The 68,869-nt window shown below is 43.8% G+C and overlaps 1 protein-coding gene across 1 annotated transcript; it reads left to right on the forward strand.

The window, feature by feature from the left end:
- The first annotated feature begins 23,501 nt into the window (after positions 1-23,501).
- On the forward strand, positions 23,502-57,967 carry LOC132820285 (coagulation factor IX-like). The gene is made up of 8 exons (XM_060832311.1): positions 23,502-23,510; positions 28,433-28,627; positions 30,564-30,588; positions 37,728-37,841; positions 43,096-43,230; positions 44,139-44,410; positions 53,203-53,323; positions 57,420-57,967. Exons 1-8 carry the CDS (start codon positions 23,502-23,504, stop codon positions 57,965-57,967), a joined length of 1,419 nt encoding a protein of 472 aa, XP_060688294.1.
- Positions 57,968-68,869: the final 10,902 nt, after the last annotated feature.

The raw sequence follows: 68,869 nt of genomic DNA on the forward strand, positions 1-68,869 counted from the left end.
CATGCTGACCTTGCCAGTGATGTCCACCACATGCTGACCTTGCCAGTGATGTCCACTACATGCTGACCTTGCCAGTGACGTACACCACATGCTGACCTTGCCAGTGACGTACACCACATGCTGACCTTGCCAGTGACGTCCAGCACATGTTGACCTTGCCAGCGATGTACACCACATGCTGACCTTGCCAGCGATGTACACCACATGCTGACCTTGCCAGTGATGTCCACCGCATGCTGGCCTTGCCAGTGATGTCCACCGCATGCTGACCTTGCCAGTGATATCCACATTCTAAAGGTTTCACTGTAGGATTTTACAGTACAGATGAAGACCATTTGGCCCATTGTGACTGTACCAGCTCCTAAAAGAGCTACCCAGTTAGTCCCATCCCCAAAGCCCTGAACATTAATCATTTTTTAAAGAAGTTCTCCAATTTCTTTTTTCTGCTCTACTTTGATCAAGTTGAAATTCCCAGATAGTTATGATTCCAGATTATTCTCATCTCCCTAATTTGTCTACATATTTCTTTCAGATCAGGTTGTTGGATGTAGCCTGAACATTCCACAATGAGATTGACCGTTTTACTAAGCAGATTTATTTTCAGTTTTGTAGTTACTGTGCATCCACCAAGAAAGGGAAAAAACCTAAAGGGCGAGCTGTGTAATTGTAATAATGTTGAGTTAACACGACTTGATGGGGGTATGTGCTCTACTGAGTGTACTCTTGTCTAAATGCTATACTTTGCAATGTTATTTTGGAGTTTTTAAATTCTGTAGTTGTATTTCAGTGAACCTTACTGAACCACGCACACTGCCTCCAGCTCCCCTGTTTTATTATCGATGCTTTGTGCATCGATGTACAGATAATTTTAACAAATTTTATATTTAATTGTTTTGTTAGACTAGTCTAACGCACTTTATTCCTGTATTATCAGTGTCTTTTTATCGTGTCCTGTGTTTTGTTTGCATTCTGACTGCTTTGCCATACAAAGGTAAACCCTCTTTTCCACACCAGCCCCTTAACTACATGTTAACTCTCATGACCTGTTCCTATGCCAGTTTGCATGTGGCTAAGACCATAACCCAGAACCTGCTATTCTTGAGATGCTACATATTAATACAAGGCTGAAGCCTTGACGTGCTTTCAGCAGGATCTCCTCCCTTCCCGAGTTGCTGTTGATTCTCTGGTTATATCCCTTGTGCTAGCACCATGTAGGCAAAACACAATTTAGGGATTCTTGTTTTTGGCTGTGGATGACTCTGTCTCTTATCTCCCCCACCCTACACCCCCACCCCCAATATAGAGCTCCTTGTTCCAACACCATTTCTGCTCTGTGACAGTCCTTTCGTCCAATCTCCAGATCTGAAAATGTTTGTTTTGATTTTCTTTGTGATCATTATTTCAAGATAAGACTCATATTCTTTATAATACTACAGTGGCCTTATGGAATCAAGTAATCATGACCGTGTCTTCTGATCTAGAGCAGCACCGACGTAAATAACAGAAATACCTTTGATATGACGGCCGGTATTTCACAACAGTAATTTATGAAATGTTAATTTTATTTCCCACTTGAAACTGCAGTGTCAGTGTTTGCTTCACTGGTTTATTGTTTAATATTAAGCAAAGTTTTGCAAGGTTTTCCCCTTGCTTCATGAGAATCCTTACTTCTTTGTCTCTGTGCTCACTGTACTGAGGTAAAATGTGTACAATACCAACCCTTTCTCTGAAGGCAGCATCCAGCTGAACCCTTTTCTTGCAAACATATTAAACAAAAAAACACTCCCCTGGAGCATCACATTTTAGCCCTTGATCTTTTCTTGATTAAACATCTGTCTAGCTCAGCCTTGAATATACTTAATGGCCCAGCCTCAACTGCCCTGTGCAGTAAAGAATTCCTCATGCATTATCTTCCTAGAGAAGAATGTCCACAATTGGAGCAGGTGCAATTTCTTCAACCAGAGGTTGGGGAATCTTTGGAATTCTCTATCCTCGGTGATTGTCAAAACTAAATTCTTGAGCAAGTTCAAGACAGAAATTGCACCACATTTGGCGTATTCTGCACAATTGTGGGCCCCATAAGTCAGGAAAAATGTACTGGCCGTGGCACGTGTCCAAAGGAGGCTCACAAGAATGGTGTCAAGAATGATAGGTTTAATGTGTGAGAAATGTTTGAGGACTTTGGGTCTGTACTCTGAATTTTGAAGGATGATGGGCAGATTTAATTGAAATTGAATAGTGAATGGCCTGGATGGAGTGGATGTTGGGAAGATGTTTCCATTGGTAGGAGAGACCAGGACCAGAGGGCGTAGCCTTAGAGTAAAGGGAACGGAGATAAGGAGAAACATCTTCAGCCAGAGAGTGGTGAGTCTATGGAACCCATTGCCACAGAAGGCTGTGGAGGCCGGGTCATTGAGTGTATTTAAGACAGAGATAGATAGGATCTTGATTATCAAGGGTCATGGGGAGAAAGCAGGAGAGTGGTGTTGAGAAACTTAGCCATGATTGAATGGCAGAGCAGACTTGATGGGTTGAATGGCCTAATTTCTGCTCCGATGTCTGATGGAAATCGATAGGTTTCTGGACATCAGGAATACAGTATTGGGAAAAGAAGGTGGTATTGAAGTAGATGTACAGCCAAGGTCTTACTGAGGGCCTGCCTGTGTGCGTATTACAAGTCAGTCCTAAAGTTTTTCTGTCCTTTTACTGAGAAACTTAAGAACATTACATTACTGAAAGGTAATAGATTTCTTTAAAACCCAAAAAAAGACTAGTGAAATTAAAATACGATGTCACAGAGAAAATGTCATTGTTTGTTTAAAATCAGCTTACTGGAAAAAGTCTTGCTGAGGTAATGTTTCAGTGAATAGTTTGTTGGCTGGTGGCCAGTACAAGTCAGCATCCTCAGTTATAACCCTCAGCTGGATAAAACAAAGTCACTAGGAAATTCAGTCTACTTTGGAAAATAAAACTACTTGCCCTATGTCAACTGCAGTTATCCAAATGTAGGCACAGGAGATAGCCATTCAGCCTTCAAACCTTGTCTACTATTTAATTAGATCATTGACTAAACTGTATGTTAACTCCATCTACCTGAAACTTAAATCTATGAGCTATATGGTTGTGACATGTATTGGTTCTGAAAGAGTGAATGTTGAAGTTGCCTCATGATGTAATACAGACAGGACTTGAATGCTGATTGTAGTGTATTGGGCACTCTTGCATGAGGTTCAGATGGAGCAAGACAATGACATTTCTTGCTCCTGATAATTATATTAACCTCTAACTAGTTCATCTTAATAGTGCTATCATGTGGTAAGTAATTCCCTGTTATGGAAGGCAAGTCTGCTTTTGTAAAGCTTCTCCAATGATTTATCCTCTAACACCATAATTAGACAGGCCTTTAGACTCTGAGATTAGGGTTTTCCTGTGACATTTTGATGTTTTTGTTACTGTACCCCTTGGAATTAATTTACATAACTTGAAAATGACTAAATCAAAGTTTATGTAAAGAAGGCTTAGTGACTGGGAAACACACCAAACACAGGTCAGTGGTGATTAATAATCAGAGCATCCGAAAGTTTGGAACTTTGTAACTATCACCCAGCCTCAAAAACTTTGTTGAGAAGGGAATTCTAAATTTCTACCACACTTCATGATAAGACATGCTGCCTACCATCATCCCTGAATGGAAACAGAAAATGCTGGAGAAACTTAGGAGGTCTGGCTCCACCTGTGGAGAGACAAACCGCTAACGTTCCAAACCTGCTATGAATCCTCAGCAAAACTGAAATGTGTTGGGAAATGGGTGGGTTTTCATGCTGTTACAGAGGAAGAGGAGCAGATGGTGAGTATAAAGACAGAGGCAGTGATAATGGCGATAAAGGAGTGCAAGAGATGGAAATAGGAGTAGATGTTAGTTGTGAAGAGCAGAACATGGGACCACTGTGCTGAGGGCAAAGCTAATGAGACATGGCTGGAAGAGCATGGGGGGAATGCTTCTGTATTACACAATTCCTCCATTGTTCTGAACACGGTGATTGGTGTACTGACACTGATTACAGCATTGAGTTTTTGTTCTGGAGGGTCTGCACAGAAGAAAGAGTGAATGCTTGATGGGGGATGTCAGAAGAGTGGAGCACAGCAGTCAGAGGCAGCCTGATGGTGTTGCCACCGGCTTATTGATCCGGACACTAGGGTATTGTTCTGGGGTCTGGGGTTCAAATCCTGCTACGTCAGGTGGTGGAATTTGAATTCAATATAAAGCTGGAACTAAGAGTCTAATTATGACAACGAAACCATTGTCACTTGTCCAGAAAACCCACCCATTTCATTAATGCCCCTCAGGGAAGGAAATCTGCCACCCTTACCTAGCCTGAGCTACATGTGACTCCAGACCTCAGCAATGTGGTTGATTCTTAAATTCCCTTTGGTTAGTAAATGCTGGTCTAGCAATTGACACCCATATCCTGTGAATAAAATTCTATGAATGTTTTAAAGTTGTGGAACTCAATATTGCGTCTGAACACTGTAAAGTGGCTCAGTGGAAAATATGGAGCTGTTCCTTACTCTTGTTTAGTGTTCTCTTGGAACTCTGCAGCTTGTATAGGATTCATAGGATCATGGAGATGTCCAGTACGGAAACAGACCCTTCGCTCCAACTCGTCCGTGCCGACTAGATATCCTAAACCAATCTAGTCTCATTTGGCCCATATCCCTCCAAACCCTTCCATTTCATGTACCCATCCATTTTCCTTTTAAATGCTGTAATTGTACCAGCCGCCACCACTTCCTCTGGCAACTCATTCCATACACATACGACCCTCTGCATGAAAGAGTTGCCCCTTAGGTCCCTTTTAAATCTTTCCCCTCTCCCCCTAAACCTATGCCCTCTAATTTTGGATTCCATGACCCCAGGGAAAAGACCTTGTCTATTCACCCTCTCCATGCCCCTTATGATGTTATAAACCTCAATAACGTCACCCCTCAGCCTCTGCACTCTAGAGAAAACAGCCCCAGCCTGTTCAACCTCTCCTTATAGTTCAAATCCTCCAATCCTGGCAACATCCTTGTAAATCTTTTCTGAATCCTTTCGAGTTTCACAACATCTTTCTTAAGGGTTTTGACGGGGTAAATGCTGAGAGGATGTTTCATCTCATGGAGAGTCTAGGACCAGAGGGCATAGTATCAGAATAAAGGGGCACCCACTTAAGATTGAGATGAGGAGGAACCCTCAGACCCTTAAGAATCTAATATGTTTCAATGAGATCACCTCTAATTCTTCTAAACTCCACTGACTAACTCAGGTACACTTGCTGATGAGTGTAGCGAGCATTGTATATGGATTATGTCCTTTGACAGCAAAGCTGTAAAATATCGAGGCAGTTGCATTAGCGACATCTGCTCGGAGAATAGGAGGCCGAGCCCTTGTGTGTGTTTCAGACTGAGTTAGATCCTTGATCAATCAGAATCAAAGGTTACGGGGAAAACACACGAAAATGGATGTAAGGAATGGCAGATCAGCCATGGTGGAGCAGGTTTGAGATTCCTATTTCTAGTAGTTTTATGAAAGCAGTGCCCCTCACTCAGCCATTAAATGGTTAGCACAATTGGAGTAACATATGCTTCTCTTGGTGAGCTGTGTAAATTAAAAAGGGAAAAGTGATTAATGCAGAATGTAACACATGCACAAAAATAGGACTGACTCAACAGAATATTCATAGATCCATCACTTACTTCATCTGAATTGTTATCATCATCACTGATCCTCAATAGTCTCCGTACAGTGGGACTGATATTTCACTGCAACATTGAGGGACTCTTCGCCCACAGTGTTATCGTGATGAATTAGGCCAGGTGTTAGCTTTGGAGGCAGGTGAGCACTTTGGTGATAGTGACCACAATTCAGTCACATTTAGTTTAGCAATGGAAAGGGACCGGTACATAACGCAGGGCAAGAGTTATAGCTGGGGGAAAGACAATTATGATGTGATTAGGCAAGATTTAGGATGCATAAAATGGGGAAGGAAACTGCAGGGTATGCGCAGAATTAAAATGTGGAGCTTATTCAAGGGAAAGCTACTGCATATCCTTTAAGTACATACCTTTATAAGTATTTACATTTAATGGTGCGGTCCTAGAGAGTGTTGCTGAACAAAGAGACCATGGAGTGCAGGTTCATAGCTCCTTGAAAGTGGAGTTGCAGGTAGATAGGATAGTGAAGAAGGTGTTTGGTATGCTTTCCTTTATTGGTCAGAGTATTGAGTACAGGAGTTGGGAGGTCATGTTGTGTCTACAGAACGTTGGTTAGGCCACAATTGGAATTTTGTGTGCAAGTCTGGCCTTCCTATCAGAAGGATGTTGTGAAACTTGAAAGGGTTTAGAAAGGATTTACAAGGATGTTGCCAGGGCTGGTAAGTTTGAGCTATAGGGAGAGGTTGAATAGGCTGGGGCTCTTTCCCCTGGAGCGTCAGAGGCTGAGGGATGATCTTATAGGAGTTTTTAAAATCATGAGCATGGATAGAATAAATAGACAAAGTCTCTTCCCTGTGGTGAGGGCATCCAGAACAAGAGAGCGTACGTTTAGGGTGAGAGGGGAAAGATAGAGACCTAAGAGGCAACATTTTCGTGCAGAGGTTGGTACAGGTATGGAATGAGCTGCCTAAGGAAGTTGTGGAGGCTGGTACAGTTGCAGCATTTAAAAGGTATCTGGATGGGTATGTGAATAGGACCGGTTTAGAGGGATATGGGCCAAATGCTAGCAGGTGGGACTAGATTGGGTTGGGATATCTGGTCAGCATGGACAGGTTGGACCAAAGGATCAGTTTCCGTGCTGTACATCTCGATGACCTGTCAGGCAGGGAGGAAGTGTTCGAGCGAGGGAGCTGTTGATTACTAAAGAAGTTGAATCTCTTGTCAAGAAGAAGAAGGAGGCTTATGTAACAATGAAACACAAAGGCTCAGGACACTTGAAAGTTACAAGTTAGCCAGGAAGGACCTAAAGCGAGAGCTAAGAAAAGGCAGGAGGGGACATGAGAAGTCTTTGGCAGGTATGATCAAGGAAAACCCTCAAGATTTCTATAGCTATGTCAGGGTAAAAGAATGACTAGGATAAATTAGGGCCAGTCAAGGACAATAGTGGAAAGTTGTGTGTAGAGTTCAAGGAGGTAGGAGAGGTACTAAATGAATATTTTGCGTTGCTATTCCTACAGGGGAAAAAACAATGTTGCAGAGGAGAATACTGAGATACAGGCTATTAAACTAGATGGGATTGAGATGCATAAGGAGGAGGTGTCAGCAATTCTATAAAAGTGTGAAAATAGTTAAGTCCCTTGGGCCGATGGGATTTATCCTAGGATTCTCTGGCAAGCTAAGAAGGAGATTGCAGAGCCTTTGGCTGTGATCTTTATGTCATCTTGTCTACAGGAATCGTGCCAGAAGACTGGAGGACAGCAAATGTCCCCTTGCTCAAGAAGAGGAATAGAGACAACTTTGGTAATTATGAACTAGTGAGCCTTACTACTTTTGTGGGCAAAGTTTTGGAAAGGGTTATCAGAGATAAGATTTATAATCATCTAGAAAGGAATCATTTGATTAGGGATAGTCAATAATGTTATGTGAAGGGTAGGTCGTGCCTCACAAACCTCACCTTCTTCAAGAAGGTGGCCAAACAGGTAGATGAGGGTAAAGCAGTTGATGTGGTGTACATGGATTGCAGTAAGGCTTTTGATAAGGTTCCACACGGTAGGCTATTGCAGTAAATATAGAGACATGGGATTGAGGGTGATTCCGTAGTTTGAATCAGAAATTGGCTAGCTGAAAGAAGACAGAGGGTGGTGGTTGATGGGCAAGTATTCATCCTGGAGTTCAGTTACGAGTGGTGTATCGCTAGTGGGGCCACTGCTGTTTGTCATTTTTCTAAATGACCTGGATGAGGGCACAGAAGAATGGGTTAGTAAATGGGTTAGTAAATGGGTTAGTAAATGGGTTAGTAAACGGGTTAGTAAATGGGTTAGTAAATTTGCGGATGGCAGTAAAGTCGGTAGAGTTGTGGACAGTGCTGAAGGATTTTGCAAGTTACAGAGGGATATAGAGAAGCTGCAGAGCTGGGCTGAGAGGTGGCAAGTAGAGTTTAATGTTGCAAAAGATGAGGTGATTCACTTTGGAAGGATCAACAGGAATGCAGAGTTCTGGGCCAATGGTAAGATCCTTGGTAGTGTAGATGAGCAGAAAGATCTTGGTGTCCAGGTACATAGATCCCTGAAAGTTGCCACCCAAGTTGATAGGGTTGTTAAGAAGCATACAGTGTGTTAGCTTTTATTGGTAGAGGGATTGAGTTTCAGAGCCATGAGGTCATGTTGCAGCTGTACAAAACTCTGGTGTGGCCGCACTTTGAATATTGCATACAGCGCTGGTTGCAGCATTATAAGAACAATGTGGAAGCTTTGGAGAGGGTGCAGAAGAGATTTACTAGAATGTTGCCTGGTATGGAGGGAAGGTCTTATGAAGAAAGGCTGTGGCACTTGAGACTGTTTTTAGTTGAGAGAAGATGGTTGAGAGGTGACTTAATTGAGCCGTTCAAGATGATCAGAGGGTTAGATAGGGTGGACAGTGAGGCCTTTTTTTCCTGGATGGTGATGGTTAGCATGAGGGGGCATAGCTTTAAATTGAGGGATGATCAATAAAGAACAGATGTCAGAGGTAGTTTCTTTTTACTCAGAGTATTAGGGGCTTCAAGTGCCCTGCCTGCAACAGTAGTAGACTCGTCAACATTAAGGGCATTTATATGGTCGCTGGATAAACATATGGATGAGAATGGAATAGTGTAGGTTAGATGGGGTTCAGATTGATTCCACAGGTCGGTGCAACATCAAGGGCCGAAGGACCTGTACTGTGCTGGAATGTTCTATATTCTAATCTTTCAGTGCGCTGCCCCTTTTCAGGTTCACCTGAAGGGGGTGCAGTGCTCAGAAAGCTTGTGATTTCAAATACCCTGTTGGACCATAACCTGCTTTTGTATGACTTCTGGCCTTTCCACCCCAGTCCAACACCGGCATCTCCACATCATGCTCATAAAGAGTATTAAATGAAAAAGTGAAGGGATCAGATTACTTACGGTGTGGAAACAGGCCCTTCGGCCCAACAAGTCCACAGCGACCCACTGAAGCGCAACCCACCCATACCCCTACATTTATCCCTTACCTAACACTATGGGCAATTTAGCATGGTCAATTCACCTGGCCCGCACATCTTTGGACTGTGGGAGGATACCGGAGCAAACCCACGCAGACACGGGGAGAACGTGCAAACTCCACACAGTCAGTCGCCTGAGTTGGGAATTGAACCCGGGCCTTAGGTGCTGTAAGGCAGCAGTGCTAACCACCGCCCCGCCCACAAATTTGCAATTGTTTGCATCAGTTTGGATCAGTTTGCAATTGTTTAACATGATTGTGTGAAAACTCTTTCTTCACAATTTATATTGTTAGTTAATGTCTGCATTGAGATAACAGACAAAGGAGTTTCCAGTTGAACATTAACTTTGTGTCTACTCATTCTCCAACTAATGTGCTATTAACTTTCAAAACTCCTTCTACCAGACGTCTCAGTTTTTGGATCATTTGGAAACGGCTAAAATGTTGTTTTGCCGCAAGTGCACATCAAGAACATAATTGCTGAAAATAAATTTCACGCAGGACCCAATTCAGCGATCAGGTCTGAGACATTTCCCTTAGGTTAGATATAAATGGAAGTTGGGGAAATGAAGGGCAGTGCATGAGGCTGTTAATAATGTCCCTCGCATCACAGAGAGTCATCGCACAGTGTTATGACCTGAGTCTAACATTAATATTTCACATTCTTGTCTTTCATTTGTGCAATCCTATAGAGTGTGTTTAGCCTGTGGGCATCGTGTAGCTTTGACACATGGATACATTTTAGAGGAACACATCACAATTCTTCTAAATATAATTGACATAGACTTTGTGGTGTATTGCACTAGACCTTCATCCTAATCACCATTTGTCAACTTTGCAAAAGGATTTTCTTAATGAAAGTGTATTATATCTTTAATCACTCCAATGTGTAAAGCTGTGGAAGTTCATGGAGATAAAAAGACCAATAAAATGAAGTTGATATTAAACAGGGTGCCTTGAATGATCATCGCAAGCAGCAAGAAAGGTCAACAGTGACAGTCTAGCCATCCACATCTCCCCAATCTCTGTTTTGCCTTAGATAATGTCGATCAAGAGTACATCAGTTTTAGCCACTGAGCCTTCAGGTCCCTGGGTAAGGGGGTAACACCTTTAATGATAAATAGACCTTGAGGGTGAAGCCATAGTTGGTCAGATAAATGGGAAAGAAGAGGCCCAGGAGAAGTCTTAGGGGACAGGCTGGAGCATTTAAACATCGGAGCACCAATAGATCATTCGGCAAATAGAAAGACAAATTGGATGTTGGTCTTCATTGCAAGTGGATTTGAATTCAGAAGTAGAGATGTCTTTCCTGCAGTTATACAGGGCCTTGGTGCGACCACTCCTAGTGTACTGGATGCAGTTTTAGTCTTAGAGTCACAGCGATGTACAGCACGAAAACAGACCCTTCTGTTCAACTCATCCATGCCCGAACAGATGTCCAAACTTAAGTTCTGGCAAATGGGAATAGATTAACCTATATCCCTCTAAATCGTTCCTATTCATATACCAATCTAGGTGCCATTTAAATGCTGTAATTGTACCAACCTCCATTGCTTCCTTGACAGTTCATTCCACACACCCTCTATGTGAAAACATTTCCCCTTAGGTCCCTTTTAAATTTTGCCCCTTTCACCCTAAACCTATGCCCTCTACTTCTATCTCCTCCCATTCTGGGGACAAGACCTTGTCGATTCACCCTATCCATGTCCCTCATGATTTTATAAATCTCTACAATGTATGATGTTGCTGCTCCTTTAACAAGATTAGATTACTTAGTGTGGAAACAGGCCCTTCGGCCCAACATTTCCACACCGACCCTCCAAAGAGCAACCCACCCAGACTCATTCCCCTACACCTAACACTCTGGGCAATTTAGCATGGCCAATTCACCTAACCTGCACAGTTTTGGACTGTGGGAGGAAACCAGGGCACCCAGAGGAAACCCACGCAGACACAGGGAGAACGTGCAAACTCCACACAGACTGTTGCCTGAGGCAGGAATCAAACCCAGGTCTCTGGCACTGTGAGGCAACAGTGCTAACCACTGTGCCACCCACAAGGTTAGGTCCTTGGCTTTTATTTTCAGAGAGGTTGTAAAGGGCAGAGGTTCCATTTTGTCTGTGTTTAATTTCCTGAAGAAGCTTTTAAGTTTGAAAAACATGTGTGCAGTGAAAGGGGAGTGGCCAGTTCTCCCAGTCCAGCTTTCTCTGGTTGGGTTTGGTTTGGGTTTCAGCTGTCTGGCTGGTTAGAGCAAGGAGGTAAAAACAAGACTGCAGATGCTAGAAACCAGAATCTAGATTAGAGTGGTGCTGGAAAAGCACACCAGGTCAGGCAGCATCCGAGGAGCAGGAAAGCTGACGTTTCTGGCAAAAGCCTTTCATCAGGGTCAGATCATGCAGTCAGTTCTGAGGCTGTTGGTCAAATAAAGAGCTACATGGTAGAAGGTGTTCCATACTGAATCTCTCTGCCATCTCTCTCTCCTGTAAGACCCTGTGTTTGATTTTACCTTTTTTGCCAAGGGGTGTTTTTGGAGATTACTGCCGGAATTTGGAACAGCATCATTATGTTGAGACACTCTGTTGGATTTTCAGATAGGTTGAGTTATTCTATATTCTGTTCTGTTCCCTTTTGTTTGTGTTTCATTTAGTAATCTTGTAAATAATTTCTGTTTTGTTCACAACTAAGTGGTTTGACCAGCTGCATCACTCCTGGAATATCCACTCACACCTGCTTAAAGCAACTAGCAAAGTTAGGGTCCAGGCTACTTCCTTGAAATGTTTTGAGGGGGTCCGGCCTGGTCCATAACAGACTGGGGGCTTGTCCAGGATTTGTTCTACAGTTCCAATTTCAGGTTAGAGTTGTTTGACTCAAAGGCCGCAAGTGGTAGGTGTTAATATCTTTTGTTCTGGGTGTTGAGTTCGGTAGGTTTAAACAGTGCTTGGGACAGCAATGGCTCTTTCAGTCACCGAGAGTTTTCTGGGGGTGAAAGAAGTGGCCTTGGGGTTTTACAAGACATGATTAAAGTGGGATTGGAACTGCCTCCTTCTATGAGGAAAAGATATATAATTACAGCAATAGCTCAGCATTTACATTTGCTGGAAAGGCCATCAGAATCTTCAGACAAGGCAAAAATTCAATTGAAAATGAAGCAGCATCAGTTAGAGGCAAAAGACAAGAAAAGTGCAACGGAAGTGAAACAGTTTGAATTACGATTAAAAGCAGAGGAAAGAGAAAAAGAACAAATGCTTTAGCGGAAAAAGGTAGGGAAAAGCAGAGAGAGGAAAGGGAGAAAAGAGGGAATTTGAATTTCCGAAATTGGCACTTCGACAGGAAAGTCGGGTGAAAAGGATGGAGACAAAGGCTGAAGGTAAGCTCAGTGAGGAAGAGAGTGAGGATGAGCAGGTAGTCAAAGGCCTCATGGGAAACTGTTAAAGTATTTTCATGCGTTGCCTAAATTTGATGAGAAGGATGTGGAAGCCTTTTTCATCTCATTTGGAAAAAGTGGCTAAACAAATGCAGTGGCCAGCGACCATGCGAGTTTTGTTGATCCAAACAAAACTTGTAGGTAGAGCTAGTGAGGTATTCGCATCACTTCAGAGGAGGTATCTCGGGTGTATGAGGAGGTGAAGAAAGTAATCTTATGAGCTTGTACCAGAAGCCTGCAGACAATGTTTCAGTAATCTGAGGGACTCTGGTCAAACCTGCATTGAGTTTAAAAGGATAAAACAAAGTTATTTTGATAGGTGGATAAGGGCATTAAAAATAGAGCAAACTTATGATGCTTTTAAAGAATCGATTATTTTGGAGGAGTTCCAAAATTCACTTCCTGATGTAGTGAGAATTCATGTGGAAGAGTAGCAAGTTAAAACAACAAGATTCTTAGCTGAAATGGCTGATGATCATGAGTTAATCCATAAAGCAAAGTTTGGCTTCCAGAGTCAATTTCAATCCGTGAGGGATAGAAATTGGGGAAAAGAGAAATCCTTACATGGAAAGGGAAAAGTGGATCTCAGCGAAGATCAGAAGGATAACTTACCACAAGGTAAAAGGGAAACCCTTGAAGAGAACAGAGAAGTTAAAAAGCTCCGATGTTTACACTGCAGCGAAGTAGGCCACGTGAAAGAGACACAAGATCCTCTCAATCTGTGATGCTGAAGATGAGGACATATATACTTCTGAAGGACTATTTCCAGAAAGGGTACTGATAGTGGGAATCTGCAGTGAGATAAGGAGTGCTCAATTACGAAAAGTGAGGTGAGACTGATCAGCTCCAGGAATACAATTTGTCATTGCTAATGATGTCGAATCGCTACAGTGTGGAAACAGGCCCTTTAGCCCAACAAGTCCACACTGATGCTCCGAAGAGTAACCCTATTATTTTGTATTTACCCCTGACTAATGCACCTAAACTACATACCCTGGAACACTATGGGCAATTCAGCATAGCCAATTCACCCTAACCTGCACATCTTTGGATTGTGGGAGGGAACCCACGCAGACATGGGGACAATGTGCAAACTCCACACAGACATTTGCTAAAGTGGGAATCGAACCTGGGTCCCTGATGCTGTGAGGCAGCAGTGCTAATGTGCTGACTGGTAGGAATGCTGCCTGCTGTGGTTAAAAAGCCATTGGAAACTCAGATAACAACTATTACAGACTGTAGTCACGAAGTCACCAGCTGAAACAGGAGAGATCAAAGAGATCAGATAAAGTTGAAGTGCAATTAGCAGAGACCCTGTTTGATCAAATGGCTGACATCTTCAGCTCAGAGAAGTTAACTGAGTTGCAGCAGAAAGATGAAAAACTGAACCAATTGTATCAAAAAGCATACACGGAAGAAAAATCTAGATGTATTCCTGACTGCTACTATCTTAAGAATGATGTCTTCATGAGGAAATGGAGGCCATCACATATTCAGACAGATGAGAAATGGGCAGAAGTTCAAGTCCTAGATCACATGGAATACAGGAAGAACTAGCCATTTAGATGCAGAACTGGCTCAAAGGTAGAAGACAGAGGGTGGTGGTAGAGGGTTGTTTTTCAGACTGGAGGCCTGTGACCAAGGATCGGTGCTGGGTCCCTCTACTTTTTATCATTTACATAAATGATTTGGATGTGAGCATAAGAGGTACAGTTAGTAAGTTTGCAGATGACACCAAAATTGGAGGTGTAGTGGACAGTGAAGAGGGTTACCTCAGATTACAACAGGATCTGGACCAGATGAGCCAATGGGCTGAGAAGTGGCAGATGGAGTTTAATTCAGATAAATGCGAGGTGCTGCATTTTGGGAAAACAAATCTTAGCAGGAGCTGCGGGTGGCGGACGAGCTTCCTCTATAGGGGGGTCATTTCGGATTGAGAAAAACTCAAGCTAAAACACAAAAACATTTTACTGGCCTGGACTGCACAAGGATGTAGTTGAATTTTACCAGACATGTCATACATATCAGGTAATTGGAAAACCACAGGCAGTAATAAAACCCCCACCTTTAATACCTATTCCTACATTTGAGGAACCTTTTATAAGAGTCTTAATTGATTGTATGGAACTCCTACCTCAAACAAAAAGTGGGAATCTGTACTTGTTAACAGTAATGGATGTGTCAACAAGATTTCCAGAAGCCGTTCTATTACATAATATCACAGCTAAAACGATTGGAGAGGAGTTACTCAAATGTTTCACTAGATGCGGACTACCCACAGAGATACAATCAGATCAAGGGTCAAACTTCATGTCAAAATTATTCTAGGAAGTTATGGATAGCTGAGACCATTAAACCATATAACATAGTAAGGCCATTCGGCCCATTGAGTCCACTCCACCGTTCAATCATGGCTGATGGGCATTTCAACACCACTTGCCGCACTCTCCCCGTAGCCCTTAATTCCTTGTGAGATTAAGAATTTATCAATCTCTGCCTTGAAGACATTTAACGTCACGGCCTCAACTGCGCTCCGTGGCAATGAATTCCCCAGGCCCACCACTCTCTGGCTGAAGAAATGTCTCCTCATTTCTGTTTTAAATTGACCCCCTCAAGATTAGGAGTAAAACAATTCAAACCAGTAGAACCATTTGGAATCGCAGGGAGCATTACATAGGTCGCATCAGACATTAAAGACTATGTCGAAGGCTTATAGTCGGGACTATCTAGATGATTGGGATAAGGGAATTCCGGTTTGTACCTTTTGCGATCAGAAATGTACCAACTGAATTGATCAAATTCAGTCCACTTGAGTTACTTTTTGGGCATGAAGTGAGAGGACCGTTAAAATTGATTAAGGAGAAATTGCTAAGTCAGAACTCAGAGACTGCATATTTGGACTATGTGTCAAATTTTAGGGAACAATTAAAAAGAGCGGGGGAGTTGGATGGACAGCATTTAAACATCGAAGAGTGTGGTGCTGGAAAAGCTGAGCAGGTCGGGCAGCGTCTGAATGATTGATTCATTCCTGATGAAGGGCTTTAGCTCGAACTGTTGATTCTCCTGCTCCTCGGATGCTGCCTGACCGGCTGTGCTTTTCCAGAGCCACACTCTTTGACTCTGATCTCCATCTACAGTGCTCACTTTCTCCCAGCATTTAGAAGTATCATACCATACAATGAAACAGGAAGCAGATAAGAAATCAGAAACTTGCAGTTTTGCTATTGGAGATAAGGTGTTCAGATTACTTCCAATGATAGGTGAACCTTGAAAAGCAAGGTTTAGTGCACCCTATCAAGTCAAAAGGAGATTGAGTGAGGTGAGCTATTTGATAAGGACTCCAGACAGAAAGAAATCTCAGAGTGTGTCATGTGATTATGCTTAAAAGGTATTTTAACAGGGAGGAAAAGAAAAAGGAGACTGTGTTGTTGGTTATAATAGAGTGAAGAACCAAGTTCAAAGGATTCTGAATTGGGCATTCCTCAAATTAGACTGGACATTGAAGAAATTGTCAAAAATTGGGATAAATTCTTGCGTTACCTTACAGAGGAAAATGGAAATGACTTGAAAGAGTTATTACTGTTGTACGGGGAGATATGTAGAAATAAGCTGGGAAGTACTAACCTAATTAGGCATGTTGTAGATATAGGAGATGCTGAGGTTGTAAGTTTGCTCACTGAGTTGGAAGGTTTGTTTTCAGACATTTCGTCACCATGCCAAGTAATATCATTAGTGAGCTTCCAGTGAAGTGCTGGTGTTCAGTCCCAGTTTCTATTTCTGTGTTTTGGTCTGTTATGTTGGGTTATATCATTTCCGTTTTTTTTTTCAGAGTTTGATAAATGGGGTCCATACTGATGTGTTTATTGATGGAGTTCTGATTTGAATGCCAGACCTCTAGGAATTCCCGTCCGTGTCCCTGTTTCACCTGTCCATGGATGGATGTGCTGTCTCAGTCAAAGTGGTGTCCTTCCTCATCTGTATGTGAGGATACTAGTGAGAGTGGGTCATGTCTTTTGGTGGCTGGTTTTCTGCCTGCCTGTCCGATGTAGTGTCTATTACAGACCTTGCATGGTATTTTGTAAATGACATTTGTTTTGCTAGTTGTTTGTATAGGGTCTTTTAGTTTCATCAGCCACTGTTTAAGTGTGCTGGCAGGGTTTGTGGGCTACCATGGTGCCAAGGGGTCGGGCTTGTCTGTCATCTCCGAGATGTCTTTGATACAGGGGAGAGTGGCTCGAGTTTCTGGGCACATTGTGTCCTTTTGTTTGGGTTCATTGTTTAGGAAATGGCTGACTATGTTTATTGGATACCCTTCTTGAATATGCTGTATAGGTTTTTATTTTCACTGGAGGCTCACGGATGATGTTACCGAGTATAGTGACGAAACGTCTGAAAACAAATCTTCCAGCTCAGCGAGCAAACTTACAACCTGAACGACAACCTGAGCTACATATCTTCTCCAACATTGCACTGGAGATGCCGTTCCAATTAAGCAACATCCTTATAGGCGTAACCCTCTAAAGTTGATACTGGTTCAAGCGTAGATTAAGCACATGCTCAAGATGATGTAACCAAAGTGAGTTACAGTGACTGGAGCTCACCCGTGGGTGCTGAAGCCAGATGGTACCCGATGATTATGTGTTTGGAAGACTGTGTTGAGAAGGTGGGACAAGCAACTTAGATTTCTAAGCTACACTTGCTCAAAGGATACTGGCAGGTACCTAGGTCAGAAAGAGCAAAGGCAATTTTGGCTTTCACAATGCCAAATACACTGTATTAGTTTCAAGTCATGCCATTTGGCATGAAAAAAGCGCCAGCTACATTTCAGAAATTAACCAATAAGGCCATTTCCAGATTACCCAAGTGTGTTGTATGTATCTATCACCTGGTGATTTTTAGTCACCCATGGAAGGAACATTTACAACATTTGCCAGACTTGTTTGATCAACTTCGGAAGGGGGTCTTGATGATAAAGCTGGCTAAAAGTGAATTTGCCAAAGTCCAAGTCACCTTCCTGGGCTATGTTACTGGACACAGACAAATGGCTCCACAGGATGCAACAACAAAGGTAATTGGGGAGGTTCCCACACCATCAACAAAAAGAGCAGTACTATGGTTCCTGGGATTGAGTGGATTTTATTGAAAACTCATATCAAATTTTAGTGTGGCTGCTCCACTCACTGAATTGCTAAAGAAAGGCAAGAAGTTTCAGTGGACAGTCACCTGTCAGAAGGCATTTGACAGCCTGAAAGCTGTGTTAACCACTGTTTCTGTATTGGCCACACCTAATGACACAAAGTCATTCAAGATGGCTATCAATGCAAGTGATGTGGGTATCAATGCTGTGCTCTTGCAAGAAGATGATGAGAAGATAGAAAGATCAATATTTCTCCAAGAAGTTGAACATTCATCAGGAGAAATATTCGACGTTTGAGAAGGAGACTTTGAGCTTGGTGTTGGCGTTACAGTATTTCAGTGTTTATGCTACCAGTTACATATCTGAGACAATCATATACACTGATTATAATCCATTGAAGTTTGTGGAGAAATTTAAGGACAAAAATGTTTCGATGCAGATTGTTAACAACCATTAAATTTGAAAATTATGCATTAGGCAGGATAAGAAAATGCGATTGCTGATGCATTGTGAAGACAGAGATGAGAAACAGATACGGATGGTGGGGGACATAAACAGACTGAAACAGAGTGTAGAATCGAGAGGGTGGTGCTGGAAAAGCACAGCAGGTCAGGCAGCATCCGAGGAGCAGGAAAATCGACGTTTCAGGCAAAACCCTTCATCAGGAATGAGGCCTGTGGACCGGGGCTGAGGGATAAATGGGAGGGGGTTGGGGTTGGGGGGGTGAGGTAGCTGGGAAAGCGATAGGTGGATGAAATTGCGGAAGGAGGTGATAGGTCGGGGGGGGGAAAATTGATGGAGGCTTGGGACTGGGATAATGTGGGGGGAGGGGAAATGAAGAAGCTGTTGAAATCCACATTGATCCCATGTGGTTGCAGGATCCCAAGGCAGAGTATGAGGCATTCCTCCTCCAGGAGTGAGGTGGTAGGGGGTTTGGCGTTGGAGGAGGCCCAGCATCTGCGTGTCCTTGATGGAGTGGGAGGGGGTGTTGAAGTGTTCAGCCACGGGGTGGTGGAGTTGGTGGGTGTGGGTGTCCCAGAGATGTTCTCTGAAACGATCTGTAAGCAGGGGACCTGTCTCCCCGATGTAGAGGAGACCACACTGGGTGCAATGGATGCAGTAGATGACATTGAGAAAGGTATAGGTAAGTTTTTGACAGATGTGGAAGGATCCCTTGGGGCCTTGGACGGAGGTGAGAGGAGTGGTGTGGGTGCAGGTTTTGCATTTCCTGTGGTGGTAGGGAAAGGTGTCAGGAGTGGGGTGTGGGCTGGTGGAGAGTGTGGACCTGACGAGGGAGTCACGGAGGGAATGGTCTCTTTGGAATGCTGATAGGAGTGGAGAGGGAAATATATCCCCGGTGGTGGGGTCCATTTGGAGGTGGCGGAAATGGCAGAGGATGATGTGTTGTATGTGGAAGTTGGTGGGGTGGAAGGTGAGGACCAGAGGGGTTCTTTTCCTTGTTGCGTTGGGAGGGGTGGGGTTCAAGGGCATTGGTGCATGAAGTGGAGGAGATGCACTGGAGGGCATCATCAACCATGTGGGAAGGGAAGTTGTGATCTTGGAAGAAGGAGGCCCTCTGGGACTTTCTGGACTTGGTCATCCTGGGAACAGATGCAGTGGAGGCGGAGGAATTGGGAATACGGGATGGCGTTTTTTACAGGAGGTAGGGTTGGAGGAGGTGTAGTCTAGATAGCTGTGGGAGTCAGTGGGTTTGTAGTAGATGTCCATAGTTGGTTGCCAGAGACAGTGATGGATCTCCCAACCACAGCCTCCAACCTCATTGAGGGAAGATTTCTTCAATCAGAGGGTAGTGCAATTCTCTTCCATAGGAGGCTGCGGAGACCACATCACAGAATATATTCAAGAAAGATACTGAAGTTTTAGATTTTAAAGGCATCAAGAGGTAGTTGGAGATAATGGGACCACACTATTAAGATAGATCAGCCACAATGATCTTGAATGGGCGAGCAGGCATGAGGGGCTGAATGGCTGACCATGCTCCTCTTTTGTATGTTTCTGGGTTTAATGCCCACTGAAAGGATGAAACAATTTTACAATGTCTGCTGGAACGCACTAGTATATCTGCAGGCTGTGGGCAGGTTCAGCTGATTTCCCTGCCTTAGATACACAGCCTGGTTATCAAGGGCTGATAGGCCTCTATTGTGCTGCACTGTTCAATGTTCTTAAACCATGGACTCACCTTCAGCAGATGGAAGCTGATTGGTTTCTGTTGACTGATTTTACTTCAATTAAATGACCCATTGGTATCTCATGCATTTGTTTGTCATCTTCTATCATCAAGGTAGATCCCCAGAGATCCCCAAATCTGCTTGTGTATTTCAGCCAAGTCGTTTCTCTGTTTCTCAGTCCGAAATGATTGTCCTGAATTGTTCTGAGAATGTACCTCTGAGTCTTCGATTCTCCAACCAGGGATTATAGGATCATAAGGAATGGGAACAGGAATAAGGCATTCGGTCCTTTGACCCTGCGGCACCATTCAATATTCAATATGCTGATCCAACATTCCTCGCATCCACTTTCCTGCCCTTTTCCCATAACATTGGATTCCCTGACTGATTAAGAATCTATCGATCTATCTCAGCCTTAAACATTCACAAAGCCTCTGCCCCACAGTTCTCTGTGGTAAGGAGTTCCAAAGACTCATAACTCTCTGAGAGAAGAAATTCCTCCTCATCTCAGCCTTAAATTGGTGCCCCTTTACTCTGAGACTGTGCCCTCTCATCCCAGACTCTCCATGATGGGAAACATCCTCTCAGCATTGACCCTGTCAACCCACATAGAGATCACCTCTCATGCTTCCAAACCCAATGTGAAGGTGCTGGTCACTTCCCTGATGAAGGAGCAGCGCTTTGATAGCTTGTGATTTCAAATAAACCTGTTGGACCATAACCTGGTGTCATGTGACTTCTGGCTTCTTCTAAACTCCAGCGAATAGGGTCCCAACCTGATTTGTCTTCACTCAAAAGACAACCTTTCCATACCAGGCATCATCTGAGTGAACTGCCTTCAATGAAGTCATATCTTTCCTTAAATAAAGGGACCAAAACTGCTCTCAGTGCTCCAACCTTGTACAGTTGCAGTGTGACTTCCCTCCTCTTAGACTCCAATTCCCTGGAAATAAGGCCCAATATTCCAGGAACCTTCCTGATTACTTGCTGCGTTTTGTGCACAAGTCATCTCAAGTCCCTTTGTGTTGCAGCTTCCTGTAGATTTTCTCCATTTAAATAATATTCTGTTCTTTTGTTCTCCTTTCTAACATGAACAAATTATACTTTCCTGTATTATACTCCATTTGTCAATTTTTTTGCTGATGTATTTTATCTATCAGGATCTCTCTGTAAGCTGTTTATACAACCTCTTATAAATTGCCTTTCCACCTATTTATTGCTCTTATCTATTCCACTCACTGCATTCTACACTGAAATGTTGTGGAGGCAGGTTCAATCAAGGGATTTGAGAGTGTGTTGAATGGTTATTTGGATAGTAATGGTGTGCACAGATATGGGGTGAAGGTATGAGACTGGCACTGGGGGATAGAATTGGTGCAGACATGATGGTATGAATGGTCTTTTCCTACACTGCTGTACTTCCATAAATCTGTGATTCTGAAAAATATTCCAGCAGATATTGTTCAGCATGACTTGCCTCTCCTAAACACATACTTTCCTTGTCCAATCCCATGATTGCTTTCCAAGTGTTCTGTTATTATTTCCTTTCTAGTGGACTCCAGCATGAACAGTGACATTAGCCTCGCTGCTTCTCTGTTTATCATTTCCTCGGTTTTTAAATAGTACGGTTACATTTCCTCCCCTTCAGTCCGGAGAATTTTGGAAGGTGACCATCAATATTTCCAGGACGGCTTCCTTCAGCATTCTTGGATATCTGTCAGCCTTTAACCCTACTCATTTCCCCAGGACTGTTTTCTAATTCATCCTGATTTCCTTCAATTCCACCCTCTCACTTCATACCCTCACATTTTTGGGGAGTTATTGTACCCACTTTTGTGAAGGCAGAAGCAAAGTACATATTCAATCATTCCTTTGTTCCCAATTATAATGACCCCAGTTTCTGACCGTAAAGGACCACCATTTGCATTTATCAATCATTTTCAAGTATTTACAAGAACTTTTGTAATCAGTTTCTATGTTTCCCCCAAATTTTCTCTTGTTGTCTATATCCTCCTCTTGATCAAGCTATCCACCCTGTTTTGTTCAATTCTAGAATCTTTCTAATCCTCAGGAATAAATTCCAAGAAATAAATATCAGCGAATACCAGAAAAAGGGGTTATCAGATGGTGCAGCACAGAAGGCGACCACTCAGCTCATTCTCTTTGAAATGACAAATCAATCAGCCCCTCTCCCCATTCTTTCCCCATCCCCTCGTCCTTTCCCCATTCCCCTGGTAAAGTCATAGAGATGTACAGCATGCAAATAGACCCTTGGGTCCAACCTGTCCATGCCGACCAGATATCCCAACCCAATCTAGTCCCATCTGGCCCATATCCCTCCAGACCCTTCCTGTTCATATACCCATCCAAATGCCTCTTAAATGTTGCAATTGTACCAGCCTCCACCACATCCGCTGGCTGCTCATTCCATACACGTACCACCCTCTGCGTGAAAAAGTTGCCCCTTGGGTCTCTTTTATATCTTTCCCCTCTCACCCTAAACCTATGCCCTCAAGTTCTGGACTCCCCGACCCCAAGGAAAAGACTTTGTCTATTTACCCTGTCCATGCCCCTCATAATTTTGTATACCTCTATAAGGTCACCCCTCAGCTTTCGACGCTCCAGGGAAAACAGCCCCAGCCTGTTCAACCTTTCCCTATAGCTCAAATCCTCCAACCCTGGCAACATCCTTGTAAATCTTTACTGATTCCTTTCAAGTTTCACAACATCTTTCTGATAGGAACGAAACCAGAGTTGCATGCAATATTCCAACAGTGGCCTGTGTGGAGTTTGCACATTCTCCCCGTGTCTGTGTGGGTTTCCTCTGGGTGCTCTGGTTTCCTCCCATCGTCCAATGTTGTGCAGGTTAGGGTAAATTGGCCATGCTGAATTGCCCATAGTGTTAGGTGCATTAGTCAGAGGGAAATGGGTCTGGGTGGGTTACTCTTTGAAGGGTTGGTGTGGACTTGTTGGGCTGAAGGGCCTGTTTCCACACTGTAGGGAATCTAATCATAACTGTTTTCGAAATTTTGGAGTTAATCTAAGAGCAAGTGGTTAAAATATTTTATTTATAGCAAGGGAGTGATGTGTAGATGAGGCAGAAGAATTTGAGTTTTGGTTAATAAATATTCAAATAAAACTGGCAAGTTTACTTTGATTTAACAAATATCCGATTAGCTTTGTAAACAAATAGTTCTGTCTGTTATAATTTCATAGATAATTCTAATTCTACATAAAGACAAACAATGGTTGAAGGGTGACAAAGCAAGCCAATAATTTGCCAAATCTTGAGGCTGAGGTTGCTCCCTGAGATAGCATGTTGAATTTTCTAAGTTTGAGCACAGCTGTTAGGAGATCTGGATTTGACCTCGGTCATTGAGTAGGTCATACTGTCAACAAAACACCGTGCAGTATATGAACTCTGTGGCTAATCATTGAACAACTGAGGGCTCCTTTCCTTCAATTAGTTCATCCATGAATTTCTATTTCCAAACAGACAATAATGGCAGAAATTGAATTGTTATTCATTGTTAGTCTCCTCGGGCTCTTCAAGTTCAGTCATGGCGAAGGTATGTATATTTTCAATTGACTTCTTTAGCGGAAATTAAAATTCAGTCAGAAACAACATAGACTTCAGGATTTTCCGGAAGGATTTTTGTTTTAAAACCTTTCACAATACTCGCTGACCTAGGGTACTACATGCTTTCTAATCCACCATTTTCTAAATTATTTTCTCCTTATGTCTTCCCCTCGACAGGGGACTATATTAGAACAGCGTGATTCTCCAGTGAAGGGTGGGATGCGACAGTTACAGATTAGAAACATAAAACAGCGAACTTAGGAGCAGGAGTAGGCCATTCAGCCCTTCAAACCTGTTCCACTATTCAATAGTCAGAGCTGATTATCCTGTTTTTGTTCTATAATTTTTGATTCCCCCTATCCTTAAGAACCAGGTCTAACTCCTTGAAAACATTCAATGTTTTGGCCTAAACCGCTTTCTGTAGTAGTGAATTCCACAGGCTCCTCACTCTCTGGGTAAAGGCATTTCTCCCCATCTCAGTCCTAACTGGCCCACCCCAAATTCTTAGATAGCGAGCGTTGGTTCTGGATTGTATAGAATAAACTTGTGATGGATTAGACCTCAGTGTGCCAGAGTCTTGGGAGGGTGGCATATTTGTAGATATTGGTTGTAACTGACAAAGCTGAAGTTAATCTGTTGCCACTGTTCGATACAACTTTATTTTTTGGCAGTGATCACATGGCTGGATAGGCCAGCAGTTATCACCAATCCCTTATGCCCTTGGGAAGGTGATGGTAAGCTGCCTTTTCAAAGTGCTGCAGTTAGTTTAGTGTAGGAAAAGCCACAATGTTCCTAGGGAGGGAATTCTAGGATTTTAACCCAGTGGCAGAGCAGGAACAGTGATATATTTCCAAGTCAGGATTGGAAGGGAACTTGCAGGGGGTGGTGTTCCCATGGATCTGCTGCCCTTGTCCTTCTCGATGGAAGTGGTCATTGATGACCAAAGCAAAATGGTTGTGAGCCGCTTCAGAGGGACATTACGGATTAACCATTCTGTTAACAAACTGGAGACACACGTAAACTGAGACCAGACAGATTTCCTTCTGGAAAGGGTATTGTGAGCTAATAAAGAATTTAACAACAGCATCGTGACCACTTCCACTGATGCAAATGTTCTAACTTTCACATTTAGTAAATTTGGATTTTATAATCTTTGGATTGTTTGTCCTTTGGCCTTAGATTTCTCAGAAAGCTCATGTTGTAAATCTCATGAGGTTGTTGCCACCTTTATTTGCTCCACTGTAACTATCTTTTTAACTCACGGCCGAATGGAAATGCTGATTAAATTGAAGCCTCTTCCATGAAGCAGATGTTTGTCTCCCATCAGAGAGACAAACTGATCAACCTTGTTCTCACTTCCTGAAAATAACAGTTTCCCTCTGCCTTTCCGGGCCCACTACCTTCTCCGTTCACCTTTTGACGGATGGGAAAGATCTTGAGTACAAAGTATACATGTCTTATTTCTGGGGCAAGGTTCTCATAGTAAGGACCACAGGTAAATGTATTTTCTCCCACATACTGTTTCCTGTGCTGTCTTGGTTTATGTAAACTCAGAAGAAAACACACTTGCTTTGTGGGTTCGTGGCCACACTGGGGGAGATAGGAGCTAGGAACTGCTTCAAAGGCCACTATTTGATGCTGTACTATAATGTCAATGTGTTTTAATGAATTGATTTGTCAGAGGGATCTGTCCTTTAAAGATAAGTTGATTCCAGTCTTGTGTAGTTGTCACCATACAGTGCAGTAACTTTTTAATCAGCAAAATGATCGTAATGCATTACAAAATATAAGGAAATGTTCTCTCAGCCTCTGCTATTGTATTTTGTACCAGGATTTAAATCAATTGACTTTGTTGGCTGTTAAAGCAGTCTTTGAAAGTTGATATTAATATCTGGACCTGCTCCTTTCCATCCAGACAGCTTAAAAATACAGGGTAGACCATTTAGGACAGAGATGAGGAGAAACTTCTTCACCCAGAGAGTGGTGGCTGTGTGGCAGTGGAGGCCCAGTCTCTGGATTCATTTAAGAAAGAGTTGGATAGAGCTCTCAAAGATAGTGGAATCAAGGGTAATGGAGATAAGGCAGGAAGCGGATACTGATTAAGGATGATCAGCCATGATCATATTGAATGGCGGTGCAGGCTCGAAGGGCTGAATGGCCTACTCCTGCACCTATTGTCTATTGTCAGACAGACACTTTGCTCTGAAATGGAAATGGGAGACAATTCTACCCAGTCAGTTTCAAACAACATAGTGGGACATTTTTCATTATGACAGCTATAATCATAATGAATGTTTGGCTGGATTTCAAAAACTGTATGGACAATAATTCAGCAGGTTAATCCAAGAACAATTGATAATTTTAGCAACAGAGTGTACCTTTGATGTAGTTTCTTGTTTGTTTACAGACCCAATTGACACTTAACAGGTGACATTTAACTTTGCACTAGAATAGCATTTCCCTCAGTATCAACAGAAATACAGGAAATATACATCACGGTGGCACCATATCTGGAGATAGATAAAGAATTTACATTTCAATAGGAATTGAAGATTTCAGATATAAAAACAGACTGGAGAGATTGGGACATTTTTCACTGGAGTGTAGGAGTTGAGAGTTGAGGTTTATAAAATCATATGGGGCATAGATAAGATGAATGACAAGTGTCTTTTTCCCCAGGGTGAGGGAGGTCTAAACTAGGGGCATATTTTTCAGATGAGACAGGAAAGATTTAAAAGGACCGGAGGGGCAACGTTTTTACACAGAGGGTGGTTCGTGTGTGGAATGAACTGCCACTGAAAGTAATGGATGCAGGTACAGTTGCCACTTTTAAAAGACATTTGGATAAGTTCATGAATAGGAAAGGTTTGAAGGGATGTGGGCCGAGCGCAGGCAGGCAGGGCTGGTTTAGTTTGGGAATGAGGTTGGCATGGACCGGTTGGAATGAAGGGTCTATTTCCGTGCTGTATGACTCTATAACTCAATAATATGATGCACAAAACTTCAAAACCTGTTTGATAATTCACTAAGTTTAACAACATTGAATCATTCTGAGGCTGCGCTATGCTAAGGACGTGCGCTGAGGAGCTAATGAAGCTGCTCCAGTCCCGTGTTGGCTGAGTGTGGCATGGTGCAGATTTCCAAGGCATTGTTCAGGCAGCACTGTGAATCAGAGCACGGCTGTCACAAGGAAACCGGATTGGATTAGATTCCCTACAGTGTTGAAACAGGCCCTTCAGCCCAACAAGTCCATACCCACCCTTCGGAGAGTAACTCACTTTGACCCATTTCCCTATGTTTACCTCTGACTAATACACCTAACACTATGGGCAATTTTGCACAGCCAATTACCCTAACCTGCACATCTTTGGATTGTGGGAGGAGACCAGAGCACCCAGAGGAAACCCACGCAGACACGGGGAGAATGTGCAAACACCACACAGTCACCCAAGGCTGGAATCGAACCCGGGTCCCTGGCTCTGTGAGGCAGCAATGCTAACCACTAGGCCATCATGCTACTCTGGCGCTCAGTGCCTGGGCGCAGGCCCTGACTGAGGGCAAAGCCATATACAGGATCAAGGTAAAAGAAATAACTGGGCACGGGAAGGACAGACATTAGGAACATTGGGACCAACATGGAACATCCTGGGGAATGAGGAAATAATGAGAAAAGAAAGAAGGCATCTTTATTTATCACCTCACGAGCAGAATTCTCATTGGTATCATGCATGGAATCATGGGTCTACAAAGAGAGGCAAACGAAAAGATCATCTGTTTGATTTATACTGAGGGACATACGATAACCTGAACACTGACCCTTACTCTTTAAATAGTGTCATGGGATCTTTCAAAGGACAATCACAATTTAACACGTCATCCAAAAGAGGGCATCTCTGACAACACAGCTGTCCCTCAGCATTGGTCTAATTTATATCCAAACCTGGGGCTGAAATCCATGAGTTACAGAAACTGTTAGGAATATCACTAAACCAAAGCTAAATAAATAACAGCTATGTAAAAGTATAGCAGTAATAGAAGGGATGAATGGTTCAGAAATCCAGAAGAGACTGACAAACGTACATAGAGAGATACAGGAGATGAAAGGGACAAATGCAATTGAACCGTGTAACAGGACCCACAATCTCTGAAATGGTTTGGAAAAAAAATGGATTACTGTTCCCATTGCAGACTCCTCATCCAGAGTATTAGCACATCTGTCCTCTTCAGATGGATGGACTCCATATTTCCACCTTTCTAACTTACACTTTCTGGTGCCCTTCTCATCTCTAACACCCAGTGTCCTTTCTGGGAGTAACATCACCTTTACTAATGTGCCAATTATTCTCTGTTGTCTCTCCCCACTCTATGAACCAATATGGATCCTTTCACATTCAACCATCCTGTCTGTACTAGTTCCTGAGTGACCTACCCAGCCAGTCCCAATCCCACTCTCCAGCCCTATTTCCGTAGCCTTCCAACTTCATCACTTTCAAATATACATCCATCTCTCCTTCGGAACCTCCTGTGGAATCCCTCCTCCCCCATTCTCCCCAGGCAGCACATTCCAAATCCGAACAACTCTGAGTAAAGAATCACTCCCAATTCTCTCATTGCCAAGTTTGACATTGTGACCCCTAGTTACTGACATACTAACTAGTGGAAACAGAATACCCTCTTTCCCCTGTCAAAATTGTTCACAATTTTTGAAAACCTCAATAAGATCATTACTTAATCTTCTGTGTTCCAAGGAGAATAAGCTCAACTTCTCTAATCTTTCCTTGTATCGAAAATATCGAATTCCTTGCATCATTCTAAGAAATCTCCTTCGTACAGATTCCAGGATGTTAATATCCTTTCTGGGTAGGGTGCTGGGAAATGGACGCAATACCCCAAATGTGCTCTGATATTCAGTTTAACCTCCTAATGTCCTTTTCATTCCTTTCAGTTTTTCTCCAAAGCCAAAATGCCAACAATGTCTTACAGAGGCAGAAACGAGCCAACAGCGTTTTTGAAGAAATGAAACCAGATAACTTAGAAAGAGAGTGCATTGAGGAAAGATGCTCTTTTGAAGAAGCACGGGAAATATTTGAAAACAAAGAATCCACGGTAATGTTTACAGAACCATGAGTGAACAATAAGAAATGATACAAAGCAAAACCTGTGTGTTGAAATATTATTGTTAAAATTACTCCACTAATATTCATTCATGGTGATAGAATATATTGGAACAGAGTTTAAGATAAACGTTGAGAATTGATGCAGGAGTTTTTCTCAATATCTTCATTCCTGTTTCACTTCTTTGATGATCTCAAGCCAACTTCCAACTCTCAAATACATAATAAAAACTGAAAGAACTGCAGATGCTGTAAATCTGAAACAAAAACAGAAATTGCTGCAAAAACTCAGCAGGTCTGGCAGTATGTGTGGAGAGAAATCAGAGTTGACGTTTCGGGTCTGGTAACCCTTCCTCAGAATCAATAGTAGCTCAGAAAATGGTGATTTATATGCAGAAGAGAGGGTGTGGGAAGGGAGTAAGGAGTAAACGATAAGTGGGGATCGAGCCCACAGAGATCCCTCTTTCTCTCTTTGAGCTCTATCCCCACCTATTGTTTTGAGGAAGAGTCACCAACCAGAAACATTATCTCTGATTTCTCTCTACAGATGCTGCCAGACCAGCTGAGTTTTTCCTGCAATTTCTATCCTTGTCACAGACACATAATCCTCCTCTTCTTCCAACCCATGGTATCTACGCATCCCAATCCCCCCTCATTCCCTGTGCCCCTACACCTCCATCAGCTCCATTGCCCTTAATCTTCAAGCCCACCTTTCCCTTGCATCATCAGCCCTTCCAGGCACTTCTGAGACCATTCCCTAAATGCTACATCCTTATACTGAGTCGTAGTCATACAGTGATAGAGTCATATAGAACGGAATTAGACCCTTCCATTCAACCAGCCCATGCAGACCATATTCCCAAACTAAACTAGCCCCACCTACCTGCACTTGGCCCATATCCCTCCAAAACCTTCCTGTTCATGTACTTATCAAAGGTTTTTTAAATATTGTAACTGTAACACTTCCTCTGGCAGTACCTTCCACACACTCCCGTTGTAAAAACGTTGCCCCTTATGTCCTTTTTAAATCTTTTTCCTCTCCACCTTAAACATATGTCCCCTTGTTTTGAACTCCCTGCCATCAGGAAAAGGCTATTTACCTTATCAGGGCCCTGCATAATTTTATAAATCTCTATAAGGTCACACCTCAGCCTCCTTTGCTCCAGTGAAAGAAGCACCAGCCTATCCCAGTCTTTCCCAGCCTATCCCAGTCTATCCCAGCCTATCCCAGTCTTTCCCAGCCTATCCCAGTCTATCCCAGTCTATCCCAGTCTTTCCCAGCCTATCCCAGTCTATCCCAGTCTATCCCAGTCTCTTCCAGCCTATGCAGTGTATTTTTATATCTCAAACCTTCCAGTCTAGGCAATATCCTAAAAAATTCTTTTTCTGTGCTGTCCCAGTTTACTAATATCCTGTACAGCCTCACCATGATGTCCCAACTTCTCCATTCAAAGATCGGAGCAATGAAGGCAAGCGTGCTTAAACACCTTCTTAACTGTCCTGTCTACCTGCGAATGCCACTTTCAAAGAATTATGTTCTCAAATGTCTTGTCAAACCTAACTATTAATTATGTTTCCATCACATCGATTTGTTTTGGCTCATGGATTGGACACCCAGCATCAACCTATTATCCTATTTTCCAGAACGTATACACCACAGCATTTCAAGTGCTCGTCTAATTAATTCTCATAATACTGGAATGAATCTTGCTGACGACTTCTGCTCATTGCCTGGTCACTTCTTTGTGAAGTATTTAGGATACGTTAAATTTTCAGACTGTCCTGGGGAATGATGGAACAATTCACACGCAGCAGAATGTTTCTGGTTCATAAACTTAATGTTATCATTTCTGACAACTGCATATCAGCATCTGAGTTATTTAAACATGTGACATTTGTATCCATATAATTTTCAATTTCTTTTCCAGACTGAATTTTGGAATAATTACTTGGGTAAGATATTTTTAATAACCTTTGTAATGTTTAATATTTAACTTTATCTATGTAACTCTTTAAATGAACCAAACTGATTCCTGGGATGACAGGATGGACATATGGAAACTGAATCGGTTAGGCCTATATTCATTGGACTTCAGAGGAATGGGGGAAGGGGGGGTGGAATCTCATAGAAATCTATCAAATTCAAAGAGGACCAGCCAGAGTAAACACAGGAGGGCAATAACCAGGGAGTCCTGAACCAGATGTCACAGTAAGGGTACAGGGTGGGCCATTTAGGACTTAGATGAGGAGAGATGTCTTCACCCAGATGGCGGTGAGCCTGTGGAACTCTCTCAGGCCAGAACATTGACTGTTTCAAGAAGGAATTATATACAGTTCTTATGGCTAAAGGGATCAAAGGGTGAAAGCAGGACTGAGTTTGATGTTCAGCCATGTTCACAGTGAATAGTGGGCAGGCTCGAAGGGCCGAATGGACTGCTGACGCTCCTATTCTTTTTGTTTCTCTGTTAACTTTTAATTAACTAAAGAGATAAACATCCAGCAGAAAAAGGATCTAACTTCAACAATTGTCAATTTTTTCCTGTTCTGAGCAATGATATACATGAAATTATACATCAACACGGCATTCTGAAGCAAAACCAGGTGAACAAATAAGATTTAGGCCTGAATGTCTTCCTGAATTGGGAATGTTGCAAATCAAAAGCTTTCGTTTAAATGTTAGTAAATCTGTGAAGTAAATTATAAAGGAGAATGGTTGTACGGCAAGCTAAGATAGAGTTCAGGAAAAAACTGTGGCTGTTAAGAGCTGCACCTTTTTTGAGGTATTTTCAGGGTTGGAGGTGATTTCCTCACATTCTCGGAGCAGTAATTACTGTTTTAAGACTATAAGACCGTAAGACATAGGAGTGGAAGTAAGGCCATTCGGCCCATCGAGTCCACTCTGCCATTCAATCATGGCTGATGGGCATTTCAACTCCACTTACCCACATTCTTCCCGTAGCCCTTAATTCTTTGTGACATCAAGAACTTATCAGTCTCTGCCTTGAAGACATTTAGCGTCCCGGCCTCCACTGCACTCTGCGGCAATGAATTCCACAGGCCCACCACTCTCTGGCTGAAGAAATGTCTCCGCATTTCTGTTCTGAATTGATCCCCTCTAATTCTAAGGCTGTGTCCATGGGTCCTAGTCTCCTCGCCTAATGGAAACAATTTCCTAGCATCCACCCTTTCCAAGCCATGTATTATCTTGTACGTCTGTATTAAGTCTCCCCTTAATCTTCTAAACTGCAATGAATACAATCCCAGGATCCTCAGCCGTTCCTCGTATGTTAGACCTACCATTCTAGGGATCATCCGTGTGAATCTCCGCTGGACATGCTCCAGTGCCAGTATGTCCTTCCTGAGGTGTGGGGACCAAAACTGGACACAGTACTCCAAATGGGGCCTAACCAGAGCTTTATAAAGTCTCAGTAGCACAACGGTGCTTTTATATTCCAACCCTCTTGAGATAAATGACAACATTGCATTCGCTTTCTTAATCACGGACTCAACCTGCATGTTTACCTTTTGAGAATCCTCGACCAGCACTCCCAGATCCCTTTGTACTTTGGCTTTACGAATTTTCTCACCGTTTAGAAAGTAGTCTACACTTTTATTCTTTTTTCCAAAGTGCAAGACCTCGCATTTTCTCACGTTGAATTCCATCAGCCATTTCCTGGACCACTCTCCCAAACTGTCTAGATCCTGCTGCAGCCTCCCCACTTCCTCAGCACTACCTGCCTGTCCACCTAACTTCGTATCAGCTTTTATAAGCTGTTGCATTGTTTTGGAACTTTGGGGAAAAAAATGTCAGAACAACAGCTCTTTAAAAAAAGGAGGAAGGCAGACAAAGGCAGTGACCACCAGGTAGGAAGTGAATCGACAGAGAAAGAATCCTACACTGCTGTCTGACCCAGCAATGAACCTTCACAGCTACTGCCTCTGCTGTCTGATTTCAAGTACCTCTGGGCATCGGAGTTTGGAGGCTGGTACGATGACAATATTAAAAGTCATCTGGATGGGGATGTGAAGAGGAAAAGTTGAGAGGGATATGGACCAAATGCTGGCTAATGGGACTAGATTAATTTAGGATATCTGGTCACCACGGACAAGTTGGACCAAGGGACCTGTTTCCGTGCTGCATATCTCTGTGATTCTACGATTTAATAAATGAAGTAGATCTGTTTGCAATGACAGATTGCTCTGTAACTAGATTTGAAGCAATTTGGGGAAAAAGAGTCCCGAATCTAAGTAAAGTACAAAGATGCGAGGCACAAATTGGCAATGATAGATTGGCAGTGGACAAGCAGAGGTTTTGATTTAAAGAATGTGTGCATGAATTTACAACAATTATTCATTCCTGTCTGTCACAAAAATGAGTGAGGAAAGGTGACTCAATCATGCCAGACAAAAGAAAATATTAGATCCAAAGATGAAACACAAGATTACCAGAAAATGCAGCAAACCTGAGCACTGACAGCATTTTAGTTATCAGCAAATGCTAAAAAAAAAGCTATTTTGATCAAGGGGGTAAATGTATAAAGATTGCAGTGAATGCAGAAACTGTCTGCAAAGTCTTCAGTGGACATGTGACAAGAGGAAGATTAATAAAGATAAAGTAAGAAGCTGTGGAGGGGAAAATGGGAAACAAAGGAATTGCAGAATAATTGAACACATACTTTGGTTCTGACTTCACAAAAGTGGACACGAGTAACCTCCCGTAAATGTTAGGCAACCAGTGGCCTAGTGAGGAGTCAAACTGAAGGCTATCAGTATTAGGAAGAAAACAATTCTGAGGAAATTGATGTGGTTAAAGGTGGACAATGGCTACAAAGGCCCAACAACGACTCTTCTTTCTCAGACAGCTGAGGAAATTTGGCGTGATGGCGAATACCATTGCCAACGTTTATAGGTGCGCCATCGAGAGCATTCTGTCTGGATGTATCACTACCTGGTATGGCAACTGTACCATTCAAGATCGGAGACAGTTACAGAGAGTGGTGAACTCAGCCCAGACAATCACAAAGACCAACCTCCCATCTCTAGAATCCATCTACCATGCCCAGTGTCAAGGAAAGGCCACCAGCATTCTCAAAGATCCATCCCACCCTGGCAATGTTTTTCTACAACCTCTACCATCGGGGAGAAGGTACAGAAGCCTGAACACACACACCAGCCGGTTTCACAACAGTTTCTACCCTCCTGTTGTTAGAATACTGAATGGACTCACAAACTCTTAACATTCACCTGTACCGGTGTTTGGTTTTTGCCGCTGTTTACCTATTATTTACTATCTATGCTGCTTAACTCTGTGATCTGCCTGTATTGCTCTCAAGACAAAGTTTTTCACTGTGCCTTGGTACACATGACAACAAATTTAATTCAATTCAATTCAATTCAATCCCCAGAGCCTGACAATCTATGTCCCATTCCTGATGAAGGGCTTTTGCCCGAAATGTCGATTTTACTGCTCCTCGGATGCTGCCTGAACTCCTGTGCTCTTCCAGCACCACTAATCCAGAATCTACATCCCAGCCTATTAAAGGAAGTAACTCTGAATCTATTGGATGTATTGGTGGTCATCTTCCAAAATGCTATTGACTCTGAAGCAGTTTTCATTAATTGGAGTGTAACTTCACTGCAAGAGAAACAGACCCATCAGCTGAACAGCAGGAGTAGGAAAAATACTGGAAACTATTATAAAAGATACGATAACAGAACATTAAAAACATTAATGGGATGACAACACAAAGGATTGGGGATGATATTTTGGCATGGTTTGAGAATTGGCTCACAGACAGAAAGCAGAGTGGGAAGAAATGGGTCTTTTTGCATGTGGCTGACACTGGGTACTGGGTGTTGCAATGCGATGTACGTTTGGGACCCAGCTATACATGACCTCGAAATAACTGGATGAGGGAACTGAGTGAAACATTTACAAGTGTGTTGCTGACTCAAAACTGAGCAGGATTGCGAGAAGGGGGAGAATGCAAGGAAGTTTCCAGGTGAGTTTGACAAGTGACAGGGCTAACAAATGGCAGAGATAGCACAATGTGGCTAGTTATGGAGTTCTACTCTTCAGTGTGAAAATCAGAAAAGAAGCATTTCATTTAACTGGTGATCTGTTGGGAAATGGGGATAAAAGGGCCTGGGTGTCAATGAAAGTAGACAGGCAGGTGCAGCAAGTAACGGAGAAAGACAGATGGTACGTTGGCTATCATTGGAAGAGGATCCGAAGTAAGGGTGTCTTGCTGCAGTTATACAGGGCCTTGGTAAGGCCATCGAGTAAAAAGTGAGGTCTGCAGATGCTGGAGATCTGAGCTGAAAATGTGTTGCTGGTTAAAGCGCAGCAGGTCAGGCAGCATCCAAGGACCTGGAATATTGTGTGCAGTTTTGGTCTCCATACCGAAGAGAGGACATAGCCACCATTCAGGGAGTGCAGTGAAGGTTCATTTGGCTGATAACTGGGTTTTAAAACAAAATCATTCATGGGACGAAGGCATCGCTGACCAGACAAGCAATTATTGTCCATCCCTAATTGCTCAGAGGGCAGTGAAGAGTGAACCACATTGCTGTGGGTCTGGAGTCACCTATTAGCCAGACCAGGTAAGGATGACAGTTTCCTTCCCTGAAGGACATGAGTGACCCAGATGGGTTTTTCTGATTCATGGTCATCATTAGATTCTCAATTGCGGATTTTTAGTGAACGCAAATTCCACCAGCTGCTGTGGTGGGATTTGAACCCAGGTCCCCTTGAACATTATCTGGGTCTCTGGATTAACAGCCAAAAAACTGTGGTGCAGATAAAGCACAGCAGGTCAGGCAGCATCCGAGGAGCAGGAGAGTCAACGTTTCGGGCATAAGCTCTTCATCAGGAATGTGGGCCCATCTGAAGCTTCCCTCCCAGACCCACCCCATTCCTGTAACCTTGCATTTTTCATGGCCAATCCACCAAACCTGCACATCTTTGGACTGTGGGAGGAAACCAGAGCACCCAGAGGAAACCCACACAGACACGGGGAGAATGTTCAAACTCCACACAGAGCGACACCCAAGGCTGGAATCGAACCCAGGTCTCCGATTCTGTGAGGCAGCAGTGCTAACCACTGAGCCACCGTGCTGTTCTAATTAGATGACTCTTTGTCAGCAGAAGCATGATGGGCTACATTGTTCTACAATTTAATGACTGGATGTATCAGAGCTTAAAAATGTGTTGCTGGAAAAGCGCAGCAGGTTAGGCAGCATCAAACGAACAGGAGAATTGACGTGTCGGGCATAAGCCCTTCTTCAGGAATGAGGAAGGTGTGCCAAGCAGGCGAAGGTAAAGGGTGGGGGGAGGGACTTAGGGGAGGGGCGTTGGAAATGCGATAGATGGAAGGAAGTTAAGGTGAGGGTGATAGGCCGGAGTGGAGGTGGGGGCGGAGAGGTCGAGAAGAAGATTGCAGGTCAAGAAGGTGGTGCTGAGTCCGAGGGTTGGGACTGAGACAAGGTGGGGTGAGGGGAAATGAGGAAGCTGGAGAAATCTGCATTCATCCCTTGTTTTATTTAACCAGTTCATCAGGGCTCACGTTCAAATGAAGTGCATTTTAGAAATATTCATACAATTTTTTTCACAAGATTTTCAATAGGGCTTGTTCTCCTTGTTCAGGATGAGCCTGTAATAATAGTCCTTCAAACCCGTCATTGCCAAAATGTCTCAACAGAAGGAATTGTGTGTTGACATTAACCTTTCCAATGTTGATGTGAATGTTAAGATATATTAAGATTTCATCTGAGGAAGCTACCAGAATTCCTAAATTCCAAGAGATATTTGTTTTAAATTTTCCTTTTGCTAGTTTGAAGTGTGATCTCTTGTCTGAATCTTAGAGTTCGGTTTGAAAAGAATGCCTGAATCCACATCTCCTGCATCACTTTCTACCTGTTCCTGTGAGCCCCCTATCTTTGTTAAACTCAATGTTTCTTCAGTCCCTCTCTTTTCACAGATGTTAGGCTGTTTTGAGAATGTGTTGCTGGAAAAGCACAGCAGGTCAGGCAGCATCCAAGGACCAGGAAAATCGATGTTTAAGGCTGGAGCCCTTCATGATGAAGGACTTATGCCTGAAACGTCGACTCTTCTGCTCCTCAGATGCTGCCTGACCTGCTGTGCTTTTCCAGCAACACACTGTCAACTCTGATCTCTAGCATCTGCAGCCCTCACAGTCTCCTTGCTGATGTTAGGCTGTGCTCAGTATCACAAGATACTCTCTTGGTGACCTGACCTTGGCATCATAAGAAGGTGAGGGGGAGGTTGCTAGAGTCTTACTGGACTAGAGGGCTGCTCTCTTATTTCAGAGAGCAGGAGAGGAGAACTGCTGGTGGTTTAACCCAAGGCTCAACACACCTCAACGACAGGACGAGGTTCAGAAGAGATACCTTAGCTGGTGCAGGAATTGAGCCCACGGTGTTGACATTTACTCTGTCTTGCAAACCACCCATCTAACCAACTGAGCTATCTGACTAGCTCTGCAGTCCGGTAATGCATTTTAAGACTCTGTGTTGGGGTTCTGTTCGCCGAGCTGGGAATTTGTGTTGCAGACGTTTCATCCCCTGTCTAGGTGACATCCTCAGTGCTTGGGAGCCTCCTGTGAAGTGCTTCTGTGATGTTTCCTCGGCCATTTGTAACCGGAGTTGTTCGTATGTGGCACTTAGGCGGTTGGCACAGGATTCCCATTTCCTGGCTTGTCTTAGCGTCTCTTGCCCGTAGACGTTCAAAGTTTGTGAGAAGATTTGTAGCTCGGGTGCTCGTTGTTGTGGTTCTGTTCGCCGAGCTGCCGAGCACCCGAGCTACAAATCTTCTCACAAACTTTGACTTTTAAGACTCTTCTAAAGCTCAATCATTTACAGTAAAATCATTCATAATCTTAGTCACATTAGGGTTAAATAGTAATCATCCATGTAAATGGGGAGTTTAAATGGATTTGGAATCAATGTTAATGTTTTTTGGTCTTAAATTCTACCAATGATATTTCACAAGGATAAGAATACTGTGAGTTCTTATGGTTGGAGATCTGGATTAGGTCACACTGTGTATTGAAGTAACTGTGGTTCATTTTCAGATGGAAATCAGTGTGACTCTAATCCTTGCCAAAATGGAGCAGAGTGTAAGGATGGTATCAGCTCCTATGTCTGTTGGTGTCAACCAGGCTTTCAAGGCAAGAACTGTGAAATCGGTAAGGGAAGCAAGCAGGGTTATATCCTGAGTGAGCACCGCCCGATCCTGTGCAGTAGGCCATGCTGATGAACGTGAAGGATGACTTGTGTTTCGCTAGTAAATTCCCAGCCTCTGAATATCTCAAAAAACATTAAAATCAATGAAGTGCACTTTGAAGTGTAGACGTTATGGTAATAATGTGGGAACACGGTAGTTGTATTGGACTGAAACTGCCTTTGACATCAAAGCAATCAAATGTAGTACCCAAGAAATCTGGTAATTCTCTTTTATTTAAATCACTCTCAGAACTAACTCAACATCTCCCCTCAGCCTAGTGTACCTGCTCTGCACTGTTTCCGATGCCAGGATATCTTTCCTTAGATAAAGGGCCCAAGATTGTTCACTGTATTCCAGCTGTGGTCTGCCCACTGCATTGTACAGTTTAAACACAAACTCCCTGTTTCCATGATCCATTCCCATTGAAATAAAGGCCCACACTCCATTTGCCTTCTCTATTACCAACTGTAACTTGGTTACCAGCATTTTGTGGTTTATGTATCAAAACTCACAAACCCCTTTATTCTGTAGCTTTCTGCAATCTTTCTCCATTTAAATAATATCCTGCTCCCCTATTCTTCCACTAAAATGCATAACCTCAGTTTCCCACTTAAATTCACTTTGCCAATTCTTTGTCCACTTGCTTATGTTATGGACTAGGCCAGGTCACTCAAAACATTCTGAAGCAGGCAACCCTAAACCATAACTTTAAAATTTGTTTCAGTAAGTGTACAGTGAACATTACCCGAGTAAGATAGCAAGGTTGACTACTAGATTTTAAAACAGACAAAAATTTATTCACAAAATTACACCATGAAACACAAAGAACAGAATAACGAACCCCTACAGAACTCAACCTAGACCTAATTATGCTGTTCTGCATATACACAGCAGTCCCAATAAGCACCCTCCCTTTAAAACCCAGTGTAAGTAGAACATTTGCTCGCGGGTTGAAGTTGAGGGGCAGAAAAGAGAACGAGTTTCCACACCGCTCCCTACTGAACTTCCCAGTTCAGACTGAACTAAAACTGCTCAGCCCAGCTAATGAGCTGACCATTCCCCTTTCATTATACAGGTCACTTCTGAAACATGACCACTTTGGCCTGAAATTTTATCTGTTTACATATAAACAGAAGGCCTCTCAAAATACTTTTCATCTCTGTACCAAACCAGACTGACAGGAGCCCAGCCCGGTTTATTACCCCTCTGAAAAAAATCAAGAACAGAGTATCCTTGAGCCAAGGAACAGCATTTAGAAAAAAAAGGGATGAGCTTTGTGATATTTAACCAGTCGATATGGAGTGATAGAGTCATAGAGTACTACAGGGCCTTTGGCCCAAACTGATCCATGCCGACCAAAATGTCCATGCACGCTAACTCCATTTCCCTGCACTTGGCCCATATCCTTCTAATCTTTTCCTGTTAATGTATTTGTCCAAATGGCTTTTAAATGTTGTTAATGTGCTTGCCTCAACCACTTCCACTGGCAGCTTATTCCATTTGCGTACCACCCTCTGTGTAAGAACGTTGCCCCTCAGGTTCCCTTTATTCTTGTCTCTCTAACCTTAACCTGATGCCCTCTAGTCCTCGATTCCTCAACCCTGGGAAAAAGACAGTGCATTCACCATATCCATATCTCTCATGACATTATACATCTTTATAGGATCCCCCCTCAGTCTCCTACGCTCAAAAGAAAATCATCCTAGCTTGTCCAACCTCTCCCTATAATTCAGACATTTGAGTCATCCTTGTAAATTTGTTCTGCACTCTTTCCAGTTTAATAACATCTTTCCCATAGCAAGGCGACCAAAACCGAATACAATACCCCAAGTGCAGCCTCACCAATGTCCTGTGTAACTGTAACATAATTTCCCAACATCTACACTCAATATATACTGATGAAGGCCAGTGTGCCAAAAGCCTTCTTCACTGCCCTGTTCTGCCTGGGACTCCACTTTCAAAGAACCGTGTACCTGAACTCCCTGGTTCCACTACACTCCTTAAGGCCCTACCATTCACCATTCACTCCCACCTTGCTTTGACTTACCTATATTAAACTTTGCCATTTCTTGGGCCCACTTCCCCAGCTGATCAAGGTTCTGCTGCAATTTCTGATAACCTTCCTCACTGTCTACAATGCCACTTATTTTAGCGTCATCTGCAAACTTACTAATCATGCCGTGGTCATTCTCATCCAAATCATTGATATAGATAACAAACAGCAATGGGCCCAGCACCAACCCTGAGGCACTCCACTAGTCACACGTCTCCAGCCAGACAATCATCATTCGACTATTACCCTCTGCATCCTACCATCAAACCAATTGTATATCCAATTTGCCCTCTCCCCCTGGAATCCATGTGATCTAACCTTGCAGAGCAGCCTATCATGTGGAACCTCATCAAAGGCCTTACTGGAATCCATATAGACTGCGTCTATGACAATAGACAATAGACAATAGGTGCAGGAATAGGCCATTCTGCCCTTCGAGCCTGCACCACCATTCAATATGATCATGGCTGATCATCCTTAATCAGTATCCTGTTCCTGCCTGATCTCCTTGTAGATTTTTTTTTTGACGTTTCGAGCATAAGCCCTTCATCAGGAATAAGAGAGAGAGAGCCAAGCAGGCTGAGATAAAAGGTAGGGAGGAGGGACTAGGGGGAGGGGCGATGGAGGTGGGATAGGTGGAAGGAGGTCAAGGTGAGGGTGATAGGCCGGAGTGGGGTGGGGGCGGAGAGGTCAGGAAGAGGATTGCAGGTTAGGAGGGCGGTGCTGAGTTGAGGGAACCGACTGAGACAAGGTGGGGGGAGGGGAAATGAGGAAGCTGGAGAAATCTGAATTCATACCTTGTGGTTGGAGGGTTCCCATCCTGAGATGCTGCCTAACCTGCTGTGCTTTGACCAGCAACACATTTGCACCTGCCTGATCTCCACCACCCTGCCCTCAGCATCCTCAGAATCTTCTCAAATAATTTACCCAACAGATTATTGGGCTGACTGGTCTATAGTTCCCAGGTTTTTCTTTGCAGCCCTTCTTGAATAAGGGCACAACATTCACTACCCTCCAATCTTTGGGACCTCACCTGTGGCTAACGATGATGCAAAAATATCAGCCAGAGCCCTGGCAATTTCTTCTCAAGCCTCCTGAAGTGTTTTTGGATATATCTGGTCAGGACCAGGAGACCTATCCACCTTCCTACATTCGAATACATCCAACACCACCTCCATTGTGATATGGGTTGTCTCTAAGATACGATCACTAACTTCCCCAAGTTCCCATGTCTTTCTCCATGGTAAACACAGAGGAGAAATGTTCATTGAGGACCTCACCTATCTCCTGTGGTTCTACACATACATGTCCACATTGATCCTTGAGAGGTTTTATTCTCTCTCTAGTTATTTATTTTCCTTTAATATACATAAAGAAAGCCACTTTGGATTCATCCTAATCTCAGCCAATACTACCTTTTGGCCCACCTGATTTTCTTCAGTAAATTCCTGTATTCCCTCTGTATCTCCAGGAATTCCTTTGATCCCAGCTGCCTGTACCTAAGCCATATCTCATTTTATTTCTGGTCAGAGCCTCAATATCTCTTGTTATCTAGAGTTCCCTATTCTTGCCAACCTTGTCCCTCACCCATTAGGAACATAGAGACCTTGAACTCTAGCTATATTATTTTTAAAGGCCTCCCACTTGCAAGAGGTCCCTTTGCCTGTGAATGAACTATTCCAATCAACCCCTGCAAGCTCTTGTCTAATTCCATTAAAACTTGCTTTGTCCCAATTTAGAACCTGAACCCGTGGACCAGTCCCTCTCCGTACCTATTCTAAAATTAATAGAACTACGGTCATTGGTCCCTCTGCAAATTTTTGTGTCATTTTCACCACTTGCCTTTCCACTTATTTTTGTTTCCTCCACAAACTTGGTGATAGTACATTCACTTTCCTCATCACAGTCAGAAACAGATGATGTAAGTTATTGGAGGAAATATAATTTCTTACCAATTTTGATGTTGCCCGTGAATTTAGCTGTCACAAATTTACTCCCTGCATTGAAGTCATTGGTGAAAATTGTAAACCATTCTTATCCCAGCGGAATTCTACTCATCATGAAGGGCTTATGCCTGAAACGTCGAATTTCCTGTTCCTTGGATGCTGCCTGATCTGCTGCGCTTTTCCAGCAACACATTTGCAGCTCATCACATCTGACCAACTACATGGCATCAATGTCAACTTCATTAGTTTCTTTATTTCCCCTCCCTCCCCTCCATCCCAGATATAACCGCCCAACTCTGCACTGCCCTCATGGACTGTCCTACCCCTCCATCTTCCTTCCATCTATCCGCTCCACCCTCCCTTCCAAGCTATCACTATCACCCCCAACTTACATCTACCTATCGTCTTCCCAGCTACCTTCCGCCCCTCCCACCCCCACCCACCTATCCATTCCTCAGCTCCATTCCCACCACCCCCCCACATTTCTGATAAAGGGCTTATGCCTGAAACGTCGATTCTCCTGTTCCTCGGGATGCTCCTGCTTTTCCAGAGCCACACTTTTCGACATCTGACCTAAAGACCCACTTACACATACTCTCTGATTTAGCTAACCAGCCAATTCTCTATCCATTCTGGTTAACCTCTGGAAATCTGCACCATTGGGACTTGTGCAGTCTAAATGCAGGAGGTCTATAGTTGTGCGTCCTGTCAGTGTTAACTGTCAATATTTTCCTCATCAACCTGGTCAGGGTCATTTTGACACAACCTTGGAGCAGGTGGGACTTGAAACCAGGGATCCTAGTTTAAAGGTAGGGACACTATTACTGCACCACAAGAACTCTGACTGATAGACATATGGAGGAACCTCAAATACAACACAGATGCCAGTGAATGAGACTCAAGAGCCCAATCAATTGGGTGGGAAATGAAAGATTCTCTTTACCAGAGGGAGAGTTGGAAAAACAGTGAGATTCCACATTTATGCAGGGAGTAATGTAGGTACTTATCGGTGAATAACTTCATTATATCAACTATTTAAAGTGAAATTGACCTTTGCTTTCCTAGTATCGTTGTTAATCCATATTCATTTACATTCGTTCTGATGCATTTGGAATTTTGTTGGTAATATTTTTATTTGGGAGTCGTTTGGTAAATTTAGTTATTATGGTTTGCAGTTATCCAAAACGGATTGTAAAAATTGTTTTGTACTCCTGCAGAACCGATAAAATTGTGCAGTTTGAATAATGGAAAATGTCATCACTTCTGCAAAGCAGACTCAGTAAGGGGAGTGAGGTGTGCGTGTGCTGCAACCTACAAACTTCACACCGATCAACATTCCTGTATCCCAGCAGGTAACAGCTGGAGTATCACATCCTTTTCTCAATAGTTACCTTGAGGTGATAGCACAGACACAGGCCATTCTGCCCTACACTCCATGTAGGGCCACGTTACCTTCCCTTGCCCGTTTTCGGTTATATTCCTTCTTCATAAAGGTAAGAAAACCTATTCACAGTCATGCCGATGTGGTCTCACCAGTACTCTGTAAAATGATAGCAAAACATCCCAACTTTCATATTCCACTCCCCAGGCAAAGAAAAACCAACATTCCTTTTCAGTTCCTAATGATTTGGGAAATCTGTATATTAATTTTTCATGATTCCTGCTCCCCACAGCCCTCTGGCAACATTTCTCACTTAAATTACGTCTCCGAGCTAATTGATTAGGGAGTATCTGCTACCTGTTTGCTGACTTATTTTTTTGGTCTCATTCTCTGAACCTATCAATATCCCTTCGAAGACCTTTTCAGTGAAATCTCTCTGTTGGCTTGTTGACCAGGTATGTGACACAGAGTTGCCCCAGGGTGTTTCCCCAATGCATTCCCAACCCCTACATGGAATCACGGGTGGCCTGGTACAGGAAGGCACCTAGTTTGTTCCGTTCGAGTCCCAGTTGTAGGTGATTTTATGTGATTTTGGTTTTACTGAGGAAAAACGGATGAGAGACCTGGAAATGTAACAGAGACAGGTTCAGCTGAGGTTTTCAAGAGAGACATTGGATGGTTATTAGGATAGTAATGGCGTGCAAGGATTTGGGGAGAGGTGGGAGATTGGCACTGGGGATAGAACTAGTCCAGACATGATAGACTGAATGGCCTCTTTCTGCTCCATAATAATTCCATGATGCTGTGTCCAGACACTGTTACATTAGCAAAAAAAAAGTCATCATGCATTTGTTCATTTCTTTCTTACTTTTTTGACAGTGGAACATGCATGTGGAAAAATTGCATCAATCTATGCCGTCCGATCACTTACTACCAAGTCAATGCCGGATTCTGAAATGAACAGCACCGTCCCAGTCAATGGAACACTGTACAACAGAACAGATACTCCACGCAGCATGAACCGCGAGGATGCTTCCAACACCAATAACAGCATAGCAGCCATTAAATACAGCCGCCTTAACCGTGTGAAATCTAATGTTACCAAGATCGTTGGTGGTGAAGAATGTCTCAGGGGAGAGTGCCCTTGGCAGGTAGGGCCTCAATGTTTGAAAGAAAGAGAGACTTTATGATTCTGGATGTAGGTTCGCTCACTGAGCTGGAAGGTTCATTTCCAGACATTTCGTCACCCTCCTAAGTAACATCTTCGAACCTTATGATCACAAGGATGGCGGTCCTTTAGGGGAGGCAGTGGTATTATTGCTAGACGATTAATCCAGACACCCAGGTAATATCCTGGAATCTGGTTTCAAATCCTGCCATGGCAGGTGGGGGAATTTGAATTCAATAAAAATCTGGGATTGAGAGTGGAATAAAACTTATCCAGTTCACCAGCGTCCTTTAAGGAAGGAAAATGCCATCCTTACCTGGTCTGAGATTAAAGAAAACTGCAGACGCTGGAATCCAAAGTAGACAGCCAGGCAGCAGCAGGAGGTGGAGAATTCAATGTTTCATGTGTAACCCTCCTGACCTGGTCTGCCCTCCGTGTGACTCCAGATCCACAGTAATGTGTTGGCCTCCCTGGTGCCAGGATCAAGGATGTCTCAGAGAGGGTGCAGAATGCTCTCAAATGGGAGAGGGATCAGCAGGAGGTCATAAAGTCATAGAGATGTACAGCATGGAAACAGACCCTTCGGTCCAACCCATCCATGCTGACCAGATATCCCATCCTAAAGAAGGAAGTATATGTCAGGTATAGACAGGATAAAAGCAATGAGTATACTTAAGAGGGAAATCAGAAGTGCAAAAAGGAGATATGAGATAGCTTTGGCAAATTGGGTTAAGGGGAATCCAAAGGGATTTTATAAATACATTAAGGACAAAAGGGTAACTAGGGAGAGAATAGGGCCCCTCAAAGATCTGCAAGGCAGTGTATGTGTGGAACCGTAGGAGTTGGGGAGATAATAAATGAGTATTTTGCATCAGTGTTTACTGTGGAGAAAAACATGGAAGATATAGAATGGAGGAATATGGATGGTGCCATCCTGAGAAATGTCCATATTACAGAGTAGGAAATACAGAATGTCTTAAAATGCATTAAAGTGGATAAATCCACAGGAACTGATTAGGTGTACTCGAGGGAAGCTAGGAAAGTGATTGCTGGGCCTCTTGTTAAGATATTTGTATCATCGATAGTCACAGGTGAGGTGTTAGAGGACTGGAGGTTGGCTAATGTGGTGCCACTGTTTAAGAAGGGCGGTAAAGACAAACCAAGGAACTATAGACCAGTGAGCCTGACATTGTTGGTGTGGAGATTGTTGGAGGGAATCCTGAAGGACAGGAATTGCATGTATTTGGAAAGGCAAGGACTGAAATGGGATAGTCAGCATGGCTTTGTGCATGGGAAATCATGCCTAACTAACTTGGTTGAGTTATTTGCAGAAGTAACAAAGAGGATTGATGAGGGCAGAGTGGTAGGTGTGATCTATATGGACTCCAGTAAGGAGTTCACAAGGTTCCTCATGGGAGACTGATTAGCAAGGTTAGATCTCACAGAATACTGGGAGAGTTAGCAATTTGGATACAGAACTGGCTCAAAGGTAGAAGACAGAGGGTGATGGTGGAGGGTTGTTTTTCAGACTGGAGGTCTGTGACCAGTGGAGTGCCACAAGGATTGATGCTGGGCCCTCTACCTTTTGTCATTTACATAAATGATTTGGATGCAAACATAAGAGGTACAGTTAGTAAGTTTGCAGATGACACCAAAATTGGAGGTGTAGTGGATAGAAAAGAAGGTTATCTCAGAGTGTAATGGGATCTTGATCAGATGGGCCAATGGGCTGAGGAGTTGCAGATGGAGTTTAATTTAGATAAATGTGAGATGCTGCATTTTGGGAAAGGAAATCTTAACTGGACTTATCCACTTAATGGTAAGGTCCTCAGGAGTGTTGCTGAACAAAGAGATCTTGGAGTGCAGGTTCATAGCTCCTTGAAAGTGGAGTCGCAGGTAGATAGGATAGTGAAGAAGGTGTTTGGTATGCTTTCCTTTATTGGTCAGAGTATTAAGTACAGGAGTTGGGGGGTCATGCTGTGTCTGTACAGGACATTGGTTAGGCCACTGTTGGAATATTGTGTGCAATTCTGGTCTCCTTCCTATCGGAAAGATGTTGTGAAACTTGAAAGGGTTCAGAAAAGATTTACAAGGATGTTGCCAGGGTTGGAGGAATTGGGCTACAGGGAGAGGCTGAACAGGCTGGGGCTGTTTGACCTGGAGTGTCGGAGGCTGAGGGGTGACCTTATTGAAGTTTATAAAATCATGAGGGGCATGGATAGGATAAATAGAAAAGGTATTTTCCCTGGGGTGAGGGAGTCCAGAACTAGAGGGGATAGGTTTAGAGTGAGGGGGAAAGATATAAAAGAGACTTAAGGAGCAATATTTTCACACAGAGGGTGGTATGTGTATGGAATGAGCTGCCAGAGGATGTGGTGGAGGCTGGTACAATTACAGTATTTAAAAGGCATCTGGATGGATATATGAATAGGAAGGGTTTGGAGGGATATGGGCCAAATGCTGGCAAATGGGACTAGGTCAGATTGTTATGTCTGGTCAGTGTGGATGGGTTGGACTGAGGGTCCGTTCCTGTGCTGTACAGCTCTGTCACTCCATGATTCTATGATTCTTAACTGGCCTCTGGGTAGAGTTGGGTAAAACATGCTGGACCAGCCAGTGACACCCACAGCCAGTGAATGAATTTAAAAAGCCCTGTCACTCAAAGAGATGAAGTGGAGTGGACCTCCACCTTGAGTTTACCTTGAAGGGTGACAGACTCGGTTAGCTCAGTTGACTGGACAGAGGCGCTGACGGTGTGGGTTTGATTCTCACTCTGGCTGAAGTCACCGGGAAGAGCTACCGACCCATGCTTAGCCCCTGACCCATGCTTAACCCCCAACCCATGCTTAACCCCCGACCCATGCTTAACCCCAGCTGTGCTACGGTCACCCTCAGGTTCAAGTCACCCCCCCGTTATCTCTCTCTCTCTCTCGCTCTCTGTGTAGTGAGAGTGGCCTGTGCCTCTTTCTGGGAGGATTATGGACACACTGACCCCTGGTGATTGGAGCTTGAAACCATTAGTGAACAGTGTTCCTGCACAGGCCAGACAACTCCTGGAAATAAAGATGTCATCCACAGAAACGCCACCTCGATGTTTTTGGCAGATTTCCCAGGCGCCATAACACTGCTTTGAGGCTGGTAAAATCCCAGCTTCCTGATGAAATATCAATCAATTGGCGTATCCATTGATATCATTGTTCACCAGTCACCATTCACATAACTGGGAACATTCCTGGTGGCGTGATCACACTGCGTTTCATTCCGGCCTGCAGACTGTCACCTGTGTGTGGGAATAGTGTAGGTAAAAACAATGACTGCAGATGCTGGAAACCAGATTCTGGATCAGTGATGCTGGAAGAGCACAGCAGTTCAGGCAGCATCCAACGAGCAGCGAAATCGACGTTTCGGGCAAAAGCCCTTCATCAGGAATAAAGGCAGAGAGACTGAAGTGTGGAGAGATAAGCTAGAGGAGGGTGGGGGTGGGGAGAAAGTAGCATAGAGTACAATGGGTGAGTGGGGGAGGGGATGAAGGTGATAGGTCAGGGAGGAAAGGGTGGAGGTCAAAGCTGCCTAATGGAGCCAGGTCAGGACGAGGTGATGGTCAAGTGATTTTGTGGCTAGCCCTTTCATCCAGAGACTCAGGTAATGGGTCAGGGGAAGTTGAGTACAGAATCTCACTGCAGCTGATGGAGGAATTTGAATTCAATAAAACAGTTGGGAGTTAGAGTCAAATGATGAACTTTAAACCATTGATGGGGAAATTCTGTGCAGTGCCCGTGTCTCTGTGAGTCAATTTAAAAAGAAAAGCCAAGAATAGCCAAGTGCTTGCACATAATAACCAGCCAGTGGTTCTTTACCACCTCATCCTAATCCTGAGCACATCCAGGAAATATCGGGTTGCCAACTATTATTTCCATCTCCACGGAATTTTTGTACTTCCAAAATGTTCTATTTATGTTGCGGAATTCCTGCAGCATTTTAATTTGTGTATACAGGTATTGAGTCCTTCTGAATGTTGGGAGCTGTTGTTAAAGATGTTTTTGTGAGATTCTGTACTCAACTAAAAGGGCTCAGGAGAGGGGAGGCTACACGAGATCTGGTGCTTGGTAATGAACCAGGCCTGGTGTTTGATTTAGTGGTCGGTGAGCACTTTGGAGAGAGTGATCATGATTCAGTTACGTTTAGTTTAGCGATGGAAAGGGATAGGTACATGCCACAGGGCAAGAGTTATTGACGGGCAAGGGCAATTATAATGCGATTAGGCAAGAATTAGGATGCATAGAATGGGGCAACAAAATGCAGGAATGGGGACAATGGAAATATGGAGCTGGTTTATGGAACAGATATTGTGTGTCCTTAATAGGTATGTCCCTGTCAGGCAGGGAGGAAGTGATAAGGTAAGGGAACTGTGGTTTACGAAAGAAATTGCATCTCTTGTTAAGCAGAAGAGGAAAGCTTATGTGTTGTTGAGGCGAGATGGTTCAGATGAGGCAATGGAGAGTTACAGATTAGCTAGGAAGGATTTAATGTGAGAGTTAAGAAGAGCAAGGAGGGGACATGAGCAGTCTTTAGCAAATAGAATAAAGGAGAACCCTAAAGCTTTCTATAGGTATGTGAGGAATAAAAGGATGATTACGGTATGAATAGGGCCAGTCAAAGACAGAAGTGGGAAGTTCAGTGTGGACCCTGCGGAGATCGGAGAGATGCTAAATGAACATTTCTTGTTGGTTTTCATTCAGGAAAATGAGAATATTGTAGAGGAGAAGACTGAGATTCGGGCTATTAGGCTTGAAAAAAATCAAGGTTAGTAAGGAGGAGGTGTTATCAATTCTAGAAGGTGTGAAAGTAGACAAGTCCTCTGGGCCGGATGGGATTTATCCGAGGATTCTCTGGGAGGTTAGGGAGGAGATGACAGACCTTTTGCCATCGATATTTGAGTCATCATTGTCTACAGGTTTAGTACCAGAGGATTGGAGGATTGCAAATGTTGTGCCCTTGTTCAAGAAGGGCAGTAGAGATGACCCAGGTAATTACAGACCAGTGAGCCTTACCTCTGTTGTAGGAAAAGTTTTGGAAAAGATTATAAGAGATAAGATTTATAATCATTTAGCAAGCAACAATTTGTTTTCAGATAGTTAGCATGCTTTCATCAAGAGTAGGTTGTGTCTCACAAACCTCATTGAGTTTTTTGAGAAGGTGACCAAGCATGTAGATGAGGGTAGGGCAGTTGACGTGGTATACATGGACTTCAGTGAAGCCTTTGATAAGTTTCCACATGGTAGGCTGTTGGAGAAAATGCAGAAACATGGGATTAAGGGTGATTTAGTACTGGGTCAATGGAAAGATTCTTGGTAGTATGGATGTGCAGAGGGATCTTGGAGTCCATGTACATAGATCCCTGAAAGTTGCCACCCAGATTCATAGTGCTGTTAAGAAGGCATACAGTGTGTTAGGTTTTATTGGTAGATGGATGGAATTCTGGAACTGTAATGTCGTGCTGCAACTGTGCAAAATGCTGGTGTGGCCTCATTTGGAGTATTGTGTACAGTTCTGGTCGCCCCATTACAGGAAAAATGAGAAAGCATTGGAAAAGGTGCAGAGGAGATTTACCAGGATGTTGCCTGGTCTGGAGGGAAGGTGTCATGAGGAAAGGCTGAGAGACTTGGGTCTGTTCTCACTGGAAAAAACAAGGCTAAGGCGGGATTTGATAGTGTCATATAAGATGATCAGTGGATTAGATAGGATAGACAGTGAAAGACTTTTTCCTAGAATGGTGACGTCAGCATGTATGAAAGGGCATGGCTACAAATTAAGGGGGGATAGATTTAAGACAGATGTTAGAAGAAGGTCTTTACTCAGAGAGTGGTAAGGGCATGGAATGCCCTGCCTGCCAATGTAGTTAACTCAGCCACGTTAGTGGCATTTAAACTAACACGTGGACAAGCACGTGGGTGATGATGGGATAGTGTAGGGAGATGAGCTTAGATTAGTTTAAAGATTGGCGCAACATCAAGGGCTAAAGGGCCTGTTTTGCTGTATTGTTCTATGATGCTTCAGCAGGGCCTGTAGGTACATTCAAGACAATCAGGCAGAGTCGACATGGTTTTTGTGAAAGGAAATAAATTTTTTAAGCAATTTGTTGGACTTGTTTGAAGGAATAACACGTGTTGTGGTTAAAGGGGAACCAGTGATGTATTGTATTTAGATTTCTAGAAGGTGCCAAGTCAATGGTTATTGCAGAAAGTAAATTCTCATAAAGTTGGGATTAACATGAAAGCAGTCCTCAAATTATAGATATCTGATTTGAATGCTCAAAAATTCAGTTCTGCTATAACGCTATAGTTCCGTTCCCATGGTGATCTTGTGTTATAAGAAAATCATCTAATAGCCTCCCCATTTAAACTAATGGGACTGGAATGGCATTATAGCCAATACAGGTAAGGAAAGTTCACGTTCTACAAATAACTGTAAATTCTTCAATCACGTTAAAGCCAATTTGCAATGGAGGAACACGCGTTATAGCAGAACTGAGTGTACTTATAACCAAAAGCCAACATTAGTATTAATTTTCAAGATCCAACCTTTGAATATTTTTTCATACTTACGAATGACTGTTTTATATTGTATTATAGCGTGTTTCGACTTACATACAAACCAACTCACAACTGGATTTAAGAACTGGAACCCATTCATGATCCAGACACTGCCTGTATTGGCATTGATAGAAGATTGACTAACAAAGAATAAACAGGGAATAGGCATTAATGAGTCATTTTCTGATTGGCCAAACATAACAATGAGCATTGCTAGTTGGGCCAGCATTTATTGCCTAGTCCTAGTTACCCCTTGAGAAGGTGAGGGTGAGCTGCCTTCTTGAACCATCTCACTTCCATGATGCCATTAGGGAGGGAATTCCAGGATTTTGACCCAGAGACAGTGATGGAATGGTGATATATTTCCATTTCATGTTGGTGAGTGACTTGGAGGGGAACTTGCAGGTATTAGTGTTTCCATGCATCTTCTGCCTTTATCCTTCTAGATAAATGTGGCTTTGGGTTTGGAAGGTGCTGTCTGAGGAGGCTTGGTGAATTCTGCAGTGTGTCTTGGAGATGATACATACTATTGTTACTGAGTGTCAGTGGTGGAGTTTATCAGGAGTAGATTCGAATACAGACTGTGGGTTAGAATCAGATCAACCATCAGCTCACTGCCTGGCAGCCAACTTTAATGTGCTGAGTCACTCCTCGCTTGAATATTCATATGTAGTGTCCAGTTGTCAGGTCTGAGTGCTTCAGGAGGTGAGGCAGAGAAGGGGGAAGAGGTGCTTGGTAATTTTATCCTGAACACCTTGGGCTCTCGGAATTGTTTCTTTCTCAGCTGCAGAAGAAGCTGGCCAGTTGGTGACTATCTGGTAAGTGAGTAAGACCTGGTCTATTTCTAAAGCTCATTACAGTATCTTTTGAGTGAGACGTGAATGGGAGAAGATTAAAAACTGTGGACCAAGAGGTCAAGCAGCAAGGAGACCAGTGTCAGAGAGATGTCATGGACCTCAGTGTGATGCAAATGCAGAAAATATGGCTGACTGGTGAGTCAGGCTAGTGAGCGTTTCAAACTTTAGAGAGAAAGCTATTTAATTTGTGTTTCAAGTCTTTCTTGTCTCTTTTTCTCAAAAGTAGCTTGTTAAGTGCAACCTTGAAACTAGTATTAAAAAAAATAGTTATGAAGAATGTGAAAAAAGCAAGAGACCCTTCAAGTATAAAGAACTTATGATTAATTAAGTAAAGTACAATAGTGATGGCAGGATGGGTGATGTGTTGCTGCTGTAGTATGTGGGAGCTGCTGGACATCAAGGTGATTGAAGTTATTCTAGAACTAATAAAATGCAATGTAGCAGTTTTGATAAATGAAAACAAAACACTTTGAAGATCTACCATAACACGGTAGATCTTAGAGTATGGAGTTGTCTATTTAAAACAGAGGTGAGGAGGATATTTTTCTCTCAGAGGGTAATAGTCCTGTGAAATCCTTTGTTGCAGGATACTGTTGAGACTGGGTCACTCAGTATATTCGAGGCTGAGATAGATAGATTTTGGATCAGTCAGAGAATAAAGCAGGGGAAAAGGCAGGAAAGTGGAGTTGATGGTTATCAGATCAGCCACAATTTTGTTGCATGATGGAGCAGAATTAATAGGCTGAATGGCCTCCTTCTGCTCCTAAGTCTTGTCAGCTTCAGGTATTTTGTGCACTCAATCTTCAAAAATTCCTTCAAAGGTTTTGTGGTGTCACAGGTCAAAATATATTGAGTTTGAATAAAGCCATTTATGATTGCGCAGCTGGAACTAACTGAGCAGAATGAATATTCTCCTTCCAGAGCCCTGCATTATCCTGCTGTGTGTAGAGAACTCGGAATGATAGGTCCTGCGCTTGTCGCTCTATTAATGGAAGGTAGAGAACAGGAAATCTCTAACAAAGCACAAGCTCCCCTTCCCAGTGACTGCTTGATCGACAGTGTACTTTCAGTGTTCTCTGCTTTTGTTTCAGATTTCCACTGTTGGCAGGATTTTGTTGTTGTAGAGCAAGTCAGCTCACTGTTCCATCGATTGGGGAATTTGTTCTTGTTGCCGGGAATCTGTATCGAAACAAATCCCGCTCACAAAGTTCTGAGGAAGTGTCACTGGACCCAGAATGTTAACTCCAGACCTGCTGAGCTTTTCCAGCAATTTTGATCTTGTTCCAGATGATCAAGTGATGACGTTTCTCTGCTTTTTGTTGAAGGTCATGTTACTGGACGATAACAAGCAGAGAGTGTTCTGTGGTGGCAGCATCTTGACTGAAAAATGGGTGATTACAGCCGCACACTGTTTTTATTACCCTGTGACCTTTCGGGTTGTTGCTGGTAAGTATCATATGAAGCAGGTTGATTCCTTGTTTATTGTCACATAGAGAACTTGTAAAAAACACTAGCCCCTTTGTACAGCTGCACTTTGTTTGGAAGAGTGTGTGTCTGTATATGAGTGTGAGTGTGTGAGTGTGAATGCATGTTTGTATCTGTGTGTGAGAGTGAATGTGTGTGTCTGTACGCGAATGTGTGTGTGTTTGTATGTATGTGACCGTGCGTGTCTGTGTGTGAGTGTATGACTGTATATGTGAATGTGAGTATGTGTGCATATGACTATGTGAGTATGTCTGTGTATGCCTATGTATTTGCTGTGTGATAGTGCATGTGAATGTATGTGAGTACGTGTGTATGTGTGTGTGTCTGCACAACTGTATGTGTGTTTGTGTGTGTGTGAGACGGTGTCTGTGTGTGTTTGTGTATATGTGTGTGTGCGTGGGTGTGCAGATGCGTGTATGTGTGTGTTGGGGGGAATGTGTGTGTATATGGGTGAGTGTGTGGGTGTGTGGGGGGAGTATGTGTGTGGATGTGTGTATGCATGTATATGTGTGTGGGTGTATGTGTGTGCATGCGCAAGCATGTGTGAGTGTGTGTGCACGTGTGTGTGTGACTGCGTCTTTGTGTGTTGCATGTGACTGTGTCTACGTGTGTGGCTGTGACTGTGTGACTGTGTGTGTATGCGTGTGTGTGGGTGTATTTGTGTTGTAATGTGTTTTTGTGTGTAGGGGGTGGTCATGTCAGTATGTATGTGTGTGTTTGTGTGTATGTGTGTGAGACTGTGTCTGTGTGTGCATTGTATGTGTGCGTGAGTGACTGCGACTGTGTGGGTGTGGGGAGGCGCTGTGACTATGTGTGTGACTATGTGTGACTGTGACTATGTGTGAGTGTGTGTATATACTTGTGTGTGTGTGGATGCGTGGGTGTATATGTGTGTTGGGGGGAAGTGTGTATGTGTGGGTGTGTATGTATGTGTGCGTGTGTGTGGGTGTGTGTGTGACTGCAACTGTATGTTGTAAGTATGTGTGAGAGACTGTGTGTGTATGTGTTGTACGTGTGTGCTTGTGTGCTTGGCTGTGGCTATGTGTGACTGTGACTATGTTTGAGTGTGTGTGTATGTGTGTATGTGTGGGAGAGAGACTGTGTCTGTGTGTGTGTTTTGTATGTGTGTGTGTTTGTGTGTGTGTGAAACTGTGCCTGTGTGTGTGTTGTATGTGTGTGTGAGTGACTGCGACTGTGTGTATGTGTGTGCACGCTTGTGTGTGTGTGACTGTGTCTGCATGTATGTGTATATGTGCGTGTGAGAGAGAGCGACTGTGTCTGTGTGTATTGTATGTGTGTGTGTGAAACTGCCTGTGTGTGTTGTATGTGTGTGTATGATTGACTGCGACTGTGTGTGTGTGTGTGACTGCGACTGTATGTGTATGTGTGTGCGTGGGTGTGCAGATGCCTGAGTGTGTGTGTGTGCACACATGCGTGTGTGAGTGTGACTGTGACTGTGTCTGTGTGTGTATGTGAGTGTGTGTGTGTCACTGTGTCTATGTGTGTATGTGTTGTATGTGTGTGACTATGTGTGAGTATGTGTATATACATGTGTGTGTGTGTGTGTGTGTGGATGGATGCATGGATGTATATGTGTTAGGGGAATGTGTGTGTGTCTGTGAGTGTGTATGTATACGTGTGTGTGTGGATGTGTGCGGATGTGCGTGTGCGTGTGGGTGCATGTGTGTGTGTGCATCTGTGTGTGAGTGTGTATATGTGACTCGGTGTGTGTGTGTCTGTGTGTGTGTGTCTGTGTGTGTGAGTGCGTGGGCGTGGGTGTGTGTCTGTATGTATATGTCGAACAGTTGAGGAATTCCACAAAGATTGGGTACAAATTCCCTAATTACATGATTTTGATTACAGTTAAAGGTTTTCAGTAAGCTCAGGTCATTTATGTGGATGTAGTGACAGACTGGGAAAGGTTATGGTAAAAACAATGACTGCAGATGCTGGAAACCAGAGTCTAGATTAGAGTGGTGCTAGAAAAGCACAGCAGTTCAGGCAGCATCCGAGGAGCAGGAAAATCGACGTTTCGGGCAAACGCCCTTCATCAGGAATACAAGGCTTGTATTCCTGATGAAGGGCTTTTGCCCGAAACATCGATTTTCCTGCTCCTTGGATGCTGCCTGAACTGCTGTGTTTTTCCAGCACCACTCTAATCTAGACTCTGGGACAGGTTATGACCACTCACTCAAACAGACACCATGTCCCTGAGTCTGCCACAGTACAATGCTGAGCTTCGAGCCTGAGTCCTCCCTGAGTAAGACAGCAAGGACCTGGCACTATTCACAAGAGAATGGGATGCAGCACAACGGACTGATGAAGTTGTTGTCTTTATGAATGAGCTGTTATTCCTCTCAGTTTGCCTTTCAGGTGCATTTTAAACTGCACACTGCCCCTGTGAAAGACCCAGGGGAATAATCTCCAGCCCTGTACTGTGGGGTTTTTATCAGGTACAGCAGGCACAATATGTTGGACTTGAGCAGGTCCCACTTTCCCCAAAATGAACCCAGTGATCCAGGAGTCTGATGATCTCAAGAAGAGTCATTGGACCCGAAATGTTAATCCTGCTTTCTTCCCATAGATGCTGCCAGAGCTGCTGAGTTTCTCCAGAAATTCACCCCCTTTTCTGTTTCGTTTCTCCAGCATTCACAGTTCTTGTTTTATTTATTTGATGTCCTTCCCCCTCCTCCGACACTTCAGCCACCCATTCATCTGGTCTTTCCACCTCCTCCTATACTCAGGATTACAACCTTTGAGGCCCTGGTTTTCAAACTGCAACTTAACTTCCTGAACTCTTACAACAGTACCTCCTCCCTCTGGTCCCAGTATGAACCACAATCTCTGATTGTTGGTCCTCCCCTTCAGAATTTCCTTCAGTGATGTCTCCAACTCAAAGAGGTCACACACCAGCCTGGAGTCACATCCTCAACTGCACAAAGACCTATCTGCTATCTCCTCTGCTGACTCTTAGACTGATATCCTTCTCTCTTCTCATGTGCAGCTGATACTGTCCAGACTCACTGTCACTCTCACCATTTTCCATCAAAAGCTATTCTTGGGCAAACTGTTCCCTTGACTATCTGCTTGCCTCCCTCCTTCTGACTAACGGTAACCCATTCCCTTCCTGACGTTGCTTAGTTAATCTGCAAGGTGACCACATCTAAAAACCTGCTTCCCACTTAACTCCCAGCCTCCGGGATACACTGCTGTGCTCCGGCCAATAGTCCAGCTCCTAATCCGAGAGCTCAGAGTGGACAAGCAGCTGCCACTTCCTGTAGACATGGTCATCTAGACCTGCCTGGGGTATGTAAGCTCTTCCAAATCCTGCAGGTTCTCTTACCATCCCTTCATTAAACCACCAATGCTTGTAGCAAGTCAAAAATTATTACATTTCTTTCACCATTAATTCTAAACTGTGGATTATTAGAAAGTAGACATTCTTCACTCTTTCTGACTAATTCACGACCTTCTCCTGTGTTTCAAAATCAATCTGCTTCCAAATGACTGGAAACACAGTCTCATGTTCAGTAACTGGTGAACAATCAGAATCCCTCACACTTTTCCCATCACATCCCACACACCTCTCTCAAACTCAGCTAAGTAGCTTAGGACAGGAGCACCCCTACAGATCTGTCCCCTCCCACTCCTCCCCTCCAACCTGTTATGACACATCCCTGGAGTAGGTGGGACTTGGGCATTGTTGGCTTGGCCAGAATGTTATTGGCCGTCCCTAGTTGCCCCCTTGAGAAGGTCGGGGTGAGCTGCCTTCTTGAATCACTGCAGTCCCTGTGCTGTGGGTAGACCCACAATGTCATTATGGAGGAAATTACTGGGCAGTGAAGCTAGCTCTCCTGGCTGAGAGGTAGGAACACTACCACTGCTCCTAAATCAGCCAAACCATCACCTTCCCACCCTGGATGGTTGGCAGGATTTGAAACTGAGACCCTCAAAATCTCACCTGGGTTTCTGGATTAACAGAGTCGTAATGGCACTAATGGGCTGTCACTTTTCCCTTGCAGTTGTTGTACATTTTATTCATTTGCATTTGCATCAGGTGAGCACAATGTTGCAAAAGTTGAACATACGGAGAAGTATCACGAGGTGGAGAAAGTGGTGATGTACCCAAAGTACAACGCCAGTCGGAGCCGATATGACCACGACATTGCATTGATCTTGCTGAAAACACCGATACAGTTCAACAGCTTGGCCATTCCCGTCTGCGTCCCTGAGAAACGCTTTGCTGAGAAGGTTTTAATGACACAAGCTTATGGGATAGTTAGTGGCTGGGGCCAACTCGCTGACAATGGAGCCATGGCATCAGTGCTCCGAAAAGTCGCCATCCCTTATGTCGAACGCAGTAAGTGTAAAGAATCCAGTAAATACAGCGTCACTGGGAACATGTTTTGCGCCGGCTACCCAAATGGAACTAAAGATGCATGTCATGGAGACAGTGGGGGTCCCCATGTCACAGGTTACAAGAACACGTGGTTTTTAACAGGCATTGTTAGCTGGGGAGATGGTTGTGCAGTTTCTGGAAAATATGGCTTTTACACCAGAGTGTCACGGTATTACAGTTGGATTAAGGACACAATCGGGTATTGAATGAAATGGAGTAGGACAGTATTAAGTGCATGCAGATTTGGCAAGTGGAAGCTTTACAAAATGAATAAATATACTAGACATATAAAGGTTTCTTATGAACAGGAGAATGTGTAAAACCTGCAGCTTGGAACAAAATACTAGGATAAACCTTTGGAGTTGCTCATAAACATTTATCAATCAGTTTTTAGAACTAAGTTTCAAACCTTATTCTGGGCTGTTCTTGCCTAATAAACGGAATACCTGCCTACATTATCCCTGTGTTTTCAGTTTTTTAATTCACTTGCCTTTAGTTAAGGGATATTCCAGAAGGTGGGGAAGAGATACATTCCAAAGAATGAGACAAATTCTAAAGGAAGAATCTGCCATCTTGGTTAACGAGAAAAGGTAAAGATTTCTTCAGACTCAGAGAAAGACATTTACTGTAATTCTACAAAGTTAAGCGGCAAGTCTAAAGGGTGAACAGAATGTAAAAAGTCAGCAAAGAGTTCCAAAAAGATTAATAAACAGTATGAGAGAAAATTAACCAAAAATATAAATAAAGGACAGAAAAAGTTTTTTTTATTCAGTGATTTGAAAAAGAAAAGAGTTAAAAATTAAGTGTCAGTTTGATTGAAGGTAATTCTGGGCATAAAGAGAAAGCAGATGGTTGAGCAGGAATTTTGCCCCAGTCTTCTCTATTGAGGATGCAAACAGCATCCCAGAATGAGCTGTCAATCAAGAATTCAGACATGGAGCAATTCACGGAATTATAAATACCAGGAATGTAGCACTGAGTAAATTGTTGGAACTGTGACTTGATGAATCCCCAGTTCCTGATGGATTTCATTCTAAGAGAATTCACCAGTAAAATGTTCCTTGGATGCTGCCTGGCCTGCTGTGCTTTAACCAGCAACACATTTTCAACTTTAATTTTCCAGAGCTTGTTTATTCAAGGAAGGTTCTTTTAGATTGGAAAATAGCACATGTTTATACACAAGGAGTGGGAGGAGGAAACCTGGAAACAGCAGGCCAGTTAGCTTACCATCTGTCATTGGGAAAATGTTATTAATGACATTATAACCGGGCACTTGGATAGGTTCAAGGTAAGAGACAACATGGCTTAGTCAAAGGGAAATAACTAATGTTTAACTGATTTATTGGGGTTTTTTTAAAGAAGTAACCAGTGCTGCAGATGAAGGCGAACCAGTGGGTGTATTGAATTTCGATTTGTAGAAGGCATTTAATAAAGGCCACCTGGTAACCAGAGCGAGAAATGGATTGAGAATAATAGGAGTAGAGTCAGGCCCATGAATCGAGGTGCTGCCTGGCACTGATGGAAACAGATCCAACAAGAACTTTGGCAAAGTGATGGATAAATATTTAAAACATTACATTTACAGGGCTGTACAAAACAGAAAATGTTTCAAAACAAAGGAAATGCCAACAGCTCTCCATAAGACCATAAGATATTGGAGAAGAGTTAGATCATTAGCCCACCCAGTCTGCTCTGACACTCGATCGTGGCTGAAATGTTTCTCAACCCCATTCTCCTGCTTTCTCCCTGTAACCTTTGATCCCTTAGCATGCAAGAATTTATCTATCTGCCTTATATATACTCAGTGACCTGGCTTCCATAACCCTCTGTGGCAATGGGTTCCACAGATATACCACCCTCTGGCTGAAGAAATTCCTCCCCCTATCAATTCTAAAGGGTCATCCCTTCACCCTGAGGCTGTGCCCTCGGGTCTTGGTCTCTCCTATTTTTGGCAACTTCTTCTCCATAGATTAGGTTAGATTAGATTACTTACAGTGTGGAAACAGGCCCTTCGGCCCAACAAGTCCACATCGACCCGCCGAAGCGCAACCCACCCATACCCCTACATATACCCCTTACCTAACACTACGGGCAATTTAGCATGGCCAATTCACCTGACCCACACATCTTTAGACTGTGGGAGGAAACCGGAGCACCCGGAGGAAACCCACGCAGACTCGGGGAGAATGTGCAAACTCCACAGTCAGTCGCCTGATTCGGGAATTGAACCCGGGTCTCAGGCGCTGTGAGGCAGCAGTGCTAACCACTGTGCCACCGTGCCGCCCATGTCCACTCTATTCAGGGATCTCTGCATTCAATGAGTTTCAATGAGATTCCCCCTTATCCTTCTAAACTCCATCGAGTACAGACCCAGATTCCTCAACTACTCCTCATATGACAAGCCCCTCATTCCTAGGATCTTTCTTGGAAGGCTCCTCTGGATCCCCTCCAAGGCCAATACATCCTTCCTTAGACATGGGGTCAAAGATTACTCACACTTGTTATCGATTGAGAAATCAAGGGTTTGAATGTACAAACTTTCTCCACACCACACCACCTTTCCTTCTGTGCTTCACGGGTAAATGAATCCAAAGGCAAAGAAAATGATGGATTTAAAGCAACAACAACTTGTATTTACATACAATAATGTCGTAAAACCTCCCAAGACAATAATATGATGAAGCAAAACGTGAGACTGAGCCACATAGTGGGGTATTTTTGACAGGAGACCAAAAGGCTGATTAAAGAGGCAGTTGGTTCAGGATTTTAATTCTGCAGAAATCTAATTCTGGAATGAAACCTGCCTAAAATAGACCCTAGGAGAAAGTGAGGTCTGCAGATGCTGGAGATCAGAGCTGAAAATGTGTCGCTGAAAGAGCGCAGCAGGTCAGGCAGCATCCAAGGAGCAGGATAATCGACGTTTCGGGCATGAGCCCTTCTTCAGGAATGAGGAAAGTGTGTCCAGCAGGCTAAGATAAAAGGTAGGGAGGAGGGACTTGGGGGAGGGGCGTTGGAGATGCGATAGGTGGAAGGAGGTCAAGGTGAGGGTGATAGACCGGAGTGGGGTGGGGGCGGAGAGGTCAGGAAGAAGATTGCAGGTTAGGAGGGCGGTGCTGAGTTTGAAGGTTGGGACTGAGACAAGGTAGGGGGAGGGGAAATGAGGAAACTGGAGAAATCTGCATTCATCCCTTGTGGTTGGAGGGTTCCTAGGCGGAAGATGAGGTGCTCTTCCTCCAGCCGTAGTGTTGTTATGGTCTGGCGATGGAGGAGTCCAAGGACTTGCATGTCCTTAGTGGAGTGGGAAGGGGAGTTGAAGTGTTGAGCCACGGGGTGGTTGGGTTGGTTGGTCCGGGTGTCCCAGAGGTGTTCTCTGAAACGTTCCGCAAGTAGGCGGCTGGTTTCCCCAATATAGAGGAGGCCACATCGGGTGCAGCGGATGCAGTAAATGATGTGTGTGGAGGTGCAGGTGAATTTGTGGTGAATATGGAAGGATCCCTTGGGGCCTTGGAGGGAAGTGAGGGGGGAGGTGTTGGGGCAAGTTTTGCATTTCTTGTGATTGTTGAGGAAGGTGCCGGGAGTGGAGGTTGGGTTGGTAGGGGGTATGGACCTGACAAGGGAGTCGCGGAGGGAGTGGTCTTTTCGGAACGCTGATAGGGGAGGGGAGGGAAATATATCCCTGGTGGTGGGGTCCATTTGGAGGTGGCAGAAATGACGACGGATGATACGATGAATATGGAGGTTGGTGGGGTGGTAGGTGAGGACCAGTGGGGTTCTGTCCTGGTGGCGATTGGAGGGACAGGGCTCAAGGGCGGAGGAGCAGGAAGTGGAGGAGATGCGGTGGAGGGCATCGTCGATCATGTCTGGGAGGAATTTGCGGACTTTGAAGAAGGAGGCCATCTGGGTTGTTCGGTATTGGAACTGGTCCTCCTGGGAGCAGATGCGGCAGAGACGAAGAAATTGGGAATATGGGATGGTGTTTTTACAGGGGACAGGGTGGGAGGAGGTGTAGTCTAGGTAGCTGTGGGAGTCGGTCGGTTTATAGTAAATATCTGTGTTGATTCGATCACCCAAGATAAATATAGAGAGGTCTAGGAAGGGGAGGGAGGAGTCTGAGTTGTGGAGCTACACTGGCACCACCCCCACCTTTTCCTCCGATACATCGATGACTGTATCGGCGCTGCCTCGTGCTCCCATGAGGAGGTTGAACAGTTCATCCACTTCACTAACACCTTCCACCCCGACCTCAAATTTACCTGGACCGTCTCAATCTCCTCCCACCCTGCCCCCTGTAAAAACGCCATCCCATATTCCCAATTCCTTCGTCTCCATCGCATCTGCTTCCAGGAGGACCAGTTCCAACACTGTACAACCCAGATGGCCTCCTGCTTTAAAGACTGCAATTCCCCTCCAGACGTGGTCGATGATGCCCTCCACCGCATCTCCTCCACTTCCCGCTCCTCCGCCCTTGAGCCCCGCCCCTCCAATCGCCACCAAGACAGAACCCCACTGGTTCTCACCTATCACCCCACCAACCTCCATATACATCATATCATCCGCCGTCATTTCCGCCATCTCCAAACGGACCCCACCACCAGGGATATATTTCCCTCCCCTCCCCTATCAGTGTTCCAAAAAGACTAATCCATTGTGACTTCCTCGTCAGGTCCACACCCCCCACCAACCCAACCTCCACTCCCGGCACCTTCCCCTGTAATCGCAAGAAATGCAAAACTTGCGCCCACACCTCCTCCCTTACTTCCCTCCAAGGCCCCAAGGGATCCTTCCATATCCGCCACAAATTCACCTACACCTCCACACACATCATTTACTGCATTCGCTGCGCCCGATGTGGCCTCCTCTATATTGGGGAGACAGGCCACCTACTTGTGGAACGTTTCAGAGAACACCTCTGGGACACACGGACCAACCAACCCAACCACCCCGTGGCTCAACACTTCAACTCCCCCTCCCACTCCACCAAGGACATGCAGGTCCTTGGACTCCTCCATCGCCAGACCATAACAACACGACAGTTGGAGGAAGAGCGCCTCATCTTCCATCTAGGAACCCTCCAACCACAAGGGATGAACTCAGATTTCTCCAGTTTCCTCATTTCCCCTCCCCCCACCTTGTCTCAGTCCCAACCCTCGAACTCAGCACCGCCCTCCTAACCTGCAATCTTCTTCCTGACCTCTCCGCCCCCACCCCACTCCGGCCTATCACCCTCACCTTGACCTCCTTCCACCTATCACATTTCCAACGCCCCTCCCCCAAGTCCCTCCTCCCTACCTTTTATCTTAGCCTGCTTGGCACACTCTCCTCATTCCTGAAGAAGGGCTCATGCCCGAAACATCGATTCTCCTGCTCCTTGGATGCTGCCTGACCTGCTGCGCTTTTCCAGTGACTCATTTTCAGCTAAAATAGACTCTACATTTATTTATTTTTTTAACTGTGAGGTCATTAATGAACCAATTCAGAGTACTTTAAGCACAAAATAAAAAGATGCAACTATTTTGTACACAGCAAGATCCCATAAACAGTCCTCCGGTGAGGGTTTGGATTTTTTTTATATTGGCTGGTCTTGGTTGAGGGTGGAATGGTGGTTAGGGAGCTACAAAGCTCTCTGCCCTCCTTTGAAGAGTGTGCCTTCCTGGATAGTGTTCTGGACAGTGTGGCTAAAGCTGCTTTCCAGATGCAAACACTTTCAGCTAAAGGAAGTACACAGCCTCAGCAGATCCCAAAGCACTTCACAACCGAGAGAGAGCAAGGTCAATGACCTTTCATCAGAAATGGAAAGTGTGAACTTTCCAACTTCCTGGAACATTCCTGGTATCTTCCAGTTCTGACAGAGGGCCATTGACCTGAAACATTAACTGTGTTTCTCTCTCACTGACATTGACTGACCTGCCGTGTTTCTCCAGCATTTACGGTTACTATTTCAGATCTCCAAGCTTCCCATCGTCACTTGCAAAACAAACCTAAAATGAAACAACATCATGTTTCCCCATTCTTAACACACAAAATACAAAATATAAATGCAATTTAAAGTCATTGTTTGTTGTAAACAATTCAAAGAGGCTTACAGTGTTCCATCTGTTGAGAGATTTGAACAAACCTGTCTGTGTGTCATTGTTGAGGTACATTGTGAGTTTTGATACACACCTATTAATTCATGTTGTGACGAGCTGTAATGTGAACAATTTGTACAACATATAAATGGGAATCTTTAGTCTGAGGTCATGATGTATGAATAATTCACCAACTTCTTCCACCTCCTTTTTTAACACCGCCCCTTAGTTTTATTACATCTGGCTCGATCTCCTTCACCATAAAACAATAATTTGAACAGTTAGTGCAGCTCTGAATTTTCCAGTGTTATGATCTTGGGAGAAACAAATAATGTTCTCGTTACTTCGTTACCGGAAAACCCAGATACTTACTTACAGAAAGAAGTCACAACTATCATGATTAAACCACAAGTTTCTCACCGTGACCAATCAAGGACCATAGTTACTGTGTTCGATCTTCGACCATATGTTACATTCAAAATGCTAAAAGTTCAATGAGCATCTAATTGAAATCGATTGTTCTTCTTCATTGAATTGAATTCAATTTATTGTCATGTGCACCGAGGCACAGTGAAAAACTTTGTCTTGAGAGCAATACAGGCAGATCACAGAGTTAAGTAGCATAGATAGTAAATAATAGATAAACAGCGGTAAAAACAAAAATACAGGTACAGGCGAATTTGTGAATCCATTCAGTATTCTAACAACAAGAGGGTAGAAACTGTTTTGAAACCGGCTGGTGTGTGTGTCCAGGCTTCTGTACCTTCTCCCCGATGGTAGAGGTTGTAGAAAAACATTGCCAAGGTGGGATGGATCTTTGAGAATGCTGGTGGCCTTTCCTTGACACTGGGCATGGTAGATGGATTCTATAGATGGGAGGTCGGCCTTTGTGATTGCCTGGGCTGAGTTCATCACTCTCTGTAAACATCTCCAATCTTGAATGGTACAGTTACCGTACCAGGTAGTGATACATCCAAGTCTTCCACCTCCCGACTGTAGTCTGTTTCATTCCCATCTAAGATTCGACTGACTATGGTGGTGTCATCGGCAAACCTGTAAATGACATTAGTCTGGTATTTGGCGATGCAGTCATGGGTATACAGTGAGTAGGGGGCTGAGTACGCACCCCTGGGGGGGCTCCAGTGTTGAGTGTTAATGACAATGAAATATTGTCCCCAATCTTCACTGATTGTGGTCTGTGGGTCAGGAAACTGAGGATCCAGTTGCAGAGAGTGGGGCTTAGTCCGAGATCAGGGTATAAAGAGTGGGATCCCACATGGCTCTATCCCAGACCCTCAGGTTTTTACAATTAATATCAATGATGTTGCTGAGAGATTTGAAGGCATGGTGGCTGAATTTTCAGGCAATGCAGAGAAACGAGGAAAGTATCAAGTTATTAAGGTGATATAACGGAAACAGACTGATACAGGTAGGAACAGGAATCAGTCATTCAGCCCATCAAATGCTCCCTACCACTCAATACGCTCTAGCTTACCTTATTGTTGTGGTTCTGTTCGCCGAGCTGGGAATTTGTGTTGCAGACGTTTCGTCCCCTGTCTAGGTGACATCCTCAGTACTTGGGAGCCTCCTGTGAAGCTCTTCTGTGATCTTTCCTAGACAGGGGACGACGCGTCTGCAACACAAATTCCCAGCTCAGTGAACAGAACCACAACAACGAGCAGCCGAGCTACAAATCTTCTCACAAACTTTGAGCTGACCTTATTCCCATAAACCTGTACAGAGCTGGTAATGAGAATTCTATCAATCTCTACTTTAAACATACTCAAAGATTGACCTTCCGCGGTCCTCTGGAGTACAGAATTCCAAAGGTTCACAGCACTCTGACTAAAGCAATTTCTCCTCAGCTTGTGATATCTGCTCTATTTTTTAATTGTTTCCCCTGAATCTCCATTCCCCACCCAGGGGAGACATCTCACCCACATCAACACTGTCTATCCCTTCAAGTAAGTTGTGAGTTTCATAGAGATCACTCATATTCATCAAAACTCTAGATCAGCTTGAGGGAGAGTTAAAAACTCTAGCTGACCCAGTCCCATCTATGGCTAGAGAAATGGTACCAAGCGCAGGGTTTCAAGCTTCGTGAGTGTGGCTGCAGGGTGTCCAGGGATAGGAACTGAATATCCAGTTTTTTGGAACAATGGTCAAAGAGGAAAAGGAAATGAGGTAGCATTGCTTGTCAAAGAGGACATGAACACAATAGTGAGGAAGGATCTTAGCTCCAGTGAAGTGGAGTCTGTTTGGGCAGAGCTTGGAAATGATGAGGGACAGAAAATGACAGTGGGTGTTGTATATAAAACTCGCCAGCAAACGGTAATGGTAATATCTATGCAATTTTGGGCATTAAACAGGCAATTTGAGATGCAAGCAATACCAGTCCAGCTGTAATTCTGGGTCACTTTAATCTGCATATAGATTTGGTAAATCAAATCAGTAATAATAACATCGAGGAAGGATTCCTCAAGTGTGTACCAAATACTTTTCTGGATCAATACATTGCGGAACCAGCTGGAGCCATTCTAGACTGCGTATTGTACAATGAGAAAAAAAGAATTGGCGATCAAGCTGTGTGAGGCTCCTTGGGGAAGAGTAAGCATAATATAGTAGAGCTCTTCATTATGGTGGAGGGTGACATTGTGGATTCTGAGTTGAGGATCGTGAATCCAAAGGAAGGAAACTGCGATGATAAGATGCATCCGTTGGCTGCGATAGACTGCAGTTCTTAATAATAGGAATGATGGTGGACAGGCAAACATTTGAAGAGTTCATAGAGGAAATGCAACAATAGTTCATTCCTTCCTGGTACAAAAACAGAATGGGAAATGGGGCCTGATCCTGTTAACAAAGGGAATCAGTGACTGCATTAGATCCAAGGAAGGGGCAACAGACCTGAGAACTGGGAGCGATTTCAATTCAATTTGGACAAAGGGAGTGACTAAGAGGCAAGAGAGGACACAAGGGTAAACTTGTGGGGAACATACAAACTGAGGATAACGGGGCCTATAGGTATGTGACGAGGAAAAGATTAACAAAAACAAGTGTAGGTCTCTGAGGACTAGAAACAGGAAAGGTAATAAAAAGGAACAAAGGGATGGCAGACTGATTATATTTGGTTCTAACTTCACAAAGGAAGACAAAAATAACATCCCAAAAATGTCAAAAGAGCTGAATTCCAGAGGTGAGATGAGAGTGACAGCCCTTGAGAATCAAGGCTGAATTCGACTGAGTGGGGCAGAAAGGAGCCCTGGCAAAACTGGAATTAATGGGAATCCAGGGGGCAAACTCTCCACTGGCTGGAGTCATACCTGACACATGGGAAGAAGGTTGTGGTTGTTGGGGGTCAGTCATCTCAGCTCAGGACATTTCTGCAGGAGCTCCTCAGGGTAGCGTCCCAGGCCCAACCATCTTCAGCTGCTTCATCAATGAGGTCAGAAGTGGGGGTATTCGCCTCAGGTACTGTAGCAGTCCAGGTTCAACTGCAACAAGATCTGGACAATATCCAGGCTTGGGCTGACAAGTAGAAAGTAATATTCGCACCACACAAATGCTAGGCTATGATTGTTACAAATAAGAGACAATGTAAACATCGCCCCTTGACATTCAATGGTGTTAACATCACTGAATCCCCACTATTAACATCCTGGGGGTTATCATTGACCAGAAATTCAACTGGACTCACCATATAAACACAATGGCTATGAAAGCAGGTCAGAAGCTAGGAATGCTGTGACAACCCTCAGGGGTCAGTGCTGGGCCCATTCCTGTTTGTTATCTATATCAGTGATTTGGATGAGAATGTACAAGGCATCATTAGTAAGTTTGCAGATGACACAAAAATAGGTGGTATCATGGACAGTGAGGAAGATCATCAGAAATTGCAGCAGGACCTTGATCAGCTGGGGAAGTGGGCTGAGAAATGGCAAATGGAGTTTAATATCTATAATGTGAGGTCTTGCATTTTGTGAAGTCAAATCAAGGTTGGAGTTTCATGGTGAATGGTAGGGCCTTAAGGAGTGTAGTGGAACAGAGGGACCTTGGAGTTCAGGTGCACGGTCCTCTGAAAGTGGAGTCCCAGGTAGACAGGGCAGGGAGGGAGCCTTTAGGCACACTGGCCTTCATCAGTCAGAGCACTGAGTGTAGAAGTTGGGAAGCTATGTTACAGTTGTACAGGATATTGGTGTGGCCGCATTTAGAGTATTGTGTTCAATTTTGGTCACCTTGCTATATGAAGGATGTTATCAAACTGGAAAGAATGCAAAAGAAATTTACTAGGACGTTGCCAGGTCTCAATGGTCTGAGGTAAAGGGAGAGGTTGACAAGTTAAGACTTTTTCATTTTGAGTGTAGGACAAAATGAGGGGGTGATCTTATCGAAGTATATAAGATAATGAGAGGCAAGGATAGGGTGAATGCACTCAGTTTTTCCCAGGGTTGGGGAATCGAGGACTAGAGGGCATCAGTTTAAGATTAGAGGGGTAAGAATAAAAGGGAACCTGAGGGGCAATGTTATTCACATAGAGGGTGGTACGCAAATCGAATGAGCTGCCAATGGAAATGGTTGAGGCGGGTACATTAACAACATTTAAAAGGCATTTGGACAAATACATGGATAGGGAAGGATTAGAAGGATATGGGCCAAGTGCAGGGAAATGGGGTTAGCATGGATGGATGTTTTGGTCAGCATGGACCAGTTTGAGCTGAAGGGCCTGTCTCCGTGATGCAGGACTCTATGACTATCTGAGTAACTCACCTCCTGACTCCGCAAAGCCTGTCCACCATCTACAAGGCACACGTCAGGAGTGTGATGGAATACTCCCCCCTTGCCTGGATGGGGGCAGCTCCAACAACACTCAGGAAGGTTGACACCATCCAGGATAAAGCAGCCGCTTGATTGGCACCACATCTATAAACATTCACTCCCTCCATCACCAATGCTCAGTCACAGCAGTGTGTGCTATCTACAAGATATACTGCAGAAATTCACCAAAGATCCTCAGACAGCACCTTCCAAACCCACGACCAC

Source organism: Hemiscyllium ocellatum, chromosome 11 (assembly GCF_020745735.1).
Source record: "Hemiscyllium ocellatum isolate sHemOce1 chromosome 11, sHemOce1.pat.X.cur, whole genome shotgun sequence".
Lineage (NCBI taxonomy): Eukaryota > Metazoa > Chordata > Chondrichthyes > Orectolobiformes > Hemiscylliidae > Hemiscyllium > Hemiscyllium ocellatum.

Coding starts and splice junctions, on each gene's coding strand:
- LOC132820285 (XM_060832311.1), top strand. Junction 28,628..30,563: donor TTGAAAACAAAGAATCCACG/GTAATGTTTACA, acceptor TTTCTTTTCCAG/ACTGAATTTTGGAATAATTA. Junction 37,842..43,095: donor AGGCAAGAACTGTGAAATCG/GTAAGGGAAGCA, acceptor GTACTCCTGCAG/AACCGATAAAATTGTGCAGT.